This window comes from Zingiber officinale, chromosome 4B (assembly GCF_018446385.1).
Source record: "Zingiber officinale cultivar Zhangliang chromosome 4B, Zo_v1.1, whole genome shotgun sequence".
NCBI lineage: Eukaryota > Viridiplantae > Streptophyta > Magnoliopsida > Zingiberales > Zingiberaceae > Zingiber > Zingiber officinale.
This window is the reverse complement of record NC_055993.1, coordinates 123,195,495-123,266,860: the sequence shown is the minus strand read 5'-3', so window position 1 is coordinate 123,266,860 and position 71,366 is coordinate 123,195,495. Positions and strand designations below refer to the sequence as shown.

General features: G+C 37.3%; 5 protein-coding genes across 9 annotated transcripts; all 5 read left to right on the top strand.

Annotated features, from left to right (window-relative positions):
* The first annotated feature begins 23,379 nt into the window (after positions 1–23,379).
* Positions 23,380–24,603, top strand: LOC121978630. Its single transcript, XM_042530950.1, has 4 exons — positions 23,380–23,701; positions 23,810–23,992; positions 24,152–24,211; positions 24,518–24,603. The coding sequence occupies exons 1-4, from the start codon at positions 23,380–23,382 to the stop codon at positions 24,601–24,603; spliced, it is 651 nt and encodes a 216-aa protein (XP_042386884.1).
* A 12,517-nt stretch (positions 24,604–37,120) lies between these two features.
* Positions 37,121–45,885, top strand: LOC121976385 (B3 domain-containing protein Os07g0563300-like). The gene is made up of 13 exons (XM_042528523.1): positions 37,121–37,515; positions 38,020–38,101; positions 38,205–38,303; positions 38,924–39,248; positions 39,322–39,715; positions 39,834–39,930; positions 41,681–41,855; positions 42,294–42,370; positions 42,879–42,927; positions 43,001–43,236; positions 43,826–43,875; positions 44,441–44,505; positions 44,755–45,885. The coding sequence occupies exons 1-13, from the start codon at positions 37,361–37,363 to the stop codon at positions 45,324–45,326; spliced, it is 2,376 nt and encodes a 791-aa protein (XP_042384457.1). The 5' UTR covers positions 37,121–37,360; the 3' UTR covers positions 45,327–45,885.
* A 1,112-nt stretch (positions 45,886–46,997) lies between these two features.
* Positions 46,998–51,477, top strand: LOC121976382. Of its 2 annotated transcripts, XM_042528522.1 has the most exons (12): positions 46,998–47,152; positions 47,272–47,372; positions 47,546–47,651; positions 47,994–48,092; positions 48,213–48,278; positions 48,384–48,500; positions 48,706–48,780; positions 49,234–49,336; positions 49,412–49,459; positions 50,889–51,010; positions 51,095–51,214; positions 51,285–51,473. In XM_042528522.1, exons 1-11 carry the CDS (start codon positions 47,090–47,092, stop codon positions 51,194–51,196), a joined length of 1,002 nt encoding a protein of 333 aa, XP_042384456.1. In that variant the 5' UTR covers positions 46,998–47,089; the 3' UTR covers positions 51,197–51,214; positions 51,285–51,473. The 2 variants fall into 2 exon arrangements, with proteins under 2 accessions (XP_042384456.1, XP_042384455.1); XM_042528521.1 differs by having other exon boundaries at positions 49,234–49,459; positions 51,285–51,477.
* Positions 51,478–54,644: 3,167 nt separating this feature from the next.
* LOC121976381 (protein yippee-like At4g27745) lies at positions 54,645–56,420 on the top strand. Its single transcript, XM_042528520.1, has 3 exons — positions 54,645–54,711; positions 55,108–55,221; positions 55,992–56,420. Exons 2-3 carry the CDS (start codon positions 55,129–55,131, stop codon positions 56,217–56,219), a joined length of 321 nt encoding a protein of 106 aa, XP_042384454.1. The 5' UTR covers positions 54,645–54,711; positions 55,108–55,128; the 3' UTR covers positions 56,220–56,420.
* Positions 56,421–59,163: 2,743 nt separating this feature from the next.
* On the top strand, positions 59,164–62,480 carry LOC121976380 (BAG family molecular chaperone regulator 2-like). Of its 4 annotated transcripts, none has more exons than XR_006110614.1 (5): positions 59,164–59,324; positions 59,426–59,803; positions 59,911–60,398; positions 60,468–60,885; positions 62,285–62,480. XR_006110614.1 is itself a non-coding variant. In XM_042528519.1 (5 exons), the coding sequence occupies exons 2-5, from the start codon at positions 59,572–59,574 to the stop codon at positions 60,789–60,791; spliced, it is 960 nt and encodes a 319-aa protein (XP_042384453.1). In that variant the 5' UTR covers positions 59,165–59,324; positions 59,426–59,571; the 3' UTR covers positions 60,792–61,055. The 4 variants fall into 4 exon arrangements, 2 of the variants coding, with proteins under 2 accessions (XP_042384452.1, XP_042384453.1); XR_006110613.1 differs by having other exon boundaries at positions 62,280–62,480; XM_042528519.1 differs by lacking the exon at positions 62,285–62,480 and having other exon boundaries at positions 59,165–59,324; positions 59,911–60,167; positions 60,252–60,398; positions 60,468–61,055.
* The last annotated feature ends 8,886 nt before the right edge of the window (positions 62,481–71,366 follow it).

Sequence of the window (71,366 nt, the reverse complement as noted above, 5' to 3'; positions counted from 1 at the left end):
CAGTGTTCGAGGCGCCTCCATGGGGCTTGGAGGCGCCTCGGGTGCAAAGCTGGAGCTGGCTGCGAAGCAAGCTTGAAGGTGTTGGTGCAACATCCCTCAGGTCAAGGTTGACCTGGTTGACCAAGATGAGTCTTGGTTTGAGTTTAGATGTTTGACAATAAGAAATTGATTGAAGAAGAGTCAAGTAGGTCAAGGTTGACCGGATACTTGACTGGGATGTTAGGTAAAATGGAAGTCTTGGTGAGTGAAGCTAGGTGAAAGTCCTGGTGAGTGAAGCCAGGTGAAAGCCCTAGTGAGTGAAGCTAGGCAGATGGAAAACCCTAGTGAGTGAAGCTAGGTGAAAGTCCTGGTGAGTGAAGCCAGGCAAGGGAAAATCCAGATGGATCAAGGATGATCGGACATCTGGTGTTGGGAAGTCCAAGTAGGTCAAAGGATTGACTGGATACTTGGCACAAGGAAATACAGATAGGTCAAAGGGATTGACCGGACACTTGGTGGGAAGTCCTAGCAGGTTAAAGGAGTGACCAGATGCTAGGCATGATGTACCAACAGGTCAAGGTTGACCGGATGTTGGTTTGAGAGGCTTGGAACTTGGTTTTGGGCAAAAACCAAGTGTTGGATCGATCAGTGGATCGATCCAGGAGCTGGATCAATCAGTGGATCGATCCAGACCTTTTCTAGCGAACAAAGAGCCTCTGGATCGATCCAGATGTCCCAATCGATCAGTGAATCGATCGGGACGATGCTGCTTCGCGGGATAAGCGCTGGATCGATCCGTGGATCGATCCAGGCGTTACTCCAGAGCACAGAGGTGCTCTGGATCGATCCGTTGATCGATCCAAAGCCTCCCCGATTGATTGGGAACATTCGAATCGATCGGGATCCAACCGTTAGCGTCGATAAAGGCCGCAGGCGCACGATTCCTTCGGCATCGCTTCTCCGATTCACTCTAGATCTCTCGCCAGCTCCTCCACAGCACTCACAAAGCTCAGATCGCCAGTTCTTGAAGGATCTTGGAAGTTCTCCAAGTCAAGAGGCGGATCAAAGCCAAGAAGAGAAGCTAGGGTTAGGGTTTATACTCATTGTAAGCTTGTAAGCTTGTATTTCTTGTATCCTTTCCCTCTCTTCTTGTATTGAGTCTTGTAGGGCTTCTCCGCCCTTGGTAGTTACCATAAAGGAGAGTTTTATTTAGTGGAGGGTGTGTGTGTTGGTGTGGATCCTTGGATTAGTCACCTCTTGTGAGGTGGATACCAAGTAAACCAACCGTATTAGCGTTGTGTGATTGTTTCTTTGTATTTCCGCTGCACATCTTTGAAGAAACAAGAAACGCCAAGCAACGTCGAGCAACGAGCGAACGCGACGAGCTATTCACCCCCCCTCTAGCTATTTTCGGTCCTAACAAGTGGTATCAGAGCAAGGCCGCTCTTCACCGGAATCATCGTCGGAAGGGTCAAGCATAACAAGAAAAGCTAGAGGGTGAAGAAGTTGAAGCAAATTCATCAAAAGTCAAAGATTTCAAGAAGCTCAACTTCAAGATGCAATTCCAAGATGGACTTGGATTTGACACAAGGGTGGCTCCACCATACACTTCCACGAGCTTCGATTCTTGGAAATCAAGAATCGAAAACTTTCTTATGATGGAGATAGAGCAATGGTTTGCTCTAATGGAAGGATTTGAAGCTCCAACAAACTCCAAGGGCAAGCTTCTCAAGAAAAGCAAATGGAGCTCGGAGCAAGTCCAAAGGTGCGATGCAAATGACAAAGTGACCAAGCTTTTGGTCAATTTATTGCCAAGCACCATCCTTTGCAAAATTGGAGAATTTGAAGATGCAAAGGAATTATGGAGCAAATTGGCCAAGCTTCATGAAGAGATCCCCTCCACTGTACAAGAGCAAGAAGTATCCAGAGAGGGTGACTCTTTGGAGCAAGACCAAGAGGAGGACTCCGAGGTTGAGAGATGCTCAACCTCCGAAGAAGAGGAAATCCAAGAAGCTTCATCCTCAAGGGAATGCAACGAAGGGAACAAGGAAGGAGCATACTCCTTGTTTCATATTCGAGATGATGAAGCCTCCACCTCTAGGATTGAGGGGGAGCAATCTTTGGTGACGCCGGATCAAGAAGAAGGAGAAGCTTCTACATCCGGGTTAAGAGACAAAGAGGAGGAAGAAGATTCTACCTCCACAAGTCAAGAAAAATCAAATGGAGGAGAATCAAGGTCCGATCAAGAGGAAGCTTCTACCTCCGGATCCAAAGGAAAAGATGCCACCCCTACAAGCAAAGGTATAAATATTTCAATTAATAATAAAAATCATATTATATGCTTTGAGTGTAGGGAACATGGGCACTACAAGAGCAAGTGCCCCAAATTGGCCAAGAAAAAGGGCCAAATGGCACAAAAAGGCAAGGAGAAGCCAAAGGAGACCATTCCCGGAACAAAGAAGAGCAAGGAGCACATTGTGTGCTTCTCTTGCAATCAAAAGGGGCATTACCGGAGTCAATGCCCCAAGGGGAAGAAGATGGTCAAGGCTCAAGGAGGCATTAGTCAAGAGGGAGTCTCCAAGGTAAAGAAGAAGGTAACATTTATTGAGCCTACTCCTTTACATTACGGTAAAAAGCATGATAGTTCTAATTTTTATCATTTTAATGTGATTTACCATAAGAATAGGAAGCATGAGGGCTTTAAGGAAAAGCATGTGGCCCTACATGCCAAAACTATCCAACCTAAGGTTAGGAAGGTAGATGGACACTTGGGAAAGAACACTAAGGATAATAGATACAAGCCCAAAAACAAAAATGCTCATGGGTGTAATGAAAAATCAAAATCTAAGGATTTAATGATAGAAAATCAAGTCTTGAGGTCAAGACTTGATAAAATGGAAAAGACCCTAAAAAGGATGGAAAATATCCTAAAAGGGCAAAATGAGCAATACCTAGGGCTAGGAGCACAAAGGTCATCCAATGGCCATAGAGGTTTGGGATACAAACCAAAGGCTAAGAAGGATGCTCCCTCTTACCATAGAGTTCCATACAGTTATGGAACAAACCCTAGGTCTAGTGGTCAAGTCAAAAATACTAGGGAGGTCATCCCTAAGAGTGTTTTTGCAATAAAAGTGACTAAGGCTTTTAAAAAGCCCAACAAAGTCACTAGGAAGGTATCTAGGGAAGTAATCCATAGTGAATACCTAGAGTATCCAAGGAGCACAAATAGGTGTTGGGTTCCTAGGAGTATTTTCTCTACCCCATAAATGGGTTAGAGAGTGTCAACTCCGATTAGAAGGGTAGTTAACCCAACTTTGAAGAAATTGACACTCAAGGAGTATTTTCAAGGTTTTGTTAACCTTTGAAAATGAAATGGACTTATTATTTACTCCTTGAAAAGAGTAAAATGTGCCTAATGGTGGAAGAATTGATTTTAATCTTAAATGGCACATATTGGGAAATTCATAAGAACTACCAAGTTGGGATTTTGGTATGTTCTTAGGAAATTTAAGGCAATCCGGGCCTTAATTTAAAAGTGCTACTTTTGTGAAAAATGAAATATGCCAACATTTGAGGATATGCTTATTTTCGACTGGCATAAATTAATCAAGGGAATTAGAAATGCCAATTTAGGCTTTGGCATTTTCTTGAAGCACTTTAGGGCAATCTAGGTTTAAGTTGTAAGTTTAGCGAAGGTTTTAAAGATACTTAGATAGTTAATCTAGGTATATTTTATTTATGCTAAATCTTGCCATGATTGTTTGCCCATCATATGCCATGACATCATGTCTATTTTTGTATTCATGTTTTATTATGAAAAATCCAAAAATACAATGTCATGACATTCATACATCATGTAGTTATAGGATATTTTCTTTTGAAAATTATTTCTTTTTGATGTATGCCATAACATTATCATGCATTAAGTTTAATTCCTTGTAATTAAGGACAAAAGGCATTTAACAACACTTATTAACAAGTGACATCCTAGGTGGGTGTCTAATATCTCCAAAATGCCTAGATAGATATGCATGATCCCTAGATTAAGGGCAAAACCAAAATCTACATCTCACAAAGACCTATAAGATGACTTGTATGTGTTTTTAGTACACATTAGATATAAGTGAGATGTTAGGATGATGAATAAAGCTCAAGATGTTGATTTAGTGCATTCTTTTGAGTTTTTAGGTTCATCAAAACACATAGTTATGTGTTTTCCCATCATTGGGAAAGCTAATGTACAAGTCATGTGCATTATGCCCAAGGAACATGATGGGATATTGGTTTTGAAAATGTTTTAAAATGCTTTTGGAAAACCATGGTGAAGGCTATCTTTTGATAGTAATCACCATTGAATAGTTAGACACAAACTTGAAGAAAACGCTAAAGTTTTAGCAAGTTTTCAAGCTTGTGTCAATCTTTGAAAATATGATGTATTTTCATAGAAAACTATTTTTACATGATTAAGTATGCCCTAAATAATGTCTACACGAAATTTTATGATTTTTGGATTTTTGTAGAATTTTCTAGGGGTTTCTGAAGTTGACTGAAATGGAATTTCAACAACTATCAGAGCTTCGATCGATCCATGGATCGATTGGAGTGCCTGAATCGATCCGTGGATCGATTCAGAAGGCAAGTCTCCCGCGAGCAGAAGCTTGCTGGATCGATCAGCCGATCGATCCAGGTAGTCTGAATCGATCAGTGGATCGATTCAGAAAGGTTCAATCGATTGGAACCCAACTCAAATCGATCCAAGTTGCTGATTTTGGCTGGGAAGGCCTGATTTCAGCATCTTTGAACCTCTTTGAGTCTAGGTAACCATTCCAAACCCCTAAAATATATTTGTATACATACAAAGGGTGTTTTCATGTGAAAACAAGGATGGATTGGTTAAGGAAGGCTTCATTGAAGTTTAGGTTGAGGTTTGTTTCAAATTTTGAGTATTTGAACCTCAAAACTTCTAAATTTGGGTTTCCTAAAGGTTTAGGGATTCCAAGTCATTGTTGGTGCAATGACGGTTACCACCATGTCTTTAGGGGGAGGGACTCTTTAAAGACATGAAAAATTATTTTTCATGAACCTTGGAAGGTGGTTAACCTTCTTTAAAGAAAATGCTCATGTATGAGTTTTTGAACTGGTAATGGGGAGTGGATATCCTCATTATTTCAAGTGGGAACTCAAGTGGTTAGAGAATGCTCAAGGTTGGGTATTTGTCTACATTGAGGGAGAAGTTAAGGATAAATGAAGGGTATGGGACCTTCATTATCGTGTTGATCACAACGAGTGATGTTGTGAACAACAATGAGCAACTCTTCAGGGGGAGAGTCGTCAACAAATGGATTTGTTGATGTGTACCCAAAATTGGGGCATGGGTTGATGTGTGCCCAAAGATGGGTTGATGTGTGCCAATAGGGGGAGAATGAAAGGACCTGTGAATGGGTGTAAGTTAGGCTTTCATTACCTAGAGGGAGTGTGCCCTCTTAGGGGGAGAATGAAGAGCTTAATTTATGTGTTCATTACCTAGTGGCATGAAGATTGAGGCTATAAGATTAGCCTAACTTACATGTGGTATTGTAAGTGTTATTGTGGTATTGTCAAACATCAAAAAAGGGGAGATTGTTGGTGCAACATCCCTCAGGTCAAGGTTGACCTGGTTGACCAAGCTGAGTCTTGGTTTGAGTTTAGATGTTTGACAATAAGAAATTGATTGAAGAAGAGTCAAGTAGGTCAAGGTTGACCGAATACTTGACTGGGATGTTAGGTAAAATGGAAGTCCTGGTGAGTGAAGCTAGGTGAAAGTCCTGGTGAGTGAAGCTAGGCAGATGGAAAACCCTAGTGAGTGAAGCTAGGTGAAAGTCCTGGTGAGTGAAGCCAGGCAAGGGAAAATCCAGATGGATCAAGGATGATCGGACATCTGGTGTTGGGAAGTCCAAGTAGGTCAAAGGATTGACTGGATACTTGGCACGAGGAAATACAGATAGGTCAAAGGGATTGACCGGACACTTGGTGGGAAGTCCTAGCAGGTCAAAGGAGTGACCAGATGCAAGACATGATGTACCAACAGGTCAAGGTTGACCGGATGTTGGTTTGAGAGGCTTGGAACTTGGTTTTGGGCAAAAACCAAGTGTTGGATCGATCAGTGGATCGATCCAGGAGCTGGATCGATCAGTGGATCGATCCAGGCCTTTTCTAGCGAACAGAGAGCCTCTGGATCGATCCGTGGATCGATCCAGATGTCCCAATCGATCAGTGAATCGATCGGGACGATGCTGCTTCGCGCGATAAGCGCTAGATCGATCCGTGGATCGATCCAGGCGTTACTCCAGAGCACAGAGGCGCTCTGGATCAATCCGTTGATCGATCCAAAGCCTCCCCGATCGATTGGGAACATTCGAATCGATCGGGATCCGACCGTTAGCGTCGATAAAGGCCGCAGGCGCACGATTCCTTCGGCATCGCTTCTCCGATTCACTCCAGATCTCTCGCCAGCTCCTCCACAGCACTCACAAAGCTCAGATCGCCAGTTCTTGAAGGATCTTGGAAGTTCTCCAAGTCAAGAGGCGGATCAAAGCCAAGAAGAGAAGCTAGGGTTAGGGTTTATACTCATTGTAAGCTTGTAAGCTTGTATTTCTTGTATCCTTTCCCTCTCTTCTTGTATTGAGTCTTGTAGGGCTTCTCCGCCCTTGGTAGTTACCATAAAGGAGAGTTTTACTTAGTGGAGGGTGTGTGTGTTGGTGTGGATCCTTGGATTAGTCACCTCTTGTGAGGTGGATACCAAGTAAACCAACCGTGTTAGCGTTGTGTGATTGTTTCTTTGTATTTCCGCGGCACATCTTTGAAGAAACAAGAAACGCCAAGCAACGTCGAGCAACGAGCGAACGCGACGAGCTATTCACCCCCCCCTTTAGCTATTTTCGGTCCTAACAGAAGGTGCCTTGGAGGAATCTCAAGGCGCCTTGGACTGGTGGATGAAGGCGCCTTGGAGAGCACAGAAAGCGCCTTGAAGAGATAAGTCACGACCAGTTCAAGCTTGATATACACGGGCGACTTGGCTAGTTTAAGGCGCCTTGGATGGGCTTTAAGGCGCCTTGAGCACTGTTTAAAAGGGGGTTTCGAGTAGCACCTTCAATCAACGAATCCCAAGCGATCCCTTTGCAACTAGTTGCTAACAAGACGACCCGGAAGTGCTGCGACTTGACACCGACGACCCAGAGCTCCGAATCTTCATATTACTATACTGTTGTCGGTATAACTGTCTTTTTCAATTGTACTTAATTGTAATATTTGTACTCTATTCGAGCTTACAGTTGTTGCCCATGGAAAGCGATCAAGGATCGCGGGCCTTCGAGTAGGAGTCGTCACAGGCTCCGAACGAAGTAAATTCCGTCATGTCTGTGTGCTTGTTCTAATTTTTCGCTGCTTATTACTCTGTTAGTTTTTCGTACTATTTACGAATTCGAAAAGTGAAAGCCACGAGCGCTATTCACCCCCCTCTAGCGCTTTTCGATCTAACATCCGAGACCGAAGAAATTGCCAGGACAACCCTTATAGCCAAATTCCTTCCCGATGACACAGAAAGCTCATCCCAGATGAGCATCGATGAAGGGGGAGAGTCTTCGGAGGAAAGCAACTCAACAGAGGGAGCATCAGAAGGCGACAAGGTAAGTCAGGTACGGTCTCTACCACTTGACCAAATGTTTAAATTTGTTAAATTATTAACTAAAGATTGTTGCATGCTAGAAAAAGAAAATAAAAAGTTAAAATTAACTTTAGATAAATCATGTCTGTCGGAAGATCTTAAAAGATTAAAAGTAGAAAATGATAAATTAAAATTAGAAAATGATAATTTGAAAATGCAAGTAGATATTTTGAAAAATCATGCATGTTCAAATAATCAACATATTAGAAAACTTTATGGATTAAATTGGTACCTTAGATATCATAAGGGACAAATTAAAAATATTTCAAGGAAATATATCTCTAAGAAATATCTAATTAATCAAGTTGGTTGGAACTTATATCGGGTTCCTAAGTCCCGTCTTACTTGAACCTTAATTTAGACTTAGCGCTTTCAGTGAGAAAATTAAACATTTAATTTCCTTATGAGGCTTTGTCTAGAAGTGGTTGTTGCTCCAATAACCAAGAAGGCCTAGTGCTTCGCCACAGCCTAGAAGTCAAATATTGATTAAAGTGTTTAATTGACTAACTGATAAAGCATTAAATTGAAATTAGATAATGCTTTAAAGGGTTACTCAATTTTACTTGCAAATTCCTTTTAATTAGAAAAAATTTACAAAAATACTTTTGCTTTAAATAAATTATTCAAACAATTTTTGGAAATTACTCAAATTTTTTTTATAAAGTTCTCTAAACTTAGAAATTTTTTTACAAAGTTTTTTAACTTAGAAATTTTTTGTTAGAAAATTTCTCCTACTTAAATTTTTTTTAATTATTGCAAGTTTTTGGTGATAACAAAATAATTTCCAAATTTTTCCAAGTTTTTTTAGTACCCTTAGATTTTTCTTGGTACCCCATTTTTATGTGATCAAATGTGAGAAGGAAAAGATTAAGTCTAGGAAAAGGTAGATTCAATTTTTTTTTTGTACTTTATGATAAATTCAATTTTTTATTTCAGAATTTATTGTTATAATTTTATGTCTTTTTACCCTATCTTAACTTGGGTTGCTCACATAAAAAAAGGGGAGATTGTTGGAACCCCAAGGATATTTTCATGTGATCAACCAAGTTAGGTTAGGTTATGTGGTGTTTTAACCTTGTGTCTAAGTGTGCAGGAGTTTAGGAGCACAAGTAGTCAAGCAAAAGGTGCAGCTAGCGAGAAGGATGACACGGGAGAGAGCCAACGGGCTTGGTGCGTCCGAGGGACGAGGTGCTGTGGAAGAGTACGCGGGCGGACGAGTAGGAAGCACGCAACGTTTCCGAGGGACGAGAAGTCAGAGCAGAAGGTTGCTCAAGAATGCCAAAATTGAGTTCGGGTGAGCCTTATTTCGATTGGCTAAAATCACTCAAGCGAGCGGAGCCGAAGCGGAAGACCCGGACCGAGGCTAGCAGCACCGGAGTAGAGGGCCCGGACGCGCTCGTAGCAATTCTGGGCGCCCGGAACGATTCCGGTCGCCTGGAACCCGATTTGGACCGGATCACGTTTGACCAAGATCCATTGCGAAGGGGATAAAACTTTATCCCCTTCTAGGTGCCTGGAACCTTCCAGACGTCCCGATCAAGGCTATAAATATAGCCTTGGTCTAGAAGCTAGAAAACAACAAGTAATTGCATATTCTACACTTGTGTGCTTCTCTTGTCTAGTTTAGCTTCTCATTTTTTGTACGTCATTGCTGTAAGAGGCTTCTCCGCCTGAAGGAGATCTTTAATGTGTGATTCATTCCTTGGATTAACAACCTCCCCAGTTGTAACCAAGTCAAATCCATGAGTCTTTTTTTTTTAAGTTTCTTTCTTTATTTAATTATATGCAAGTGTTATTTTAAAAGTTCGAGAATGGTATTTCTTTTTGTGCAGTGCTAGTCAACCCTTCGATAGTCGGCCACCAACGGTCTCCAACATGATCACCTGATCCACTATGATTTTTCCTGTAATACTACATTAGCCAGCAGCAATAATAGTAATAAGGAATGCTATGACAAAGCTAAACTTAGAATCACCAAGATCCGCTGGTCCGGTCGACCGCACGCGGTCGACCAAAAATCATCCGATCAATCTTTCTTGGAGCTCACTCCTTCAAGACTTTTCGTTGCCTAAGGTTATCTCCCCCTAGGATTTTCACCATCTGGCTTCACTCACCATAACCTAAGGTTACCACCCCCTATGATTTTCTCCACATGACTTTACTCACTAAGACTCAGTATTCGGCTACCAGGGTCAGGTCCTCCATTCCTATTGAATCCACCTGACTTCTATAATCTACCAAGATTTCCCTTGCCTAGCCTACAATTAGGACTTTCTATACATAACCAAGACTTAGTATTCGTGTCACTCCCCGACCCGGGCAGGCCCCACCCGGACCGAATCGGGAACGCTACCAGAATTACCCATCGAGTTGACGACTAGCTCCACAGACCACCGGAGGTCCTTTCAGCGCGCTTTGTCCTTACTTACACACACCCTGGAAAACTTCCCAGGAGGTCACCATCCTCAGATTTCTCCAAGCCAAGCACGCTTAACTTTGGAGTTCTTAAGTTTGAGCTTCCAAAGAGGAAGGTAAACCTTGGTGATATAGATAGTACCATCTAACCTTTTAAGTTATACTTAACCAGAATCTCAGAACCGGGGTATTACAATCAACCCCACTTAAAGACACAACGTCCTCTGTAACCACGAATCACACCACAAATAAATCCCAGAATCTCCCTCGCTAGGTGGTGCCCTGGGTGCTTCTGCCACAGGCACACTCACGGTCGCAAGGTCACTCTGATACCATCTGTAACGCCCCCGCCCGGGCGAGCCTCACCCGGACCGAACCGAGAATGCCACCAGAATTGCCCATCGGGTTGACGACTAGCTCCACAGATCACGAGAGGTCCTTTTAGCGCGCTTTGCCCTCACTCGCACGCACCCTGGAAAACTTCCCAGGAGGTCACCCATCCTCAGTTTTTTCCAAGCCAAGCATGCTTAACTTTGGAGTTCTTAAGTTTGGGCTTCCAAAAAGGAAGGTGCACCTTGGTGATATGGATAGTACCATCTAACCTTTTAAGCAGTGGTGGATCTAGGGGGGAGCGGGGATGTGCTTGAGCACCCCCTTGCTCCCGAAAAATTCCACCAGTATGTTGCAGTCCGAGGGACAGCGAGAAGGAAGACAAGCTCCAGCTCCCTTCTTTGAGCACCCTCTTCCTTTTTTGTCTGGATCCGACATTACTTTTAAGTCATACTTAACCAGAATCTCAGAACCGGGGTATTACAATTCGACTACCCAAGGATTAGGTCCTCCAGACCTATCGAATCCACCTAGCTTCCACTATCTATCAAGTTTTCCCTTGCTTGCCTATAACTAAGACTTTCCATGATCAAGCTCTTAAACATATTTGTCGGACATTAAAACCTTGGGCGTCGATTGCACCAACAAGATATGCATCTAATATGAAAATTAATAGATCTATTTTGCATCCATGTTTCATAAGTGGTAATACAAAAAAAAAAAGAAGTAAAAAGTCAACACACCTATGAGTTAACTACTTATTAGTATGGTCATGAGGGTCCCGAGTCTCATGAGAGTCAAAATGATACAACATTTGACTAATCCGAGTCATGAATTCTCGCATTTCCCATCCAATTTTCTTATATCTTATTCGGGATTGCCGCTCCTCTTCAAATTCTCTCTCTAATGTCGAGAGTCAATTATTCAAATCTTGGTTTTCTTATTCTAAGACATCTACTCTAGTAGATGATCCGGATCTACTAGGCTGAACCCTGACCATAGGAGCTATCGTTCGATCATATACGACTCTCATCTGGGACCCAAGACTGGTGGATGTCTTTTTCCTTCCACCGACCACATCATAATATATCTGATTTAACTGGTCTGTCGATAGAGGCGGCGCCTCACCTCCATCTATAGCAGGTTGAGATGCCTGTGCAACCCTAGCAAATATTTCTTCCTATTTACATAAAAAATAAAAGTATCAGATATACAATTAGAAAAGTTAATCATTATTGACAGTTAGAGATATTCAAGTTTATATTCTTACGTCTAATGCCGACAATCGACAATAGACAAATGTGCCATCTTTGGACTTATGTATCTTGGTAATACCTCTCAACAAGTAAGAGGTCATTGTAGCTCACTTTCCTGAATATTAAAGAATGCAATTAAATCAAAATATAAGAATTCATTGATAATCACATAATTCTTATATAAATTTATTAATTGTAAACTCACCAAGTCTAAGGCATGCTCGACAATTGATCATGATCCAGCTGTATGCTTTGTGGATCCAATACTAAGGTTAGCCAACTCAGTGTTTCTATTTACTCGAGCTGTGGTGGAATTTGTCTGCAATCTGTCTACATTCCAGATGGCTCACTATGCATTCCAAATTTCCTCTGGTACATAGGATGACCTTATTCCCTTTTGTCTTACTTTATATAATATATCTTTATAGAGTTTGGCATAAACTGCATTCCATATTGTATAAAATGTTCCCTCGTGCCTTGACTTCCAAATATATCATTTTTGCAATAACAAGTTCATAATTTATTATAAAATCTTGATAATAAATTTTATTTACTAGAAATTCATCATAATAAAAATATTTCATTCCCTTGTCTATACACCTCTACGTAGTACAGAAGGGCACAATCTTTCTTTAATTTCAACATTATGTACAAGCGCCACTGGTTAACGTTTCGTAATACATAACTTTCCATGTAATTTTTTTCTTCTTATTCCCTGGTATGCGACTACCATGTGCATAACAAGGGTGACTACATATTTTGTATTCATTCAATTCATTGTCTTCATTCCAAAATATCATGCAGTTATTTATGTAACAATCAATCTTCTCTATAGGCAAATCTAAACCCCTCACCAATTTTGTTTGTACTATAGAACTATAAATCATTAGGTGATTATCAGGGAGCAACTTTGACATCAATTGACAAATATCATCGTAACATCATTCTGAGAAATAATATTCTGCCTTGATATTCAATAAGCTTAAAATAGCTAATATTTGGGAATGATAAGATGAAATGTCTTCCACACTTCTCTTTTACTAACCTTTAACATATTATAGAGTTGTTGGACTTCATGTGATGATATTTCATCTATATTGGAATTGTCAACTGCATTCATTACATTGTAAACCATTGATTGCATTGCATTCTTATTAGATGATGATTCCCCTATAGCAGTTGTGCCCGATGAAGAAGTTGTTGGACCGTTGGCGGCCGACTAGAAGGGGGGTTGGTTGGATAGCCTGCAAAATCAAAACGCAAACCCAACCTTTCTCAAACTCTTAAACTAACACTTGCATAATAAATAAGAAGATAAATAAAACAGAAAGAAAGAGGCACAAGATATTTACTTGGTTACAACCGGGGAGGTTGTTAATTCAAGGAAGTTGAAGCACTAAAAACTCCTTCAGGCGGAGAAGCCTCTTACAACGTTGAAGCGCAAAGACAGAAGCTCAATTCTAAACTAAAGCACACAAGTGTTGGAATTACAATTCTTAAGTTCGTTGAAAAGCTTCTGGACCAAGACTATATTTATAGCCTTGGTCGGGGCGCCCCAAAGGGTTCCGGGCGCCTTGGGGGGATAAATTTTATCCCCTAATGTTCAGATCGAGTCAAAACTCGATCTGATCAACAATCAAGGTCCGGGCGCCCCGGATTGTTCCGAGCGCAAGGAGCCATTCCGAGCGCCCCGGACTGTTCCGAGCGCCCGGAGCCATTCTAGGCACCCCGGACTATTCCGGGCGCCCTGAGCACTAAAGTCAACAGGAGTTGACTTTTTCTCGTCGGGACCTTTACTCCGGTTCAGTCTGCCTCGGTCCGGGTCTTCAACTCCAAATCCGCTCGCTAGGGTGATCTCGGCAATCCGGAAAAGGGCTCACCCGAACCCAAGTTCCGGTCTTCTTGAGCGGGCTTCTGCTCCGGCTTCTCGTCCCTCGGAATCGCCGCGTGCTTCCTTCTCGTCCGCCAGCGTACTCATCCGTAGTCTTAGTCCTTCAGTCGTACCCCGTGCTGACCTTTTCGCTAGTTGCGTCTCTTGCTCCCCGAGCAATCTTCCGCTCTGACTTTCGTCCCTCGGAACCACCACACACTTCCTTCTCGTCGGCCGGTGTACTCTTCCACAGCGTCTCGTCCCTCGGACGCACCGCGTGCCGTCTTTCTCGCTAGCTACGTCTTCCGCTCGAGTACCTGTGCTTCTAAGCTCTTGCACACTTAGACACAAGGTTAGAAACACACAGAACCTAACTTAACTTGTTGATCATACCAAAACAACCTTGGGGTTCTAACAATCTCGCCCTTTTTGATGTGATCAACCCAAGTTAAGCTAGGGTAAAAATAGATATAAAAATAAACTAACTAATTTTTGCAATTAAGTGCAAACAGATAGAAGAATTGTTTTTGGTCTACCTCCCCTTAGACTTATATTTTTCCTCTTCCCCTTTGATCACATAAAAAAATGGGGTTGCAAGAAAAAAATCTAAGGGTTAAGACTTAGAAAATTTTGAGAGATTTGAAAATTTTTACAATAACTTTTACATAAGCAGCCTCAAAAAAAGAATTCTAAGTATCGCTTTAAGTAAAAACAATTTTGACTTAGGCAATTTTGTAAAAATATTTTTGGAAATTCTAAGTAAAAATTTAAGCAGAAATTTTCAATTTCAGAAAAACTTTTTACTTAGGCAAAAATTTTATTTATTTATTTTTATTTAAACAAAAATTCGTTCTCAAGTTATTGTCATTTCTTTAATATCATTATGATATCTGAATTTTCATTTTAGTCTATCATAATTTCTCAAATCATAATTTTCCATATTTAAAACAAACAATATTAAGCATGCAGAAAATTCTTTCGACAACATAATTGGTAAAAAATCTTTCGGCAATGTTTCTAACTTGCAAGATTCGTTCGACAAAGTATTTTATAACTCACAAGAATCTTTTGGCAATGCTTCTAATTTGCTAAATTCTTTCAACAAAAGATTTTCTAATCCGAAAAATTCTTTCGACAACATAATTGGTAAAAAATCTTTCGACGATTCAATTTCGAATTTGCAAAAATCTTCAGACAACTTGTCAATTGATTTAACCAATTGTTCAGAAGGTAGAGATCATACCTGACTTACCTTGTCAGCTGTTGATTCTTCTCCTGTTGTGTTGCTTTCTTCCGAAGTCTCTCCCCCTTCATCGATCCTCATCTGGGATGAGCTTTTTGTGTCCTCGGGATGGAGTTCGGCTGTCTTGACAGTTTCCTCATTCTCAGACTGTTCTGATGGTGACTTGGTGTCCATCGAAGAGTTGGATTCGACTTCAGCTGGTTCTTCGTAAATCTTTAAGAACTTTTCCCAAAGTTCTTTTGCGCTTTTGTATTCTCCGACTCTGTCGATATCTTCATCTGGTATTACGCTTAGAAGATGAAATTCAGCCCGAGCGTTTGCCATCGATTCATTACGTTGCTCCTCGTTCCAAAGATATTTCTTGATTTTTTTTCTCCATTCGTTGTCTTTGGTGCTTCATAACCAAATTTCATAATTAATGAAATACCAAAATTTGTGTTTAGATATACCTTCATGCGTTGCGTCCATAAAGCAAACTCCCCCTCGAATGCTGGTGGGTAGATGCTAGCTCCGACCATCGTTTTGTTGCTTCAGTCGGCGGTTAGTCCTTCTGAGACGCCTTGGCTCTGATACCACTTGTTGGACCGTTGGCGGCCGGCTAGAAGGGAGGTTGGTTGGATAGCCTACAAAATCAAAACAAACCAACCTTTCTCGAACTCTTAAACTAACACTTGCATAATAAATAAGCAGATAAATAAAACAGAAATAAAGTGGCACAAGATATTTACTTGGTTACAACCGGGGAGGTTGTTAATCCAAGGAAGTTGAAGCACTAAAAACTCCTTCAGGCGGAGAAGCCTCTTATAACGTTGAAGCGCAGATACAGAAGCTCAACTCTAAACTAAAGCACACAAGCGTTGGAATTATAATTCTTGAGTTCGTTGAAAAGCTTCTGGACCAAGGCTATATTTATAGCATTGGTCGGGGCGCCCCGAAGGATTCTGGGCACCCTGGGGGGGATACATTTTATCCCCCAACGTTCAGATCGAGTCAAAACTCGATCTGGTCAACAATCAAGGTTCGGGCGCTCAGAGCCATTCCGGGCGCCCCGGACTGTTCCGGGCGCTCGGAGCCATTCCGGACGCCCCGGACTTTCCGGGCGCCCGGAGCACTAAAGTCAACAAGAGTTGACTTTTTCCGTCGGGGCCTTTGCTCCGGTTCAGTCTGCCTCGGTCCGGGTCTTCAACTCCGGATCCGTTCGCTTGGGTGATCTTGGTAATCCGGAAAAGGGCTCACCCGAACCCAAGTTTCGGTCTTCTCGAGCGGGCTTCCACTCCAGCTTCTCGTCCCTCGGAATCGCCGCGTACTTCCTTCTCGTCCGCCAGCATACTCATCCGCAGTTTTCGTCCCTCGATCGCACCCGTGCCGACCTTCTCGCTAGCTGCGTCTCTTGCTCCCCGAGCAATCTTCCGCTCCGGCTTTCGTCCCTCGGAACTACCTCATGCTTCCTTCTCGTTCGCAGGTGTACTCTTCCACAGCGCCTCGTCCTTCGGACGCACCGCATGCCGTCCTTCTCGCTAGCTGCGTCTTCCGCTCGAGCACCTGTGCTCCTAAGCTGTTGCACACTTAGACACAAGGTTAGATCACACACAGAACCTAACTTAACTTTATGATTACACCAAAACAACCTTGGGGTTCCAACAGAAGCAACCAAAGTTCCAAACCGATGAGAATAATAAGATTCTTCGTGACAGTACCAGTTGTAGTAATTTGGAATAAATTATTTTTTACATAGATGTACTTTACAGTGTTCTCATCACAGAAAGATTTATTTCTACATTTGAAATGATTACATGAACAACGTAACTTGAGACCATTCATATATTCTAGATGATTCTTTTCAAAGTTTACAAAATCTTCAACGCCGACAGAATATTCATCTTAGATAAATCCATTTTCTAATCCGTTGCACATCCAATGTTTGTTCATGTATATTATATTCTAATGAGCATAAAATTTGCACCATTACCAACACAAGTACAAAACTTATCAATTATGCAATTAATACAAGAGAGGTATTACAAATATGATTCTATGTATAATAGAGTTACCACAAAACTTAGCATATTATTAAGCATGCATCCATCAATATAAGAGAGGTACTACAAACATGATTCCATATATTAACTAACAACAAATGAACATACAAAGAAGATGTATACAAGAAGCTACTCAACTAGCCAAACTAGGTTAAAATCCTCCGTACAGTCTTTAGGATTTTCTCACATTACTAGCTAGTTGTGCCTTATGGACAAGGCTAATGTCACGGCTGGCTGAGTCCTTACTGTCGGATGAGAACTTGCGGCCAGGACTTAGGCCGCGATTGTAGAGGGCTCGCAGTCATGGCAAATCTGGCTGGCCAAGCTCGTGGCCAGGGATTAGCCTGCGGTCAGTAGAAGGCTCATGGCAAAGGCAGATCTGCTGGCCAAGTTCGCGACTGTGAGCTCAAGGCTGACCAAGCTTGCAACCGCGAGCTCATGGTCGGCCAAGCTCATGGTCGCGAGCTCTCACTATGTTAAAAATGAGAGGAGAGGAAAGGGAGAAGACCATAGACCATACTGAGATCGAGAAGGAGAGGACGCCAGAGATGTTGGAGATCGAAGAGGACGTCAGAAATTAGAGAAGCAAAGAACATCAGAGATATCGCTTGACAAATTGGAAAAACACAACAGATATGCAAGTTCGGGGTTTAACCCTAATTTTGATCTTGAATTTAACGATGGAAGTTTACTCCGTTGCTATACTAGAGAGAAAATTTAAATTCCGTTTCTAATAGAGACGAATATTTAATTCCTTCACTATATTTAAATACTGAAGTGTTAATTAGTGATGGATGTATAAATTCATCTCTAATTAATGACGAAATATATATTCCATCGCTAATTAATGAAGGATTTATATATTCGTCGCTAATAATTCTATATTAATTAGGTCTCTACAGCATATTTTCGTCTCTACTTCTATCACTCAACTCTTTTTTTTTAATGCAAACACGATACATGTGGTGGTAAGACACACAAATGATTCCTAATTTCCTATGCAATAATCAAAACCAATGTTGGGCATTTTACGTCTACGAAGTTCAAACTATTCTTGATGTTGAGTGCCTTGTCAAGATCCATTTGTGTTTTCTAGATTTATTTAATTTGATGGCCGATCTATTGGATTGGACTGTCCACCTTTAGAATTAATCAGATTGTACGAGTTGATACTTGGATAAATAAAAAAAATGTAAAGTAAAATTGAAGCAAAGGAAATTGTAGTTAATTAGCAAATGGGAGCAAGCATATGCAACATGTAATTCAGTTTTTAAGGGGTTCGTTACTTAAATAATAGTAAAGGAATGTATTATCATTGTTGAATATCCCATTCAAATTAACTTTTCTAAAAATGAAAATAACAATTAATACGTCCCGGATCACAATCCAACGGTAAGAGACGAGACATATAAATCCGGGAGCGAGTGTTCGATTTTAACAATGGACACTTTTGAATGCCCACGAGCTCAAATTTTTGGTGTAATAGGGACACCATATCAAGGAGGGCAGAGATCCTTTGGTCCAAAATCTATGTATTAATCTTGGATCCTTGTCTATTTATTAATAGGACGAACGAGATCTCATCTAATGAACTTGCAGAGTCTTCCTTGGTCCAGAAGATCATAGACCAAAGGATTTGACCTCCATCAAAATTTACTCGTACTTCTCAAATTTATTTGATGACTGTTCCACAATACCATCTATCCCAGGATTCCTCAACTCTAGAGCGAGATATCTTTAAAAAAAAAAAACAATTAATTAAAATATTTAAAATTCAAATAAATAAAATAACTAGAATGTTTTTTAAAATTTTTAAATATTTTTAAATGTTTCTTTTTTTTAAAAAAAAAAAAATTAGAGTGTGACTAATTGGGAATCGGATCCTTAGTCCATAATACAATTGTAGTCAGATCGTAGTTATGATTCGATCATAGTTAGTTATGATATTTTTCTATATTTTTCTTCCCATTTAGATTATACTTTAGATCGAGATGAACAATTGGAGGTCGCCTAGAGGTCGACCCTAGCTCAACGTCCAACAGTCTAGTTACCTCCCACAGTATCATAATTATATCGTGGACCATTTCTATCCATAAAAAATGATCTAGAGCATCATTGCTCGGCTAATTGGGTCTATGTTGTGTTAGCATGCCGGATTCGAACCGCATCTGCTTGTGGGCTCCACATGACCTATCGACGCTAGGGTTTCAGTCCAGTCTACAATGGTCACCTAGCTTCCGGAGCCCGTCTTAGCGTTGTGATCGAGAGTGACCAAGGCGTCAAGGTATGAAATCGAAGGTCTTCGACATTTTTGCTATGATTGATGATATGCACTATGCTCCTTAAAATAATTATTTTTTCTTAGTTTTTCTATCTATTGTGCTAGTTGCTGAGAAAGGATAGTTCATAGCATAATTTTCCCTCTCTTATCTTCATATTTCTATTTCGGTACATATTGTTTGGTCCTGAAGGTTCTTTATATTGAGCATCTATAATTAGGTTATACAATGGCATTTGCAATGGTAGAACGGCGATGTATCGTCTTTTTTGATTATCGATGTTATTTTTATTGTTCTAAACTGATAGCAGACAACGTGAATCTTGTGCGGTTTAAATTGAGCAGTAAATATTTAATCATTGATTTGTTTGCATTTTGAAGTGGTGACTGTAGATTGTTAAATGCACAAGTTGAAGTCTTGCTATCACTTTGAGTTCATTGGCGAATATATGGATGATAGAACTACTCCATTTAAGATCTGCGACGACTTCAGTAACAGGCTACACCAGCATCCACAAGGTTAAACTTAGGCTCACTGCTCACCAGCAATGTGGCACCGCTGCCTCTACCTCCTCTCCAGCCTCGCTCACTCTGCTGTTGGCCGGCCAGCTGTGGCCTCTCATCCCCTCTCCAACCCCATCGTTCCCTGCCTCCGAACCCGAATGCCTCCTGCCGGTCCTTCAGCGGTGACTTTGGCTCCAAATGGGATCTTTGGATCGTCGTACAGTGGACTGGTGATGGGATCATCTTTAATTTGTCAACGGTGAGCCTACTGAGGCTGAACGATCTAAGGGACAATAAGGGGGCAAGGAAGAAAAAAAGCGAAAGGTAGGGGGATTGGGTCTGGGAAAGGGAAAACGGCAGGGAGAGGCCATAAGATCATCTCCAACCATAAAATCTATTTTGGTGCAATTTTAACACTAATTTGGTGTCATTTGAGCACCAAAACTTTTTCCAACTTCAATCAATGGACACCATTTCTTACACTAAAAGGAATATTCTTTAAAATAGAATATTCTTTAAAATATTCTATTTTTCCATCTTATAATTTATTATTCAACATATATATTAATTTGTTAAATATTTTTATTACGATAATAATTACTATTAATTTTTATGATATTATATTTTTAGTTACAAGAAAATTAAAATTAGTATTTTTATAATTTTGTTAGAAATAATTTAATAAACATACTAATATTTAATATTTAAAGATAATACACAATCATAAACAATTAAGATAATTTTTTTTAAAAATATTTTCACCAGACTAATAACACCTAAAAATATTTTAAATATTACTTGCTTATTAAAATATAATATATTTTAAAAATCCGTACTTGCACCAAATGAACAGTGCAGCACCATCTTGGTGCTGCACTGTTCACCTGCACCAAAATGGTGCAGGTTTTGGGGTCTCCATTGGAGGAAACCTGGTGTCCCTTTTACACCAAAATGGTGTAAAAGGGCATCGTTTGGAGTTGGTCTAAGGGCATCTCCAACCTATCATCAAAACATCAAATTTGGTGTAAATTTAACACCAAATTGCTCCAACCCATACACTAAATCCCACCCCAAATATGGTGATGTGAATAGTGGAACACCAATATCACCATATTTGGTGATGGAGAGATTTTTTTTTAAAATTTTATTCTATTATTATAAAATCAAATGTAATTAATTAATAATTATTATTTTCTTTATCTTTATTTATAGTATAATTAAAATGTAATTATTATTTATTATAAATTTAAATTAAGTGTATTTAATAGCATATTTAAATTTTATTATGTATATTTGTAAATATTTAATTTATTAAAATTATTATTTTAATTTTATTTAATATATTTTAATTATAATTACATTTATAAATTATCACTAATTTCATAAACATAATACAATAAAATATTAAAATTTTTGATATGCATAAATATAAAATACATTACTCATTACATTGACATACAAAATAAAGATAGTAATGACATTAAATTAAAATATTACTAATACAAACTTAAAAACATGAATAACTAAGCTTAACAGACAAGTACATGGTACAAACGATACTAATAAAGCACACATAAACTTAAAATTACTTTAATAATATTATAATACTAATATTTAGGAAGATCACTCCCCGTTCCACTAAAATAATTATGAAATTGTCCGAAAATATTCGTAGGATTATGAAATTCTTGATCTTCACCTTGATATTGATTAAGTTGTAATCCTTCTCCCTGTATTTGAGATGTTTGAGATCCTTCTCCTTGATGTGCAACTGAATGAGATCCTTGCACTTGCATTCTCTTTGCATAATTCTAATTTGCTCATTGCGAATATATTCACACATCATCGAGTTAGAGATCGAGTTCAAATCTTTGAATAAAATTTTGGTTTCTTCTTTGTAAAGCATAGTATCTGCCATTTTTTGTAGTAGCAGCAGTACTTGCATTCATTGCCTCAACAAGTTGAGCATTAATATTAATTACCTTTGCAATTTGTTCATCATTCTTTTTCTTCATTTTTGCTTTTTTCACCCCTGGAGGTCATTTATTAGAAGTAGCACCGCTATCTGAATCAGTGATATTAAGATCAAAAGCAGACACACAAGGAGATGAAGGTGTATGAAATGCTTCCTCGAAGAATTGTTGTTCAGATAAACCAGCATTAGCATTTTGTTGTCGCGATTTCATGGATGCAGTATTCATAGTGTCAGTCCCAAATTTTTCAATGTCTTTGAGAATATTCTAGACATGGTCAAATTTGAAACCCTTTGTGTATTTTGGGTTTTCTGTAAATAACATTTTGGCACGAGTTAACTGCAAGAAAATAATTGAACATCAGTTATGAAGATAATGATATGTATTAATAAATTTAGACTTAGATTTTAAAATTTAGATAGTCTAAAATAAATTTGAGCATAGTAACTTACAATATCTTGTTTCGATGCTCCACTAGGATTCAGATGTTCGATTTGTCGAATGCAACCTTTCATTTTGGATACTGCACTTAGCATAAGAAGCATTCTTTTTTGCAAAGATCTTGGCGGTCGGCTATGATGCACAAAATTTGGATCTACATGAAACTCTTTCTCAACTCTTGCCCAGAATTGATCCTTCGATTGGTTGATCCCAATGATTGGATTTTGTGACATATGAAGGCAAACATGACATAAGTGTTTATCTTCTTCAAATGAGTATGAAGCTTGTCGGGGGGTTGCACTCATTTTAGTAGAAGAGAAACTCTCACAAAAATTGTTGACATACAATGTGTTATACCAATATCTGGTAAGCCATTATATAGTGAAAAAATGTGAATATAAAATTATGCAAATTTTGATTCAGTGTCATGTCACGTTGCCTGTTAAACTTGTCCCGATGTTGTCATTGTTGTGTCACGTCATCTGTGCATATTTGTCCAAATGTGTTCATTGTTAGATCACGTCATTTGGCCACACAAAAATGTGTGTTCAATGCCTGGTCACGTCGCCTGCTAAACTTGTCCCGATGTTGTCATTGCTGTGTCACGTCATCTGTGCATATTTATCCAAATGTGTTCATTGTTAAGTCACATCATCTGGACACACAAAAATGTGTGTTCAATGCCCGGTCACGTCGCCTGTTAAATTTGTCCTGATGTTATCATTGTTGTGTCACGTCATCTGTGCATATTTGTCCAAATGTGTTCATTGTTAGGTCACGTCATCTGGGCACACAAAAATGTGTGTTCAATGTCCGGTCACGTCGCCTGCCAAACTTGTCCTGATGTTGTCATTGTTGTGTCACGCCATCTGTACATATTTGTTCAAATGTGTTCATTGTTAGGTCACGTCATCTGGGCACACAAAAATGTGTGTTCAATGCCCGGTCACGTCGCCTGCTAAACTTGTCCCGATGTTGTCATTGTTGTGTCACATCATCTGTTCATATTTGTCCAAATGTGTTCATTGTTAGGTCACGTCATCTGGTCACACAAAAATGTGTGTTTAATGTCTGGTCACGTCGCCTGCTAAACTTATCCCGATGTTATCATTGTTGTGCCACGTCATCTGTGCATATTTGTCCAAATGTGTTCATTGTTAGGTCACGTCATCTGGGCACACAAAAATATGTGTTCGATGCTCGGTCACGTCGCCTGCTAAACTTGTCCCGATGTTGTCATTGTTGTGTCATGTCATCTGTGCATATTTGTCCAAATGTGTTTATAACATACATTATAAATACATACCCCATAAGCAACATGTACCTCATCCATTCAATTATCTCAGAAAATGGATAACAATATTGAAGGTTCATCAAATTTATCATCTTCAAGCTTTGATGATGATAACTATGCAAAAAGTTTTGGTGCAAGGCAACAACTGATCGCTCAAGTGATTTCTACCAATAATCAAATTGTCTTGAATTATCTCAATGAAGGAAGCAACAAAAGCATGCATCGAGGCTCAATTCCTGGTTATAAGATGATCAATCGTAATCGTGAAGCTGCTGATCGTAATCTATTCAATGATTATTTCGCCGAAAATGCATTGTATAATGATGCAATGTTTCGAAGAAGATTCAGAATGGGACGGAATTTATTTATGCATATCTGTGATGCTGTTACTAATCATGACAACTATTTTATATAGAGAAGAGATGGACTTGGAAGACTTGGCTTGTCAAGCTTGCAAAAAATAACAGTTGCATTTCGGATATTAGCGTACGGTGTACCAGCAGATGCTACTGATGAGTACATTAAAATAGGGGAATCAACTGCTATTGAAAGTGTGAAACGATTTTGTCGTGCTGTTGTTGAAGTTTTTGGAGGGCAATACCTACGATCTCCAAATGCTCACGATGTTGCTAGGCTACTTTATATTGGTGAGCTACGAGGTTTTTCAGGTATGTTAGGTAGCCTAGATTGCATGCATTGGAGATGGCAAAATTGTCCAACAGCTTGGGCAGGACAATATTCTGGTCGTAGTGGAAAGCCAACAATTATTCTAGAAGTTGTAGCCGATTATGATCTGTGGATTTGGCATGCGTATTTTGGGTTGCCAGGATCGAACAATGATATTAATGTACTTGAGTCTTCTCATCTTTTTGCTAATCTTGCTGCAAGTATTACAATTCATGCTCGTTAATTATGTCATTCAAGGAAAAGAGTACAATATGGGTTATTATTTAGCTGATTGTATATATCCAAAATGGTCAACACTACTTGTTCAAACGATTCATGCTCCACAAGGTCGAAAGAATAAATTATTTACAATGAAGCAAGAAGTGTGTAGAAAGGATGTTGAGCGAGCATTTGACGTGCTCCAATCACGCTTTGCAATTGTTGCAGGACCTTCACGTTTTTGGCAGAAAATATTTTACATGATATACTGACATCATGTATTATTATGCATAATATGATAATTGAAGATGAACGTGATTTAAATGCACCAATCGTGGAATACTTTGAGATGTCGACTCCAGATGTTGAGCCTGCAGTTGATGATGGTACTTGATTTGAAGAGTTTCTAGCTCGATACAGACAAATCAAAGACAAAGAAGCTCATATTGCCCTTCGAAATGCATTAATTGAGCATTTATAGGAATAATATAGTAATTCTGAAATTTAAAGTCTTGTAATATTGTATTTTCAATTAAGTATCATTGTTTGTTTTAAATATAAAATAGTAAAATATTTTATCCTAATTGGGTGTGATTTTATAATATTTTTAAAATATATTTATGCCTGAGTAATTATATAATAAAATTAAAAATAAAAATTATATATATATATATATATTAGTTGGATATTGAATTTTAAAAAAAAATTAAAATATCAAATATTAAGAAGTATTAATTTTAAATATAATAATTATCATATAAAAATTAATAAAAATAATAGAATATTCTAAAGAATATTCCTTTTTGGTGTGATATGGTTTTGATGGATTGGAGTTGAAATAGTATTTAGTGTTGAAATTACACCATTTTAGTGTGAAAATTATACCAAATTTGGTGATGTGGGTTGAAGATGGTCTAAGGGACAGAAGGCTCGTGGGACAATGAAATTTGAATTTGAGGGTAGCCAGACACCGCCCCGCTGACTCCTTCCCAAGCGGGGTTTCAAGAACCGCTTCAGTCTTACATTCCAGGTGATCATTTCTCTTAGTTAGATAGTTTCATATCTATTTTGCATTGCATAAGTTTGTTTTCTTCTTTCTTGTTTAACAAGATAGTGAAGGAACAATAAATGCCACAATGTAGGTAGTGCAGCTCGATAATAATTCTTTGTTTTATACTTGGGAAGCAATGAAGGGTCACAATGTGTATTTCTATGCTACATGGAGACTTAAATATACTAGATATTACAAAGTTGGCACCTTTGAGCACTACAAAAAAATATCATTTTTAGCGACTGAAATTCGATGTCGGTGATTTTTTAATCGTAATTAAATTTAGCGACTGGATCTAAATGTCGGTCGCTATATTTAGCGACTGAATATTTTCGGTCGCTATATTTAGCGACTGAATATTTTCGGTCGCTAATATTAGCCACCGGAATTACCCTCCGTCGCAAATTAAGTAACGATATTTTTTCCGTTTCACAAAATAGCGACCGTCATTTAAATTCAGTTGTTAATATAGTGACCGACTAATTTTCGGTCTGATAGTTGTGATTGGTGAGCGCAAAACATAGCGACCGACATTTAAATAGCGGTCATAAATTAACTACCGATATTTAATATTCGGTCGTTATTTAGCGACCGCTATTTAAATATCGGTCGCTATTTAGCTACTGAATTTTAAACATCAGTGGCTAAATAGCGACCGAGGTTTAAATGGTGGTCGTCAAATAACGACCGAATATTAAATATCAGTAGTTAATTTGTGACCGCTATTTAAATGTCGGTCGCTATTTAGTGACAGATTTTTAAAATTCTGTAGCTATTGTGCGACCGGTATTTAAATGTCGGTCGCTAAATAACGACCTGTATTTAAATTTTTAACTCTTAATTTTTACTGGTGAGATGACACCATCGATCGAAATTTATAATTCGGTCGCTAAACAGTGACTGAATTATATAATTCGGTCACTAAACAGCTATCGAAATCACTAAACAACAGCCTAAATATAATTACAAAATATCACATGTAAGCAATACAATAACTTTTGTAAAATTTCACATATCGCAACCATATCCAACATCGTATAAATATATCAAAATATATCAAATATCTAATATTAAACATTAAAGTGCACGATAACATAATATTCACATGTCTACCATCCAATCTCTCATATCCATATTACAACCATATCAAAATGTTGATCACCAAAATGTCAACCTGCACAATAGAACCATAACAACATTTAGTGTTCAATCCTGTATAAAATAAAACATGATATATTATTAAATAAAACAAGCATATGAAACTTCATCATAAATATCAACAACTTCACCGTAAATAAACAACTCAAGCGTTATCTATTAAACAAATAGTAAACATTGTCATAAGAGTGGCTAAATGAATAATCCTTTTATTACACAAGTAATGTCACATTCTAGCATTTTCTCATCACTAGCTACCTTGACCATAAATTTTCTTTCCAACTATAATCTACAAAAGACTAGCACAGATAATAGTTAGAAACCAACCACCAAATATAATTGCATATATAATTCAAATGACTCACATATAAAGGACATCGGATTAATAAGATAATAAATGTAAGAAGGCATTGCAACAATGAAGTTGGATACCTTAGAAAAGAGAGAAGCAACCCTACACATGTAGTCAAGAGCCATGCAACGAAACCACCATACTGAAGAAGCGAAAGGATATGTTAGCAAGATAACAAATGAGAAAATACACTTGATTAACAAGTATTTCAACTTCATAATTATGGAAAACAAAATTGTATACATTCTATAGAATGAATAACAGAATATAAATTTGCACATTAAGTGAAGAGGAGACGTAAAGGATCAATTGCAAATAAAAAATTAAAGTAACAAAAGAATGAATGAATAAACATGTTCTGGTAAGTAAAATTACAAAAAATATAAGAACCAAGATCAATGTAGGCAATGATAAATATATAAACAAAGTTAAATGTCTAACACACCTCAGAATTTCTACTTATCAGGATTGTTTGGGTCTTGAGTTTCTTGTGAATCAAAATGATGCGGCGTTGGAAAAGCAGAAGGACTCATTATTGAATAGCGATCAAAATATTCTCTCATTTGTCGCTCAACTGTCGCTTTGACCCGATCTTCTATCAATCGCTCAGACTCTTGTACTGCAGACCTGACCCGATCATCTATCGACGACTCTACTGCTGTGACCCAATCCTTCAATGCTTGATTTTCTAGGCGTAACTCTTGCATACCAGTGAGAGCCAAAGCAGAAGGACTCATTACTGAATAGCGATCAAAATATTCTCTCATTTGTCGCTCAACTGTCGCTTTGACCCGATCTTCTATCAATCGCTCAGACTCTTGTACTGCAGACCTGACCCGATCATCTATCGACGACTCTACTGCTGTGACCCAATCCTTTAATGCTTGATTTTCTAGGCGTAACTCTTGCATACCAGTGGAAGAACTAGGTCGGCCCCTAGCCCTAGGAGCCATCTCATGATCATATGCAACTCGTGCATGAGAGCCAAGGCCATAGAGGGCATTTTTTTTACTTCCACCAACAACATCATAATATATTTCATTTATAGTTTCATCTGATAAAATCTGTATGTCCCCTCCCTCTACAACAGGCTGAGACGCTTGTGCAACTCGGTCAATCATATTATCCTATTAAAAAAGTAAAATTATTAATATCTAATAAACAAATAACAAAGCTAATCAGTAAAGTTAATATTCTTACATCTATGGCTTTTGATTTTGAATCCACAAATGTGTCATCTTTTTTCTTGTGGGTTTTGCGAAATAAGTCCCAACAAGTACCAGGTTTTTCTAAAGTCTTTTCCTGCAAACCATGCTAATTTACCAGGTTTTACGATGATTATCAAACCATGATACTTTCCCACTGCAAGGTAATGAAATTGCATCAGACTCTGTCATGCAATGCGGACATGCTAATTTACCAGCAGTGCTCCATCCTGACAACATTGAGTATGCAGGAAAATCACTAATTGTCCATAATAAAGCAGCATGCAGGGTAAAATTAGTTTTACTTGCAATATCATAAGTCTCTGATTCTACATTCCATAATTCATTCAGCTCAGCAATCAGAGGTTGTAAGAAAATATCTATTTTATCCTTCGGATTCGTTGGACCTGGAATAAGTACTGTAAGAAACATGAATTCGTCTTTCATACACATCCATGGCGGCAAGTTATATGGTGTTAATATGACTGGCCAAGATGAATATTGTTGTCCAAATTGACCAAATGGCTGAAATCCATCTGCTGAAAGTCCCAATCTTACATTACGTGGTTCCATTGCAAAGGAGGGAAATACTGTATCAAGATGTTTCCATGCAGGTGAGTCAGATGGATGACACATTATATCTCCTTCATGTACATGCTTATGATGCCACCTCATGTGACTTGCTGTTGCGGCAGATGCATACAAGCGTTGCAATCTAGCGGTTAACAGGAAGTAGTACATACATTTCCATGGTAACTTCTTGTTCTTCTTCCCTGATATGCGATCACGCTGCTTATAACGAGGGTGATTACACATTCTGCATTCATTCAGCTCACTGTCTTCATTCCAAAATATCATGCAGTTATTTATACAACAATCAATCTTTTCAACAGGTAAACCCAATCCCCTAACCAATTTCTTGGTATTATAGAAACTATCAGTCATTATATTATCAGAAGGAAGCAACTCTGACATTAATTGGCAAATATCATCATAACATCGTTCTGAGAAATGATGTTCTGCCTTAATGTTCAACAACCTTGCAGTAGCTGATAGTTGGGAATGACCAGAAGGAATGTCTTCCCACACTTCTCTTTCACTAGCCTTTAACATGTCATATAGATGTTGTACTTCAGGTGTTGGTATTTCATCAACATTGCTATGATCAAACATATTCATAGTATCGTAAACCATTGATTGTATTGTGTTGTCATTAAGTGATGATTGTTGTTGAGCAATAAGAGCAGATGACGAAGCACCAGAATGTCCAATTGGCTCAAACACATAAGGTTCTCCATGACAATACCAGTTATAATAATTTGGAACAAATCCTTTTTTACATAAATGTACTTTCACAGTATCTGCATCACGGAAAGTCGTATTTCTACATTTGCAATGGTTACATGGACATTTTAACTTGTCTCCATCCAAACATTCTGGATGACGCTTAGCAAAGTTCACAAACTGTTCAACTCCGATAAAAAATTCATCATTAATAAACCCATTTGACAACCTATTATACATCCAATCCTTATTCATATACATTATCACCTAAAAAACAAAAATTTACAATATTAATTAAACATGTAAAACTAATCACGCATATAGTCATAAGATGAACTCAATTACATAATTAAAATATAATGAAATTATTCTATCAATAGCAATGAGTAAAAACCTAAATTCAAGATACCTGATTGCACAGGGTTGGAAATAAGAGTTCGGAAAAATCAATATACCTGAAATAATAGAAAACAAATAGAAATTAGTTGAAAACCAGTCACCACATTATAAATATCATATCCAATATAATCCATTCATCAATTCCTGAAATTATGTCTGCTCAAATAAGGGTTCTTTATAAGTTAAATGAATCCTAACTTGCATGGAATTCCCAAATCGAAAATCATGTAATATTAATTAATTAATTAATGCATTATTTTCTACAGAAGAACGTGTTAAAGGGTAGCATCATTGGCAGCAAGTGCGCAGTGTGCATGATGAGCACCATCGCCAAGTTCGACGGCATGACGTCGATGGCTTTGGACAAGAAAAAGCGGTCAATCACTGGTCGGTCAATTTCATGCTGACCAAACTAAAGCTAACCAAACTCAGGCCGGCCAAGCTTAACCGGCCACGCAAGCCGAAATTGTTGACGCCGCCTAAGGAAAAGTCTGACTAAGTTGAGGTAGGCCAAAGATTTCAAAGGAAGGAAATGCCGGCCAAGTTGAGCCTGTCAAGACCGCAGCCAACCTCGCGGTTTGAGCAGGCAACCGAAATCATCGAAGAGGAGCGAAAGAGAAGTGAAAGAAGAGAATATTACCTGTGCAGAAGAGGATCTCATGCTCAAAGGATCTCCGCCACCTTTGGAGAGAAGGAGAGGGGGTCGGCCACGATTTGGGATTTAGGGATAGCGTGCGAGGGGAGGGGGCCGACCACTGTTTGGGGTTTAGGGATCGCTTGGGAGGGTTTATGAGGTGGAATTTTAACGACCGATTTAATAAATTCGGTCACTACATGTTTATAAATACAATAAAAAAAATATTAAATGACAAATGAAGAATTAACGACTGTGGTTATTTTACGGTCGCTAAACAGCGACTGATTTAAAAACATGGTCGTTTTTTAGCGACTAAATTATAAATGTAGTCGTTAAATTTTAGGCCTGATTCACCCACAGTCCGTTATTTTTAAACAAAATTTTTCACTTCTTGATTTAGCGACGGAAATTAATTTCAGCCGCTAATTTTAGCTGCCGTAATTAATTTCGGCCGCTAATTTAGCGACTGAATTTAATTTCGGTCGCTATTTAACGACCGATATTAATTACGGTCGCTAATTAGCAGCCGAAATTAATTACGGTCGCTAAAGTATTGGCTGAAAAAATTTCGGACCTAAATTAGCGGCCGGAAAATATTACGGTTGCTAAAATAGCGACCGAAATTAATTGCGGTCGCAATTTAGCCTTTCTTTTGTAGTGGAGAACTCGTGGTTTTATGAACTTGGACACTAGCTAGTTGTGTGTGCATCCAGATAAAGAAGATCAAAATAAGAATATTCATTGTTACATCAAAACTTTTTCTTAACTAGTCAACCATGAGTATACACAGCTGCCATGTAAATTGTTCTAGGGTTTTTTTTATGATGGATATGTGATCTCACCTGAATACTGTCGTGTCTACCTTTCTTGAATTAGGAGCATAACTGCTTAGTTTAGGTGTTTCATGCTTTGTAGATAAGTGGTTGCTGAGTGTAATTAACATTTTACCTTATACGAACATTTAGATGTCTAAGCTTTATTCTTCAGGAGTTTTCTGATTGGTAGATGTAAATAGTCATGAATGATTAGATGTCAAATCTAGGCCTAGCTTTATGAATAACTTATCTTTTTATTTCGCTGTAAAATTTTGTAGAGTTGTACACTACCACAAACTAATAGTCAAGCTCCCACACTGAATGCATACAATATGGATGCTTCTCTCCGTGAAGCTCAATGATTAATTGGTGGGCAACATTTCATAAACATAATCTACTTAAGTAGTAGCTAATTTGATGTCCTGTGTAAGTGTCTTAAGTTCTTAAATGTGATTTTTTAAAACTGTTTCTTCTTCATCATAGTTCTTCATTTAAAGAATTTGTCTATTATTGTTTTTATTTATTCTTGTTATCAACTCTGTAATAGCATTTTTTGTTGTTTGATACCAAAACCTGGATTTCTGTAAATTGAATACTCCTTTTGAATCTGCAATTGTTTGTGGGCTTTATATCAGGTTATCTGATTCCAGCAGCAATCTACACGATCTTGCACTATGCCAGCTTGATGGATTTCTTATCCAATTTTATCATGATTAGCAGTTTTTCCTTTTGTTATTATAGTTACTAATAAAACATGAAGAACCTGTTGCAATCTTTTTGTACTCATTATCACATTTGATTGGGAGAAATATTGCCTGGTTTTAATTATCTTGTTTTCTTTTCTTACTATGAAAGCCTGTGGGACTCGGAAAGATTGCGAAACTTATAAATGCAGGGAAGATTGACTCTTCAGAACTTATCACAATGAAAACCCTCAAGATATTCAATTTTAACCATTTTGACGTCTGAATTACTCATAAGAATTAGCTATGATTTCTCCCTTAGAAAGCAATGCCTATGTTTCCCTTATCGATCATCAATGATTCATTTCGGGGATTATAATAAGTCCATTTTAAATTTGAATAATGATTCTGATTCTATGATTTTGTGTATGCTTTTGTTCAAGCCTTTAATCACTCTAAATTGTCAAAGAACATCTTGAATTTGTAGACACAACTTGAATATAAACCTTTGGTTATATCATAGACACATCTTGAATGTTTGAAAAATAAAATCCCTGAAAAATTGCACAATGACACAACGTAATTTGCCAATTTAAAATTTCCATAAAAGTGGCCTTTACATTATTCATGTGGTGTGAATTTTTCAACAGAGCATGGACGTGCTAACGTCCAATTCTTGGTGAGGAAGGAGATGGCCACCGGTTTAAACCCTAGCGATGGTGGTCAATTTGCAATTAGGTCCAATAATGTCAAAGAGTGTTAAATTAATTAATTTTGGAAAATTATTTACAACTATTATAAAATTATTCCAAAACTAAATTTCATTGGAGATTAGTTCCTACAACCTTTGTAAAATTAATTTGACCGAAATATCTCAAATTTATAGGACCTGAGCTAACCATTAATTTTGCAATATCTCTCACAATGTAATTAACTAGCCAAGATAATTAACTTAATTATCTGTCTTCCTTCGCTAATGCATTCAATGTTGGAAGAATTCTGCATTTGTGTGTAATCTTAGTCTTTAGACATAGTGATAGTGTGTCTAGCTGATCAAAATATCCTGTACGAAGACCTTAGACACAAGACTTGAGTGGCCTTTAAGAGATAATTTCACGCCATATGACTTTGGATCCGACCCGCCGTCATCTGCGACACGGATATAACAATCAAACAACCAACATTCAAGAGAGACAGCGTGCAGAAATCGAGTCGAGCGGTTATCCCGCTCGGTCAGACAACAGAGTATGACATTGACAGAGTTCAATTTTGGTCGAGCGGCTACTTTGCTCGGTGAGACAGTAGAGCACGACACCGACAGAGTTCAGTTTCTGCCAAGCGACTACCCCGCTCGGCCTGACAACAGGTATCGACAGTGGCAGAGTGGAACTTTGGTCGAGCAAGCACAGAGTATCGAGGTTATGGCCGACCGGGCTAGGCACCAGAGCGCGCGAATCACCAGTCAAGAGGCCAACCCGCTCGGCCTAGCAGTACAGTACATTGATATCCCTCAACATCTTTTTGGGAGTTGGTGCCACCGACACCGGACATGGACTGTCAGAAGATCGTACGACGGAAACTTCCACTATCACTTCAGAGATATGTTCGGCCCGTTAAGGTGCTGTGTCAGGGACACTTTACTAACAAGTCTTTTCAGGGAATGTTTTGAGAAGCGTGTCCGCCTGGAGAAGCGTGCATGCACGCTACCGGAGCTCTATATAAAAGGGGGTCCAAGAATCGACAAAGGTATGCGATAATGATTGTTTGCGCTACAGTCTTCTTATTGCTCCACTTCATTCCTCATCGCTGGTGATTGACTTGAGCGTCAGAGGATCAACGCCGGGACCCCTTCCCTGGCTTGGCACTGATGTAGTTTGTGTTGCAAGTCCGAACGAAGTCCACAGGAGGTCAATGTGAGTGACACATCCTCAACTTTCTGTCTCTTCGACTTTTGGACAGGATCAATATTTATTGTTGTAAAAAGGAAAAATTTTTAGTCCTCGTTAAAAATTATTTTTAGACCGCTCCTGATCATAAAGATAAATTGAGAAATGCTTATAATGGATGGTTCAATCAATCTAGTGTTCTTAAGTCAATTGTTTATTAAGAAAACGTAATTTATAGAAGTTGAAACTCAATCCAAGATGTTTATGAGACTGAGAAAACGTCTTACCGTTTTACTATTATCCTGGCTGAGTTTGCTATGGTGTTTCTATGATGTGTGGACTATGATGTATGTTGTGGCATACATGGTAATCGAGATTCCTCCTACTATGACCAAGAATACCGGATAAACCACATCTCACACGCTTTTGGGCATACTCTAGAATATAATGGTAAGGGGTAGGTTTTTTTCGTTTTTTTTTTTGAATTTAGGTGTTTGGATTTTGCCAATTAATTTTAAAGGTAAACAACCTTCTTTCTCATTCACAGATCTGATAAATTCAGAGCCTAATTTATGTATATTTAAAAGTTAACTTTTAAAATATGTATCCAATTTAAATTTTGATCTTTTTTGTTATTCTTCTAAGCGTTTTATAATTGCACCACACTCATAAGGGGTGGTGCAATTATTGATTGATCATTTTATTCGTCCGGATCAATAGTTTCGTTGTATTTTTCTGATTGTCAGTAGAGTATAGTGTCTCGATAGAGGGTCGTTCAAAATCTCCTGTGAGAATTGTTGATTGATATGCTCGGGCAAATCATTTTCCCTTAGTGTCTTTCCTTTTTGCACATTTCAAACGAATGCGTCGTCCGAGGAAGACCCCTAGTCCTTGTCCGCTCGGCCCCGTTCTTCTAATGGAGTCCGAAACATCGCTCAATGAAAAGGGATCGGCACATTGGGTACCTCCCCATATGTGCCGGTCGGCTTCTTGTTTTGTCCCCGAATAGATACATGTTCCGCTCGGTCTCCATATCCTGCTTGATGTCTCGCCACTGATGTCGCGGGCTCATGCGCTTAGCTCTCGACTAACACTTGCTGCTGTTACTGCTCCACTATCCTTGTTGCTTGGGCTTGTATAAGCATATCGAACGTCACCTTTGTCAGCGTCATCGTGGTGACTCGTCCAGCGTCTTCTATCTTTTCGTTTCAGATGCAGGCTATGTTCTCATAGACGACACCAAAATGATTCTGTCCAAAAACAGGAGGGTGGAAAGCTGGGGATGTGGCTGCTGCGCTGATTGGATGTAGAATGCGTTCTGCTATGCAAAACAAGTAACGTCAGTGCCGAGCCAGGAAGGGGTCTTCGGCGAGTCACCGGAACTGTAGAGGAAAGCGGAGCAACAGTAATACAAGTGCAAACGGTAATAACGCGTACCTCCGTCGATGATGGACCCCTTTATATAAAGCTCTAATGGGCGACGTGCACACTCCTTGAGGCATAGGTACATTCTCCAATATATCTTATGAAGGGATTTATAAGGAAAGTACCTCTGACACTATACCTTAATAAGGCATGCATATCCCTGACAAGACAGTAGAAGCTTCCGTCGTACGATTCGCCTATCGACCATGCCTTGTGTCAGCGACACTATCTCCTAGAAGGATATCAAGAGATACGAAATGGTCTCGCTGCTTGGCCTAGCGGGGTAGTCGCTCAGCTGGGACTCCTCCGCTCCGTTGATGGCTAGGTCCCGCTGTGTGGCTGAGCGAGGTAGTCGCTCGGCTGGGATTCCTCCGCTCTGTCGACCTTAGCTGCTCTTCCCTACGGTGAGCGAGTGTAATAGCATGCCCCTCCCGTTCGAACAAGCTCTCCAGTCTCCTTAGCATCCTGCTGCTCCACACTGAGCGTCTGACTGTGTTACCACATTATCCGAGTTAGACGGTTGGCTCGTCTGAACACAATTACTCAACCGACCTTTATAGCCTCTTGCCGATCAGACCCTAATTGTCCTGACTGGCCGCTGTAGTCATTCTCCTGCTCGGCTATCATAGGCGAGCCTTTTGACACCTTAATATTGACAATCTTAATTTTTGATCTCTATCTCTACAGTTGACTCGTGTCGAATGACCCCCTCTATAACCACATTAATAGTAATTGAGATTTTCGCCTTACGTATGAACATGTATACTGGATAGACATGTGATATATATATATATATATATAAAATTTAGATGTTAGTGTTTTGTCCAATTAATTTAAAGATAAACAACCTTCTTTCTAATTCACATATCTGATAAATTCAGAGCCTAATTTATGCATATTTAAAAATTAACTTTTAAAATATTTATCCCATTTGAAATTTAAATTTTGATCTTTTTATTATTCATATGAGTGTTTTATAATTGCACCACACTCATAAGGGCGATATATGGTCTTTCTTGTAACCATATTTTATGACACAATGTAGAGAAACACCTTTTTTTTTTATAAGTGTTTAAATTTCATCCGACTAATTCCAGAGTTAACCAATTTTCTCCTAATTCATATATCAAATAAATTTAAAGCACAACTTATACATATTTAAAAAATAATTTTTAGAATATTCATTCTATTTGAGATTTGAATCGGAATCCTCTTATTACACTACTTACATGGGCGAGATAAATTCTTTCTTGTAATCATATCTTAAGGCACAATTAATGGAGAAAAATACCTTTTCATATGACCATCCTTACACTAACACTTTCGCTCGTATCATCTTCTACCATGTTTTTCCTCTAGACATGCACTCTTAACAAACAGAAATCTTCCCTTACTATCTAATCATAGTTAGTGAAAATACTTCCTTTTTTCCACTACACAAGTGGATCGTAACTTGCAAGAAGTACCTTGCTTCATGCTCATTACGTTCTTTCGCTCCCCCTTTTACACTATAACTTTTTCCCCACTCAAATTTCATAAGGATACATAATCTTTTTTTTATCATGCGTTCATTAGAAGGTTAATGTACAATTAGAACATGTTGCGAAATTATACTACAAAAAGATTTTTTTTTCTCCCAATTGTTTCATTTATTTTATATTTTTTCCCGTATACACGCATACATAAACACAAGCATATAAGCACCATTATCAAACTATGGGCTACTTTGCAATGAGTTTGAATGTACATTTTTTTTATGCACACAAACTCAAACAAACAAATAAATATGTTATAATAATAATAAATTATTTCTCGTGTAATTGCGGATCGTCTTGCCAAATGTAAATACATCATTGTCTTTTACCCAAAGCATACTCGGTACTCCATGGCGCCTTGACGTCGGGTATTATTTTGGGTAACGTTGCGTGTGCCTGATACAATGAATCGCTCTAGCTAACTAGGTTTTTTTTAACGGCCTGCAGTCGCCGGTTTGGGTAATATCTTACGTAACACCGTTACATTCCTCTCCTCTGTCTATCTCTCACTTTCTCTCTTGCTCTCGTTCGCACTCCTATTCATTCGCCTTCTCCCTCGGTGCTTGCGGACTCTCCTTCCGTCGAAGTCGCCCAATCGCTTGCACGGTTCTCCTCCCCGCTCTCATGGCCATCGATTTCAGCTGTTGTTGCTCCGGATTGCGAGCTCAAGCGTAGGGTTTGGGTTTTCAATCTGTCCGCTTCCTCCATTTTTCTCGTCCACATGTCTTCGCCTTCTTCGGCGCCTGTAGCGGCGCCAGCAGCCAAGATCTGCTTCAACACTCAGTGCAAGGAGTCTATAGCGGACCATATAGCGCCTCGTCGGAGGGGCTGGCGCCTCCGCTCCGGAGAGATCGCCGAGCTCTGCGACCGCTGCTCGTACGTCCTCTCTAGCTCGCCCACCCTAGCACTTCATATTACTGCCCATTTATTCAAAATTTGTTTTTCCCCCTGTTTATATTGTTCAAAAGAATGGGTTGGATCATTCGAGATTCGAGTGTTCTGGTGCTCAGATTTGGTTTTCCAGTGAGCCTCCGCGCTGCCGGTTGTTCTATCTTGCAACTTTTCGTTCCTTTTTGAAAGTTATATCAGTTCATTTATTGTTTTACGATGACGTACATCGGTACATACTGAATTGGAGTTGTATTATTGGGATCATGTGAAATTGTCACAGGAAAAAGTCACTTGTTTGAGATTATTCTTAAATAGGGTTTTGTGTTTAATAATTGCGAATCAGATATAAGCGGATGGTATTTTCTGCTTCAGATACGTGATAAGGCTATAAATTTTGATCTTTTTTCTTGTTCAAATTTTCTCTCCAATCAATTGTGTCATTCTTTTATAGAAATCCCCATTTTTTTCTTTCTTTTTTTGTCACTGTAGATCCTCGTTTGAGCAAGGAACCTTCTGCGAGACGTTTCATTCCAATGATTCTGGTTGGAGGAACTGTGAGACGTGTGGCAAGGTTAGAGATCTCTGTTTTTAACTATTTATATGCTACTTGAGGGATGGACTAAAGTCTCTGCAGTTATTTGTGCCGTATACCTTATTATATTTCCTATTTGCAGAGAGTGCATTGTGGGTGTATCGCATCAGCTCAGTCTTATGGTTTTCTTGACGCTGGTGGAATTGAGTGCATTCCATGCCCTAGGAAATCTCTTGCAACGGTGAGCTGCAAAAAGCCTCATCTTATCACTTTCATTCAGTACTTATCTTTCCCTTCTATTGGCTCCAGTATGAGCAGCAACACAAAATGTGATTCATTCAAACTTTTTGTCTTTATCTAAAAATCTTATTGTATTCTTTGTCAGTTCAATATTTTCTGTCAATTATATGATTAGGAGCATGAAATCAAAATGAGAGATAATGAAATTAACTGGAAACATGCTAACTGGTAGAGTTGTCTGTTTTTTTTTTTCAAAACTGAATGTACTCAGGATGATTTTGTTAATTTAGGTAATTTGTATCTTGCTCCTATACTTGCTTCTCAAACATCTATACTTGGAGAATTGGTACAATGGACTATTTGACTGTGGAAGTAGGGGTCTCAGAATATCCTTGCGCAGTTCTATTGTCCTGTCTCCATTCTAGATGATCATTTAGTTGCTGTGTTCTACTGAATCTCTTGTAAACTGTGAACACAGTTATTTTTATTTATTTATGCTCCTGTTAAGCTCATTTCATGCCATAAGACTGCAAATATAGATATCCAAGAATTACTTTTTCAGATATGTTGGACTTTTGCTACTTGGCTTCTTGACTTCTTTCTGATGCAATATGTTTCTAGGCACCAAATCAAATATCATCTTCTCTGATGTTTATGCAACAACATGTGCCTGAAAGGAGAGATTCACCTGCTAAAACCTGGAGATCAATGGCTAATCCATTGTCTGGACAGTGGCGTCAAGCTTCGCATATGTGGAATATGACAATGCAGTCTGATTTGCAACAAAGACTATCATATGAATTTGATAGACCTAGTAGCATTGAGAAATTGGCACATGGAGGCCGCCATTCTATTGCAACACATGAAAAGAAATTTGAGCCAGAGAGAAAAACTAATACTGACCTAAACAACATTTCACGAGATAAATACATTCATGGGAATGCAGGTTTGGAGTAATATCTCTCTCATGAAAAATATTATACATGACTAATGCTGACATTTTGACAAACTTCTTGCAGGAGAAAATGATCCTATGTCTACAAGGAAATCAGTAAGTACAGACCCCTGCTCTACCAGTTCCATAGTAAACTTTGAAGCGAAACCAAATTCATCTATCAAGTTGCAACAATTACCTGTTACAAAAGAAAACTCGTCTATACTTATTAGCCTCTCAGCTTCCTTTCCATCATCAAATGGAGTAAAGGAACCAATGAAGCTTTCGTCAAATCAATCGCCATCACAAATAACTACTCCATTATCAAAGCAGTTTTACCCTCAGCGTATGAATGAAGCTGAACTGCAAGTTCAAATGCGCAATGGAAGAACTCGAGTTGATGCTTATCCACGGACACAATTGCTTCCTCGATATTGGCCTAGGATAACAAATCAAGAGCTACAACAAATATCTGGCGAGTATCCTTCTATTTTATGTGTTTTGGTTAGCACATATCACTCTTACCTTGATGTACTTATTATGATGTTATTCCCTTTCCCTTCAATGTTACTGAAGGCTTTACTTAACTGTTACAAGTCCACAATCCTCCATCACTCCCTTGTTTGAAAAGATGTTAAGTGCTAGTGATGCTGGGCGGATTGGACGACTTGTGCTTCCAAAGAAATGTGCAGAGGTAACTCCATCTTTTTAGTATTCAATACTAGAAACTTCAGCCACATTGTCCCTTAAGTTCACGAAATTATGACTCTCTTTGTTATAATTTTAAAATTTAATTTTGCTACAAAATGGCCGATTCTCCAGCAAAGTTTGATGTTTGATGATGCCTAGCTACAATAGACCAATATGTTTCAGGCCAAGGGAATTAGATCTCCTTAGAGTCTTCTTTTTTCCTACATTATTGTCTTAGGATTGGCCATTTGAATACCTGAATACTTATACAACATATTATTTGTTTTCAAGGTTCTAAAATTCGCTAGGCGCTAATCGGGCGCCAAACCAGCGCCTAGGCCACCTAGGCATGGACTAGGCATCGCTAGGCGGGTTCCACGGTATCAACATATATGACATAATAAATCACATTCTATAACTCCAACACAATAACATTAAATTTAAAATGAGTTCAAAATTACACAACTAATAAAATATCATAAATTTATTCTACTTCACCATAATTTTCAACGACTTGTTCTTCATCGGACACAAACTTAATATCATCATTGTGATCCTCTTCTTCTTTGGATACAAAATCATCCACATAAAGTTATCTCATGTTGTGACCAAAGGATATTCACATATCTCTACAATAGCATGATATTGTCCACTTTGGGCCAAGACCCTCATGGCTTTGCTCTTGGGCTCTACCCAAAAGGATATCATACATCATTTTAAACCCATGATCTTTTCTAAATTTTTCCAATGTGGGACTTTTATTGAATCTCCAACATCTCACTCTAGAGCTTTTTCGAGGTTGTATGATGAAATGACTTTTCCAAAGGATTAGGCCAACCTTCAATTCAATCCCTTTGAAGTCGCTCATTTAAGGAAACATCAGGCAACAATTTTTTTTTCAAATTGATTTCTCCAAAATGTGGGTTTCTTCATTCGCTATGATGAAGATGAAGTTTGGTGCTAGCTGTCAGGGCAAGCCAACAAATCGATTTTCTTTCTGAACCAAAGTTTAGGGCTTATAAAACTTAAGCCTAACCCAAAAACAAGGTTATATTTCAGTTTTTTTAATTGGGCTTTAAATTTAAAGCCTAAACTAAAAGAAATCATGAAAACCCTACACTATTTCCATGGCGCCTAGACAATTCGATCGATTAGCCGGCTCCTAGGGCCGCCTAATCCCGCTTAGGCACCAAGGCTACCTATGCTGACCGATTAGCATGTTTTCGGTGCGGTTGGTTGGCGCCTAATGTCTAGGCAGCGACCTAGGCTGATTTTTTTAGAACACTGTTTGTTTTACACACTGTATTTCACAGCTTTTGAAAATTTTAGTGGCTTTATGAACTTTGAACGACATTAAACTCATTGTTGGTTTCACTTTGCATGAAATACATTACATAGCTAGTGGACTGGGATCTAATTTTGTTAGCTATATACATAACAAAAATAACAATTTATTTTACTTCCAACTATTGGAGAAGGTGACATGGATACTATTGTGTCATTGAACTCTATGAAAGGTTATATTGCTAATAATATCTAATCCTTTTCATTTTGTTAAATAGAGTTCTCTTTTGTATCCCTCCACCCTTCAAACCATCGTAATCTATATCATCTCATTTTATCAAATTAGCTTTAAACATGTGGCAATAATTCATTAGACAAACATGTTTTTGTTTGATCCACCTGAAGCTTTTATTTAGAGAATTACTTCAGTTTCTTTGACGGTCTTCTTGTTGGCTATATTTTCAACGCAGGCATATTTCCCTACAATTTCTCAGCCTGAAGGACTGCCTTTAAAAGTTCAGGATGCAAGTGGTAAAGATTGGATATTCCAATTTCGATTTTGGCCTAACAACAACAGTAGGATGTATGTTTTGGAGGGTGTTACACCTTGTATTCAGGCAATGCAACTGCAAGCAGGTGACACAGGTATTATTCTAATTAATTTAGATGATGATCTCTTGTCCAAAGACATTGCTATTGTTTGCTCCTATGCTTTCTCCAGATAATCCTTATTAGTCCTTGAGATCAATGAATGCATTATTTACTATTTCTTTATGTTGGTTATATTTGTTCTTAACTCCTCTATATTCCATTAATTCCAGATTTAGTTTTATCCTCTAGTCATCATGACATGAAATAGCAAAGTTCCCATATATGTTTTATAGGGAAGATGTTTCTCATAGTGGTTTCGTTTTTAATTTTATATTTTTGTTTCACACTAGGTGTAGTAATGTTGTGAAGGTAATATATATGTCAAGTTTTACATAGGTGTATGGTGTTTTCCATTTTTTGTTTAATAATTAATATTTATTAATTAATTTATTTATTTATTTTTATGTTGAAACTAAATATGTGCTTCTGCAGTTACATTTAGTAGGATAGATCCAGAAGGAAAGTTGGTCATGGGATTTAGAAAAGCTTCTAGCAGCTCTAATGAACAGGTTGGTGGATCAAGTGTTGTTGTCTCGAAAATGTAAATGCTTCGTTAGAATTATGTTGTTATGGATATGGACTAATTCTGTTTTGTCATGTAGCATATTATTAGACCAATGTACAGCCCTACTCGTGATATTTCTGGACAAGATTCATGTAGCTAACTTTAAGAGATCATAGACATTGTCAATGATCTATGGTGGCAAAGCACCGAATTTTGTCCATTGCAGTCTTTTCAGTTTTTTTGTTTTGTTTTGTTTTGTTTTGATTTTTGCTAATTTTACTGGTCTCACATTTGCTTTATCAAATATAAAGCATCCTACTGTTCTTTGCTAATCCTTTTGATAAAGGTGCTGTACCGACTACTATGTTAAACATCTCTTACACAAATTCTTAAGCAAGTGCTACATTTCATGTTGTCACTAATTTTGCCTTGCATCATGAATTCTAAGTAAATTTGTAACAATTTTTTTTTACTTGTATCATGAATTCTAAATAGGATTTTGTAACCTGCAGGATCCAGAAACACATAAATCTAGCACTGATATCTCACCACCACCAGAAGGTAATAAGAAAATAATATGTCGTCTTGAATGTTTCTTTTGAAACCTCTGAAGTTATCATAATGGTCAATGCAGCAGACCAAATCACCTCGCTTATACAAAAGGATGGATCTACTTCCAAGTTATTGCAGGTTCCTAGCAAAAGAAAAGCCAAAGCTCTTGGCTTAAAGAGTAACTGCCTGCATATTGAAAATGAGGAACCCATGGAATTGAAATTGACATGGGAAGAGGCTCAAATGTTGCTCTGTCCGCCGCCAAACTCTTCTCCTAGTATTGTTGTTATTGAAGGCCTTGAATTTGAGGAATATGAGGTGAATAAATAGCTTCCACTTTATGCTATACTTGATTACTATCACAATAATCTCTAAATCTTGCTGTCAGGTTCATTTTTTTGGGGATTTAATGATAGAGATTCAATTTAAGGATTCTTGTTCCTATCTCATGGTTTGACATCATCTTCTTATGCATTTGCTTCCTGATATTGATTCACTTTTAACATTTTTTTTCCATAGCACGTCAGTGTCCATAAAATATTGCTAATTGAGTGAATCTCTCTTTGCTTGAACCAGCCATTTTCTTATCTGTAAATTTTCAGTTCTGCACCACTGCTTTTGATGAGTTTTAGTTCCTGCAGAGAAGAGTTTCGGTTAGACCATGTTGACCTTTCCTATTAAGATTATTTTATCCAATGAAATTAAATTAACAGATCATTAATGACTCGAACTTGTTACTCATGTTAGATCTCAAGTAGCGCATGCAAGAATGTTATGAAGATATAGAAATTGACTCATGTCTACCAGAAATGGACTTTGTTGCCTTGTTTACTATTGTGCATAAATAGGGCAAACAAAGAATTTATATTAATCTGTAATGATTAATTCTTCCTCCTTAACACTACAGGAGGCACCTGTACTAGGGAAGAGGACATACCTTACCTCAGATCAAGCGGGGTATTCTTTCTTACCTATCTTCCTGATATTTCGTCGTATTTTTACTTGTAATTTTTTTGAAACTCATTTGATAAGGTTTTTATCTCCAGTCTGATTGTAAAAGAAAAGATCAAGTTAAAATTGTTAGGGTTATACATGTGATTAAAGATCACAAGGATGGATTGTTCAACCTGTTTAATAGCTGCTGTCTTGGTCTCTGAAAAACCATCAAAAGGTCGTAGATGCTCTGGGATTGTGCCTACGAGCACAGCTGTCCATCTTAACTCTTAAGAACACTTGATTTGTCCCTGGCAGGATTTTTTACTTGCATGATTTTTTTTCCCATCTCGCATAATTTATTCTACCATTTGCTTTATTATTGTCAGAAAGTTGCATTCTTATGTTCACTCTTAAACATAAAATGATAGTTTCTAAACTTACCATCAGAAAAAGTTCATAATTCATTTCAACTGAACTCCCGTTAGTTAACAATGCATATATACAATCACCGAAAGTGTGATATGCTAGTCAACAATTTACTAAATCCTAATCAACTATCTGTAATTGGTTCTTTAAATATGCCCAGATCATCTTCTTCTGCTCAAGAGTTGAGTTTGGAGCAGATAGCAAACATGGTCTCTTGTAAATCAGGTGTGTACTTTTTTCCCCTCTCATATTAAATAATAAGTGTTTTGCAATACGGTAGTTGCAACTTCCAAAAATTATAGCTTTTATTCCACTAAGTCGGGTCAGCTATATGAAGCATTCATGCATAATATGTCTATATTTTACAGACTGACAATCTTACGCAATCGTCTTCCTTTATTTGGACTTGGGACAAGGATGATGGATTGTGGCTTTTTCGCTACTATTGATTCCACTTGTTTATGTGAACAACAGGCATTTTGAAGAAGCGCAAGGCAAAAGCAAAAGGAGAAAATGTCGAAGTGTCAGACGGGCTTGATACACTTGCGAACCTTGCTATTCTTGGTTACAGTGAAAACCGCCAATCTTCCCAACCAACAACAAGGCATCCTCGGCACAAGCCTGGCTGCACATGCATTGTTTGTATTCAGCCTCCAAGTGGGAAGGGCCCCAAGCACAAGCCGCACTGCACATGCAACGTCTGCCTCACTGTGAAACGCAGGTTCAGAACACTAGAGTTAAGGCGCGAAAAACGTCAGTCAGAGAAGGAATCCGAGATGCCAGGAAAGCAGCAGTCACCCATCTTGCCACCAGAAGTGTTACCGCAACCAGGGAGCATGGATGCTGCATCAACCGGTCCAAGCGATGAGGTTGCCACTCAGAAAGTAGATAAATTGATCGCCGATACAGTAGTTGACGAAGCATCTGAACACAGAACAACATCGGCATCGCCTCATAAAACACCTCAAATTGATTTGAACATTCAACCAGAGAGGGAGGAAGAGCCATTGGTACAACCTCAAGCTGTGTCACTGGTACCCTACTGAAACTGAAACTTTCAGAGAATCTAGCAAGTTCAACCGAGATCAGCAATCTTGGTAAGAAGGGAAGGCCATTGTAACTGCACCAAACCGAGGCATGAGATTGTTCGCACGCCCATTTGGTAGACATCTTTTTTAAAACATTTGGTTTTTATCATCTATTGTATAACCATTTGTACAGTAGTTGTTTAGGCAAAGAACACTGATGTGCCCATAAGAGGACATGAGATTGTTCACTGAGCCTCTGTTCATCTCGAGAAGGCGGGCAAAGAAGGGGAAAAAAAGCTAAGTACCCAAGTAGGACTAAGATGGAGGGAGAAAGATTTCAAATAATGAAAAAGGAGGGTGTCAATCCAATTGCCAAAAGTCTTAAAAGTTGTTGCTCAAATCTTGTGCTCGAATCTCATCTTCACTCGACTATGAGTGTTTGATGTTCAAAATTGTTTTCTGTTGATCAGTCGACTCATTCCTTTTTAGCACCTCTTCTCATTGTTTATTGTTGTTCAAAATCCTGTCTCCCTTCCTGGATATTGCATGTATGCAAAACGTTCTAATTATAATTTTACATTTATTTGTTTTTTTTTAAATTATGTTCCTTTCATGTTTTTATTTTATTTGATATTACCTTTTTCATTCAAATGTAGATATATAGAAATCATTTTAAAATATTATCTATATATACTTATTGAATTGATATGTTTTTGATTCAGAATTGTTCACGGTAATTCGCCAAGCGATCGACCTCGGTAGTTGAAAATCCATTGTAAAATTTACTTGTCCCCAATTGGGTTTCAAATTATGATACTCTGTATGATTGTATTCACCAAACACCTTGCCGACTTGCCGTTGCACCACTCGGAGGGCCTTATGACTTGATTTTTGAATGATACATCGTTCTCTAGACACTTAAAGAAAAAGTTCTTCCATTTTTGGAAAAAGATTTTTAACTTTCATTAGTAGGGATGTAAATGAATTAAACATTCGTGAACAAGTTTGATATTCGACTTAGTAAAATCTTGTTTATGCTCATTCAATATACATAAGATTAATTAAACAAACAAGTTTAAACAATTCGTTAAGCTAAACAAATAAACTTGAACACATGTATTCAGCTCGTTAACGTTCGTGAATAATATTCGTGAACAATGTTCATGAATAATATTCATGAACCATATTCATTAATAAAACGCTTTTCAATATGCTAAATAAACAATAAAATAAAATAAAATAAATAAATTTAAATTATCAAACTCAATAACCAATTAAACAAAATTGAATTGAGAGTTTGATAACATCTAAACGATCCAAGTTCAAGCTAAGCTCGAACCAAGCTCAAGCCAAGTTTGAATTGAGAGCTTGATAACATCTAAACAAACCAAGCTCAAGCCAAGTTTTAAGCAAGCTCAAGCTCAAAAAAAAAAAAAAATCAAGCCAAGCTTGAATACTCATTTCAAAAGCTTGATTCATTTTAAGCTCGGCTCAATTTGATTATCTTATCAAATAAACTTGAACACTTTAAAGCTCGGTTGGTTTACCGTCCTATTCATTAGCAAGATGACTATAAAAAAGTTTCCATGGAGGCCAATAATAACCAAAAGCCCATTTACGGCCCACTTAAAGCCGATTAAGGCCTCAATGGAGCCCCAATAAAATCCTATCCGAATTCATGAGGTTCCCATGAACTCCCAAATCTCCCGCGAAGGGGGAGTCCAAGGGAAAAGGGATCAAATCGCCGACTTCTCTTTCTCTCGCTTCGATCTGCTTCGACAATGGCGACGATGGCGGCGGCCGCTCTGATCCGCGCCCCACCGAGCTCCCTTCATCATCCTGAGGTGCGGCATCTAGTAGCTCGCTACTTTCCTGCTCTTGAGTTGCCACTGGTGAACCGCTTTCGTTTTATAGTTTTGTTGATATTGCTTATGCGATATTGCAATCTGGATATGTGGTGCAGGGATTATGGATTCGACTGTGTGGACGTTTTTGGTATTCAAAAGGGGAGCATGGGATGGCTCGTTCCCTAATCTTTTTGAGAAGGCGCAGGATCAGATTTGGGTTAGTTCAGTTTGTTTATCTGAATCAATGTTCTTGTGGCTTCTTTTAGCTGGAATTGAACTGCCGTTTATGTTCAAGTGATCTTAAAGTTTATCTTCACTTGAAAACAAGTCATTTAGAAGGAAGTAGCTGCTTACTCCTGCAATTTAGAGCTAATTCAATTTAATGAGCAGGGGAGTATCGGTATCAGCTATCAATCAAGATGCTGAAAAATCCTTCAAGAAGACAGTGGAAGTGGACCGTCTAATCGATTTGTTGAAAGTTGCAGATGCTAAGGAAGTAAGTTTACTTCATCTCGTTTGAATATCAAATTAGACGTCTAAAAAATTGAATACTCTTGGTTTTAGTGGATATGCAAGCTAGATACTATTCAGTAGCCAACAACAACAAAGCATACTTATAATTAGGCAGTGCATGGAACAATTTCTATTTGACATGTTCTTACATCGGTTTTACAAATCAAAGATAAAGTATTTCATTTGAGGGAGGTATTGTTGTCAGATCCTTTTGCAACTAAAACTTCACTGGGTGATTATATGCTCTGTACTATTATACACATTGAGATGTAGTAATTTTTTTTGGTTTTGTTTATTAATTGTTTTTTTTTCTAAATGCAAACAGCTTGACCAACTTGTCGTGGAAAATGTCCTTGCATTCAATGAAGCCTTTTGGATCCGCCTTGCTGCTAGGACAGATACATGCAGATCTGATGATGACAAAGCATGAATCTTTACTTGGTTAACTCTTTAAAGAATTCAACATAAAGGAAATTTACTTTTTTTATTACTTTTTAAAAAAATGAATAAAATATGCTTAAAATTCTATTGTTTACTTTCACAGAAGGATTATGAAGAATTGGCTGCATCTGTGATGACCATAGTAGATCGCCTTGTCCATAAAACCAATGCAAGTATTTTCTAAACCTTTATTGGCTAACAAGTTCGTTTCAGTTTGGAAGCCAAAATTGTTGTTTGAAGTGATCATTAAAGTTTTTTTCTTTTTTCTTTTCAGGAAAGGATAGGATCTGCAACTGATGTTCTTAAGGCTATTCTGAATCCTGTAGTGAATGGCGATGAAGAGATATCATGGCCTCCTAGAGATCCTGAAGCTCTTATTTTGATGGAGAAAGTAAACTGCAAATTTTGATTTATTTTAACTAAATAATTGGCTCTTAGAGTCTTAGTTTTTGTAAACTTGAATCGCTTGTTTTTTTATAGAAAATATATGCTTTGTAAGAAATGGACATGAACCTACAGATACTTTAACTACTAAGAATGTTGGTCTCTTTTTGAAGTAGCCACCAGTGATAGTCTCTTGTTTTAATCTTGACTAGGAACTAGAGAAGAAAGAACAAGAAGGTTTACTGGACGAAGGATTTCTTTCTGAAGTTAATGCTCAATTACGTCAAGTAAGTCACATTTTCTTTGTTCCATCTTTCAAATTCATTAGTCATCTTCAAAGTGCAATACTCGGTCAAATTCTAGTCTACATCCACAGTGGATTTGCTTATATTTGCACTGAAAACTAAGATCAAGGATTCCCTGTATGCAAGCCGGTTGCATGGAGCTTTCAAATTACACAGCATGATATGTGATGTGCAGTGTGATGCTCAAAAGCCATGAGTATTCCTGGTCTTGCTCATGCCATTGCATTCTTCTGCACAATGAGCAAAATATCATAAGCTGATAACAATGCTTGTGAAATTCTTGTTCATCTTGTAACCACCTTGCTGCCAGTCCAGGACCAGGACCTATTAGATCTGAGTTACAAATTCAAGCACATTTCTAATTTTTGTCTGATTCATTGTACCTCGTTTGCAGAATTTACACTTTTCAAGCGGACATAGTTGATTTACTTTCAGGCAAAAGAAGATGGGGATAAGCCAGGGCTCGAGGCTATGCTGCAAAAGGTCTTGCAAGTTTACGCTTCTAAAATACTTGCAAAACGTAGCTATGCAAATAAAGGTGAAAAGACCCGCAATTGTTATTTATTTATTATGAAAAGTTATGTATGGTTCTCAAATTGTTCGATTTCTGCAGGGGGGAAAGTTTTGATAGCAGAGAAGTTTCTTGAAGCTGTGATTCAAGGTACTTCTCCTCTTTGCCATATCAACCTAGATAATAATAAAAAAATTCATATATTTGTTCTTGTAGTTGATTATAACGTTTTGCTATAATATATTTGAGCTTGTTCTTTACATTAAAATGCCAATATGCTCCTGTAGTTAATTATAGCTTTTGCTATTAGCGTATCACATACATGAGCTTGTTCTTTACATTTCATGTGCTTATGCATTGACATAAAAATAGGACAGTCCGGTACACGTAGTTTCCACCAATGTGGAATCCCGGAGAAGAGTCTATTATATGCAACCTTATCTTGTATTGTAAGAGGTTATTTTGCGACTCAAACTAATGACCTTCAGGTCCCATGGTGCAATTTTAACGTTGCGCCAAGGCTTCCCTACATGCTTATGCATTGACATAGAATTAGAAATTTGTATTGAGATAATCAAGTTAATGCACTCCGACGAATATAGGAGCCTCAATTCCCTTCGAAGAAGCTAATGCTGTGTTTGGTGTATAGGAATTGTATTATGGAATTTGTGTTTGGTTGTATAAATGAACGCTCATACTTGTAATTCCCTAAGGAATAACTTTTTGATACCCTATCTTTCCATTGTTTATGTGTATATATTCTTGGCACTCTTTAGCCCTTCAAAGAACATACATAGCGAAGTGGATTAATTGGGTTGGATAATCTTGGCCATCGGATGGTTTAGTCCAATTGAATCAAGTGAAGCCGGAGGCATGTGGAATGGATGAACTAGTTGGGCCAATTGAATCGGATGAGTAAAATGAACTAGTCGGTGATATTAAGGTAGATTGATAGGATAGGGTCAAATATATATATATAGATGTGATGTGTGTGTGTGTGTGTCAGAATATACAATATAAACCCTATGAGTTACATCTGATAAAGCATCAAATCAGAGTAGATGTCTAAGGACCGATATACATGTACTTGCACCAATCTAACCACTCTCTCTCCATCAAACCTTACTCCCTCAGACAAGCAACTACTCCTGGCCAGCCACACATGATGAATCATGGAAGAAATTGCAAGGTGCTGAGCCTTTACTAAGCTACGACTTCCTTTATAATGTCTCTTGAAGACTTTGAGCATCTCCCATAAGTGGACATCTCTTGACGTATGTAAAGCCGTGTTTTGATCCTCTGCTTAACTTTGGAATTTTTATGGGATCTTGTGCATATTAAATTGTGTAAGCTAGATGAGTTAAACAACATATTTAATGTGGAAATATTTTAATATTTAGTCTGTGTGTATTTTAACCAAACTAACTAATCAAGTTCTATTCTTATTCTATTTCTCCTCTATTCCATTCTCTAAAAACAGCTATTGCATTTGTTGAACAAAATACACCATAAATAAATGAATGGATCAGTTTAAGATCTTTACCATTCGATCAAATTGTTTGACTATCTCAAAACACAGCTCCTGAGAACCAGTGGAATAAACTGTTGATCGATGGACTTAGTGTTGGCAAAGGCGAAGTTCCAGCAGAAGAATTTTACACGGTTATAAAGAAACGCATTGAACGAGTCTTAATACGCACTGTAAGAACTGTTATCACCATTTGTTTGCATCATTTGATGCTCTTGTACCTTGTTTGCTTTATTTCCTGTTCAATTTTCCTTTAGGAGGGAGGCTCATACGAACAACGCATCCTTGTTGAGTATCTCAGAGGCATACAATCAAGAACTGAGGAAATTGTTCGAGCACTTCAAGGACCTCCACCTTGAGTTGGATGAATAGATTGTGTAAGTTGGTCGAGTAGCCTAGCTCTGTTTCCACAAGCAATTCAGATTCAAATGCTGGTTTTGCTTACAGGATTATCATCTGCAACCTTCTTTGAGCAATCTAGAGTCTATTCTCCCATTGTGAAGAATCAAATAGACTGATACAACTACGAGACAGAAGATTGAGCTTGAAATGTTTGAGTAGCAAAAGAAATATTGATTGAGTAGCGTGTAGTTATTTCACTTCTCAGTTCAGGAGATTAAATTGAATTTTTTTTAACAAATTTAATCCATCGAATTTTGTCATCAAAATTGAATTGATATAAAATTAATTAATTTAGTTGGTTATCAAATTAATCTATTAGTTGATAACATTATTTGTCAATTGATAATATTACTAATCGATTTATATTGGATAGTTGAATCATTAGTCGGTCCAATTCAAATACATCGGTTGGTTGTTTACATTATCACAGTTGATTGACTGAAATTTCAGTTTAATTGATTTAATTAATTTATGGATTTTAAAAATAAACTAAATAAATAAAAAAAAAATATTTTATTAAAATTTTAAATTAACTAAATTAAAATTTTGAATTTGATATTTCAATCAGTTTAATTAATTTTATATAGAAGTGATCTGACGGGCTCACTACTCATGGCCGATTATTTTTATATATATAAATATTGTTTTATTAATATAATTATTCTACAATAAAACATTTTACTTTTTTAAGGCTTTGATATGTTGTCCATAATAAAGCGCCGCAATTTGTCCCACCTCACTGTAGCTGTTGTTTCTTTGATAATTCTTTATCTATCAAGACCATCAATTCTCCCGATGTTAAGCCTCGTTGAAATAAAATTAAAATGTATTTGATTAAATATTGACTGAATAAATTTTTTTATTACAAATTAGTGGCCAATTAAAATATCCATCTAATATAATGATTGAAACTAATTTTATATTAATTTACGATATAATCATGAGTAAATTAATGATGGAATTCATGCCGTTAATTAGGATAAAATAACAACAAATTAATAATTATGATAATTAAATTAATGGCTAATTATACTTTTTAGTTGCAATTTAATAAGGGAATTAATTTCATCTCTAAATTAGAAATTAATGGTACCATTCATCGTTGAATTAGCGATCAACTTTAAAATCCATCGTTGTTAATTAGAGACCGATTTTAAAATCGGTCATTAATTAATGATCGAAATTTTATTTGGTTATTATATTAGCGACCGATTGTAAAATCAATCATTAAATTTATGATATACTTTAAAATCAATTTAAAATCGATGGTTAATTAATAACCTAATAAATTTTCAACTCTAAATCCATCTTAGTTTACTAAATTCTAAACCCAATCTCTCCAATCTCATTTAGTATCTCTCCAATCTCATTTAGGTGTTATTAAACATTTAATTTAAGCTTATTTAATTATTTATAAGTTCATTTATCATTAATTTATTTTGTTTAATGAATTATTTAATTTTTTTATTTAATTGAAATTGTGTATAATAAATAATTACAAATAATAATAATAATAATCCTACTTAACTTTATTAATATTTAACAGAATAAATCAGAAAGTCTACATGATAATCAACGTAAAAACTTAACATCTTTTGATTATGCTCTTCATTCCTATAATTACACCATCCTTTTGTCCTTCCAAAACTCAGAAACATAATATTAAATAGTAAAAGTATCTATATTTCAAATTTTAATAACTATCCCTTTAGATAAAAACAGGGCAATCAAGTATTCTTTGTTGTTCACACCATAAGCTAGTACTACAACTGGTTGTTTTATTGATAATTTTTTTGTACATCGAGACCAGCAATTCTCCCAGTATCTTTTACCGTCTGACGTTGAGAGCTCCTATTTTAAGATACAAGTTATTATATTTTGAAAGACGATTATCAATAAATCATAAATACTTGGATGAGATAATATCATTTTAAAAAAAAAAGGTCTAATATTTATCTCGATCTTACTATTCTTATCCTTAGGGATAGGTTTACCCAAAGGGATTATGTCTATATTCGATAAGATAACTCGATAACCGACGAGATTAAGTCGGTAATGACAATATCAAAAATAATATATCTCTTCTCTGAAGGGATATTTCAATAACTGAAAATGGACGTCGAGAGTATAAATGGGGCAAAGTCTATATCGTCATATCAAACTCTACCGATTGGAGTCATCGACTCATCATCAAGAAAACTAACCAAACCGTAAGTACTTTTACGCAAGTGAAGTTATATATTTAATAAGATATTTTATATCCTTTTAAAATTGATTGTAAATTTTATTAAAATAACTACGCGCATGATACTAACTATGCCAACCAATATGATATTTATGTTGATAAGGTTGATCGAACTGTTTAGCAGATACATGAAATTAATTAATAAATAAGTTTAACTAATTTACTTAACTTATTAAATTTAATGTTCAAGACGAGGGGAGTTAATAATAAGACAGATTTCCAATAAAAGTTTAATAATTTTTTAAATATAATGAAGTATATAAAGTCGCTCATTTGCCCCAATTTTTATTTTATTTTTTAAAAAATAATTACTAATCTTTGTGAAATGTTATTTCTTCTCTACTCCGCTTAGGTATTCTTATGACAACCAAACTAAAGTCAAGTGAGTAAAGATCTTATTATACAGTGGTCAATTCAATATAAGCAAATAAGACTAGGATTGATAATCAAATTTTAATTTATAATCGAGTAAATTAAGTTTTTTTAAACCGATCAAACTTTCAAATAAATATTAAATAAATCGAATAGATAAAATATTAATTCATTTAATAAAAAATCAAAATAATCTATCGACAATTCATTGATATTTTAATCAATTGATTGAGAATAGGAGTTCAATAATCAATTTTAAAATATTTTGTTCTATTTTATAAGTCTAATTGTCAATTGATATTTATATAGTTTATATGTATAATTGATTTAATCAAATTTAGATTTTTAAAATCAAGATCAAATAGTTACTCGAATTAATTAATATTTTAAAAAAATACAAATTTTTAATTTCAGTTTAAATGAGATGATATTCTATAGTAATAAATATCTCAAGACTTTTTGTTGGATTCATTCATACTATTTATCGTGGAGAGCAAATTATATGTGATCTGTTTTTTATTAACGGATATCTTACAGAAGACCCTCGTTATTTTTCATATTTTTTACAGGATGAAAAATAATTAAATAAGAGTTAATAATAATAATAATAATATAATCAATTCAAAATGAAAAATTTATATGTAAAAATAACAGGACATGGCCCATGAAGCCCATGCCGGGTCGCTTCGGCCAATTTTAGACCCGATCCGACATAAGCGTACGGGCACGACTCATGCATTTTATTCACCGAACAAATCAACGGATATACAGAGAGGGCACGCACTTCCATCACTTGCTTTCTGACGGCAGGAAACCCCAAATCTCCTTTTCAATCCCCTCAAATCAAGGTATAAGGTACAAATTCATACTTTGCTTAAGGAATCTATGCTCGAAATTGTGATTTTTTGCAGTCAAATTCGTTTCATTTCGTCGTTTATGCCATCAGAGGGCGGATTTTTGTTTGATTAATTGTTTCATCTCTTTGGCTGCGACTTCTCACTTTCGTGTTCTTTCTTGCTCGGCTCTCCAGCCGCTTTGTTCTTTGTCCGATTTCTTCCGAATCCTTGCTTCCTACGATCCATTCGAACAAGCGGCGGTCGGCGATCGATATATTTGTCTTTTGTTCGATGTAGGGTTTGGGGTTTTCAGGCTTTTGCGACCTTTGGCCTGTTGCTTCCTGTGCTATGCAAGTGTTCTAGGGTTTAAGGTTTTTCCTGAAAGGTGCTAACTTTGTGGGTTTGTTCGATTGAGGGCGGTTGGGACTGTGGCGCAATGGCGAACTTGGGAGGGCCTCGAGTTTACAGCTGCAGCAACTGTGGAAACGATGTTTCCCTCCGTGATGATATCATATCGAAAGCTTTCCAGGTGAATTGAATCTCTTACAGTTGCATTTTTGATGTCTTATTTCTTTCTGAAAAATGAAATGCAAAATTAGGAAGCGTAATAAATTTATTACTGTGTTCTTTTTTTATATGCCTGTGATTCGTGAAACCTTTTTAATCTCAATATAATTTTATGCTCAAACAAAAGTTCTCTAAAACTGAGTCAATTCTGCTTGGAAGGATTGATACTCTTTTGCCTTTTCCTTTAACAATACAAGTCGAAATAGAGAAATTTAAGCATCAATCCTTCATAACTCATTAATTAGCACATTGATTGTGAAAAAGTTATCATCCTTTTTAGTTGCATCCATTCAAGGAGACAACTCAAAGGGTAATCCTTTCACATTTCCATCTTCTTTATATGTTTATCCTTTCAATTTGCCATCGATCAATTTTGAATAGATGGGACTAATATGGAATTTGGCTTACGCGAAGCAAAGTAGCAAATCATTTTCTAAGGTAGAAGATATACTATCATTTTTCACTAGAAATGAAAAAAGTTCATAAATTCATCATCTAGTGGCAAACCTCCATCCACTCACCATCCTCAACTATGCCTGTGGAGGCATCATAGATTCATCATCTAGACTATATTAGTGGATGTTATTAACTAGATAGTCTTTGTTAACTTGCTTGAAGTATATCATTCTATACAATAGAAGATAGGGGGCTCGATAAATTCTACCGTCCATCCTCCACTAGGAATCTTCTTATGACTCTTCTATTTTTAGCTAATTGTCGATGTCTCATCAGGGGAGGACCGGGCGTGCCTTTCTGTTTTCTCACGCCATGAACATAATGGTGGGTCCAAAGGAAGATAGGCAGCTAACGACAGGACTACACACGGTTGCTGATATCTACTGCCGTGATTGTCGCGAGGTGTTGGGATGGAAGTACGAAAGAGCATACGAAGAAGCACAAAAGTACAAAGAAGGGAAGTTCATATTCGAGAAGTCAAAGATTGCCAAGGAGAACTGGTAAAGAACTCCTAAATGAGCAATCTGTTAATGCTTAGCATGTTTGTGTGATCTAAATCATTGATAGAACCCTGGTTTTTTTTTTGTGTGAAGATTTTAGTCAAATTCGTCAATTGTGTATTCTTCTTTGTAAATATCACACACTGTCTTGTGGATGTTGGGCCACGAAGCCATGAAAATAAAATCCTTTTCGGTTGGATCGATCCTTTTAGTGTGTTGGTTTCTTCCATTCTTCTTGTTTAAGCGATAAATCTGAAAGAAATTTGACTCAATTTAGATGAAAAATATCTGAATGTCCAATTGAGCTGAGTGTTGAAGCAATCGACACTCGTGGCATAAAAGAGGTTTCAGTTTTCATGCTATATATATAGACACGTTATTAATTAAATAAATAAGTTTAAATAATTTTACTTAAATACATAAATTTTAATAATTTATTAAATTAAATAAATAAGTTTAAGCACACTGAATCTTTATGAATAAAGATGATAAATTATCCGTGAATAAAACTTAAGATTCTTCATTTAAATTTGTAAATAGACAAACAAATTTTTAGAACAAACAAATAAATTTATAATATCTAGTTCACACTAATCAATCAAATACATTTTAAAATATAAAAAAATTAGTTCAATAATATTTAAATGAACTAAGTTTATACTAAGCTTCAACTATCATTTCAATAACTTAGGGGATGTTTAATTTAGGGAAATAAGAGTCGGGAATAAAAATAACAATCATTGATTGTCATTGTTAATGTTTGGATTATATGAATAGAAATACAAATAAGGGAATAAATTTTTATAATTGGATAATGACTCATTCTTATGTCCCCCTTCAATGAGCCATTACTCTATTTCAACAATCAAAATATTTTCTTATTCCAAAAATACCCTTGACTTAAAACTAAAATTTCCCCCTTAATATCAAATATCAAAATATATTTATTTTTTTCATATCACTTTCTCTCTGCTTGTTCTCTCTCATCATATTTTCTCTCTCCTTGTTTTATCATACTCTTTCTCTCTCCACAATCTCTTTCATCACACTCTCTTCCCTTTTTTTTTTCTCATCGCACATTTTCTCTCATCATATTTTCTCTCCCCTCAATCTATCCCATCACACACTTTTTTTCTCATCGCACTTTCTTTCATCATACTTTCTCTCTCCTTAATTTCTCCTATCACACTCTCTCATTTTTTTTCTTAACACACTTTCTTTATCATCATGCTTTATCTCTTATCATACTTTCTCTCTCATCAATCTCTCTCATCACATTCCTCTTTTTTTTTCTCATCACACTTTCTCTCTCATCACATTTTCTCTCTCATCATACTTTCTCATCACACACTCTCTCCTCATTTTTTTTCTCATTACACTTTCTCTCTCTCCATCCTCTCTCATCATATTTTCTCTCTTATCTTCTCTCATCATGCTCTCTCATTACACTTTTTTCCTCATTTTCTCTCATCATACTTTCCCTCTCTTCATTTTTTCCCATCACACTTTCTCTCTCATCATTCTCAGTCATCATATTTTTCTCTTACATCTAATTTTTTTCTCTTATTTTCCTTTAGCGGTAAAAAAAGGAAATTTTGATATATTCTGATAGAAAATATTCAACTAATCAAATATTACTTTTAGGAGTGATATCCATGCTCATATTCATTCCTATTCCACAATACTATAATTCTCATTTCGATTTTTATTCCTAAGAAAGAACCAAACACCCCTTAATTTTATTTTAAACTTAGTTTGGCTCGATGACCAACCTTGGCTCGACTTGTTCATTTGCGATCTTATAATCTGCTGATGACAAAAAATTTGATTCATTCATAATTATGTTTAGGCAATGATTACTAAAAAATAAAATACTATGAGGATAGAAGAAAATATGATTTTCTTAGTTAAAAACCGTCTTACTCGATTAAACCTATTGGTTAATCATATTACTTTTAGAACCCGAGAGACAGATGAATTATCTTGAATAATTTATTAAATTAAATAAAAAATATTCAAATTAATTCGTTAATATTTATGGAAAAATTTATAAACCATAAATAAAATTTATGAATCATAATTATTAATAAATATCTTTGATAATTTATTAATTATATAATCAATAAATTTCACTTACAAAAAAAAAAAAAAAATCAAATGAATAAATAAATTTAATAATCAATCAATTAAATTCAAAAATAATTTTAAAAAATTAAACAAACTTAATAAGAGCTTAATAATATTTAACGGACACTTTTGATTCGAACTCTAATTATAATAAATTTATAAGAATTTTGTTTTTCAAATGAGACATACAATTAAAAGATGTTAAACTTCTGGGTCGTTTATTATGAGCACTTCCTGATTTATCCTGATGACTATTAGAAAAATTTCGTATGACCAAATCTATCATCACAGTGCTAGCTGGATTTATCTTCTTCTTCTTTTTTTTTTTTTTAATAATATCTAATGAACTAGGCTCAAGTTAAATTTAAACAAAATTCAAATTTGTAAAAAAAAAATACTTCAAACTTTAATAACTATTTCAACCGCTCCTTTACTATCTTATTTCTATTTTTTCTAATTTGCTTAAAATCAGGTGTCATTATAGCGGTATTAGTCTGTTAATTACATCTTAATCATCTAGGCCATCGGACGGTGTGCCATCGCGCTCATCGACCACGTGCTGGCGGATCGGACGGCCACCACTGGCTGTCGGTGTGCGTGTGGACCCCATCTCGTCTTGCCGACAAATCTGACCGATTTCAAAGCACCCACAATCGTAACCCTCGTTGTTCCATAATCACAACTCACAAGGCAGGTGCTCTTCGGGGTAACGAAAGAAATAAAGACGCGCCAAAGGTTAGTTAGGATGAATAAAACGGGCGGGGCCCGCCGATCTATGCCGCTGTCGCAGACAGATTATAACGTGCGGCAGCGACATAAAAGCGTTTCAGTTTCGCTGTGGCCGGTGATTATAACAGCTGTTACGTTAGCTGTACACGGTGATGAGATTTTCTTTCTTCCTTAATTCTTCAGCTTCTTCTTCTTCTTCGAGGTTACTTTTGGAACAAGAGGAGCGAAGGAGAAGATTTTGGTTTCTTTTGCTGTAATTTTTGTTGACATTGCTTGTGTTGTTCGCTTTTGATTTCGTGTACTAATTGTTCTTTCGATTCCTACATTAACAATCCAATTTCTTATTTTCTGCAGGAAGACGGATCAATCAGAGTTTGGAGCAGCAAAAATTGCTCCTTCTGCTATTGTTCTTTGTATTTTAGCTTAATTTGTGTGAATTAGAGGCGATATCTTGTCGGTCGGCTTCTTCCGTTTGGGGATTTGGGAGGAGAGATCTGAGAATGCGGTCGAAGAGAGCTGAGACTGGGTCGGTGGCGGCGTTTATCCCCGTAAAGGAGTTTCCTCCGGAGAAGAAGGACGCGGATTGGGAGGTCAGGCCGTGTGGGATGCTGGTCCAGAAGCGCGACCCCGATGGCGACGCCGGCAGTGCGGCTCCGGTGCCAACCTTCCGCCTGAAGGTCAAGTACGGAGACTCGTATCACGAGATCTGCATCAGTTCTCAGGCGACCTTCGGTAAGAAATCCTAATTCGTTCTTCTTCCTGGATTTTCTGTTAGGTTGATCGGCAAGGTGTTCGATGAATTGATTGAGTGTGTTTGATGGATTTGATGAACTGCGCAGGCGAACTGAAGAAAGTTCTCTCCTCCAGGACTGGTCTTCACCCGCTCGACATGAAACTGATGTATAAGGACAAGGAGCGGGACTCGTCGGCGTTTCTGGACACCGCCGGTGTGAAGGACAAGTCGAAGCTGGTACTTCTGGAAGATCCCACGGCGCAGGCCAAGCGCTTGCTCGAGATGCGCAAGACGAACAAGATGGAGAAAGCCGCCAAGTCCATCTCCGCTATCAGCCTCGAGGTCGACCGCCTCGCCTCCAAGGTAATAATCTCCCACCACCGTCCGCCGCAGCCACCATCTACCAATTTTCTTACAATTCGATCTTTTTCTCCAATAATTGACCAGGTGTCGGCGTTGGATGCGATTGTGAGCAAAGGTGGGAGGGTGGTGGAGAACGACGTGACCAATCTCATCGAATTGCTGATGAATGAGCTGATCAAATTGGATTCTATTGTTGCTGAATATGATGTGAAGTTGCAGAGGAGATTGCAGGTAAGATCAATTCTTTCACTAAACAATCGTTGCTTCACAAACGTTGACTTCATTGTTTGCTTGAATCAGATCAAGAGAGTCCAAAAGTATATTGAAACACTGGATATGATCAAGATCAAGAATCGAAAGCAGCAACAACAGAACCATCAGCCACAACACCAACCACAAATGCATCCAAATGGGAACTTGCAGCAACAACATCCAATTCAAACTCAGACTCAGTATCAGCAGCAACCCCAGCAAAAGAAGGCGGTAGTAACAACCAACTGGGAGAAATTTGATTCTATATTCTTGCCATCCACCTCTGCTGCTGCCGCTGCCGCTGCCGCCACCACAGTCACCTCCGTTGCCGTGCCTACTCATCATCCAAGATTCGACTGGGAGCTATTCTGAGCATCTGATTCATTGCCACAGGAGGAAAAACACAATTCCTGGCTTGGAAGCGACATTGTGTGTGATTATGCTTTCGTAGCTGTTTTCATTTCTGGTGAGATCCTCTAAAACAACACTTCCTTCTGCTCTATTACTCTAATTCTTTGTGTTCATATCTTGTCTTGATAGAGGGTTTCATTCAGATCCATGAAAAATAATGAACGAATGATTGTTATTCTTCTGTCTACCATTTGAGTTAAAACTAAGAGCCTACATTTCATAGCATGCTGTAGGGTGAGTAATAACATATTCAACTGAAAGTAGTATGATTGGATCCTTAATTGGAATGAATTGTTGTTCAACAAAGTAGTTGTGTTGAAATGTTGGTTGGTTGAACTGAGATGCCTTTCTTCATGCATCAAAGATACACAAACACGGTGATGCTTTTGATAATAAAAACCAATCATTTCAAGAGCATGTGCTGGTTTGTGTATCCTTCCACAAAAGTAGATTCTTCTTCTACAAAAGCAAAATAGCACTTGAATTCGGCCACATATCGGGCTTAATAGATCCCAGCTACAGCTACAGTCCTAGTACTAAGTAATTATGTTGTTTTTAGATGACTTTTGTATGATTTTGCATAGTGGCACTAAAGAGTATTCTGAAGCTTAGGACGCTCCCTCATTGTAAGAGACCAAGAAGCTCGTGGAGGGGGATTTTCTTCTTGAAGAGTCTTTTTTTGTTGTTCAAGGAGCACTGAGGTGTGGTTTTTCACTTCCCTCCATCAATGCTGATGAGAGAGATGTTTAGGAAAGATTGAGACATCTCTTTAATAAGAAGTTTCTTTATTTCGAACCACGATAAATTCCGTCTTTTTTATGTGCCTTCGAATTGTTCTACCAAGGGAAACAAAGATTCCACCATGTGGACTTGTAGTGGAAGCTATCCTACTTCCTAAAGACATTAAATTCGGGTCTACAAGTTCACGAATTGAGACCCCAAATTCTAGAAATTGATATTCAGTGATAGAAGAAGTACCAAGTACTTATAGTCACAATTCAGTTATTATGCTTTAAGAAGCATTTCTTCATTTGTCTACACATCTACTTCCTCGTGGGTTTGATGCAATGGTCCAAGCCAAGTTAATTACACACAGTAAAAAAGGAAAGCTTACGAAGCTTCCATTAATGCTGAATCCTATGAAAAAAGCAGGTTATATTGGATCTATTATGGTGTGGTTGGGAAATTATCATCATTTTCATATATGCAGTTTGGTCACCGTGATTTGACACATTAAATGTCCATGATTTGTGTGCTGGTCCTGGCCTCCATGTGCTGGTCTCCATTGGAGACTTCTCAAGCCCACATCTATTTTGTTTAGCATGTCAATGGTTCTCATCTTGAGCACTAATAGGGTAATCTAGGGTATGGCACGGCATAAAAAGTATTTTATAGGAGTGAAGAAGTATATGATTTTTGGTAATGGGTGTTCTTTTGTTGTTGATTTAGCTTAGAGTATGATTGTAGCCGAAGGAGCACAAGAGGTGGACGATGGTGCTTGAATAAAGTGGTAATCGTCGTGGTGGAAACACTTTGGCCGAAGTGTCAAGTGGGTAAGTGATTCCCTTGGCCAAGATAGAGAATGTTTCAAATCTTAAATTTCAAAAAGTTAGTCGACCACTGTTTCAAATCTTAAATTTCATTAGTTCATGAGGCTTAAATTTCATATTCTTATCCATGTGTAGAAAGAAACAAATACATAGTTCAAAACGATTATATGTATGCTATTAAAGTCCATAGAAGAGGCCATATTTCCTCGCCTCACTCTGCCCGATCATCATTAGTCCGCATGGTGGCGCAAGATGAGTCGAATTTCAATAACAACTTCTTATTGTGAAGTTATTGGCTCAAGTTTAAGAGCATAGCAATTGTCGATGATAAAGGTTTCTAGAGCCCTCCTAGCCCTTCCAAACGACTCATTTGATTAATAAGGACTTGCAGGTCTCAGACTTGTTAATGGAAAGTTAAGGAGATTAAGGGGCTAAGGTCGACCCGTGTCATTCGGGCATTGACTAGATCAAGTCTCTTGATATAAAAACAAAATGGACATAAAAAAGTTATCCATGCTGGACCCAAACATCAAACCTTTGAGAACTTTGCTAAGCTTTAAAATTTTAAAATAATAATAGTAAAAGGAGGTTAATGGATGTGATCATTATGCTCCCCACGAGCTTCATAGAAGTGGACATACAATAGACAAAACCTACCCCTCCAAGAAGCACCAACCTTTCTATTCTTCCTTTTTGAATCGAACCAAATCAATTTGATCAGTTTGATCGATCGGAGCCTAATCTAGTCCGCTTAGACCAATGAAGACACTTTCGTTTACTCATGTTTTACCTCCGATCAGAGGTATAGAAGAGTGTTTTGAAGAGAATCTATAGAAAGAGGCGGCAAAGGGAGAAGGAGGAAGAAAGGTGTTGTTTTGACAATGGGATCAAACACAAACCACTTTATATCAAAAAACATTTCTGGAAACTCATTACAAATTCATACTATTTCTTGCTAAAACAAGTCGTCTCATCTGCAAATTGTAAACAAAACCAAAAGGAAACAAAAACTCGATGAAGAATTAGGATTCTTGAAGAGAGGCTGAGTCACGAAGAACGCATGGCACAGGCTTTGCAAGGAAGGTGGGTGTGTCTTCACCGGCCACGATAACCACAAATCTGGGCTCCAAATCAATCGGAACTTGAATACTAGCGTCCTCGAGCTCCAGAGCCAAGCTCGGATTGTCACTATCGACAAATGATTTCCGACGAGAGCATGCAAGCATCAGGAGAGCCACTGCTATGAGCACCATCATAGCCCCTATACCTCCAAAAAGATATGGAATTGGAGTGTGCCAAAAGCTAGACCCATTTCCATGACAACTCAATAAAACTCTTGTCCCCATTGATTGATCTTGCTCGGAGGCTCTTCTTCCTATTGCTCTTGCTCTTCTACTTCACCGCGAAGAATGAAGAGTCGAAGGGTTGTTAATTTATAGGAGGCAGGAGACGATAGGACAAAGAAACATCCTTGGATCTAGTGGGGAACACCACTACTAATTCGATGTGGACATTTTCACTATGATGAAACCATAAGTCATAAGTCACTTCTAGGTAATTATACTAAAGATTGAACTTTTTTTGCAATATATTGTTGCGAAAGAGTGGAAACTCTATATTATCTTTTCGTGCAAAGAGTTGGCTCCATGTGAAAGATCATACCTTTCGAAGAACATCTAATCGAACGAGATTAGCACCATCGACACTAGTGTCCCACGCCGTCGTCCATTAGTTTCCACTTTTAACAAGAGGATTCGATTCGATCCAATCAATTAAGGGAATGGTTAGATTTGTCATACAAGTGGTTACTAAAAAGCACACACAAATAATGGAGAAAGATTGACTTTCTTTTACTTGAAGATGAAGATGAAGATGAAGATGATTACTTTGCCTCTCCATTGCAGTCAAAGCTCCCTCAGCACCAAGGTGGATGGCACCCATTAAATTCCTTACATTTTATTTGTTTCACACAAATACAATAAGATGACGACATGAAAAACCACCTCTTTTTGCCGCATCCTGAAAACATCATCACCAACACCTACTACTCCACTCCCAAAACACTTTTGGAAAAGAAAAGGAAAAAAATCATTTAACACCACGAGATTCACTTATATTCCAAATTAGCTTCTGATCTTTAAAAACATTAAAATTAGACATAAATTATAAAAAGGCGTCCTTATATATCAAAATAGCACCTCACTATATATATATATATATATATATATATATATATATATATATATATATATATATATATAAAAGAAATAACATAAACTTTGTTGATCATCTTATTAATAAAATCAATAGACTTATTTATACAAATTATTCAAAACAATAATGAAAAAATTAAATAAGACATACAATCATAATAATTATAAACATAGTAATACAATAGACTTGGAAATATTATTTTTCCTATTTGATTCATGTCGATCTTGATTGTGTGCCAAATATAATAAATCCCAATTCATTGAAATCAATTAGAGATAATTTTCATTATTATCATTACCCCCGACAAACTCAACGGGAGTGCATGAACGTTGAATTTGAGTGCTAGCTTGGTGAAACGTTGTCTAGATAATGACTTAGTAAATATATCAGCAATTTGATCTTCCGTAGAGATATAAGAAATTGGAAGCTGTCGAGTCGCCACACGCTCGCGAACAAAATGAAAATCAATCTCTACATGCTTGGTACAAGCATGAAAAATAGGATTTACCGCAAGATGAGTTGCTCCAATATTATCACACCATATTTTAGGTGTAGCAGTTGGGAAAAAGTGTAATTCTGAAAGAAGAGATTGTAGCCAAATAATTTCTGATGTTGCGTTAGTGATAATTTTATATTTAGCTTCAGTACTCGAGCGAGGGACTGTAGGTTGCTTCTTTGAAAGTCAGGAAATAAGATTTCGCTCAAGAAATATATCATATCCACTAGTAGAATGTCTATCTTCGGGAGATCCAGCCCAATCTGCATCACTGTAGGCAATCAACTCTCGTGAAGACTGATGATATAAAAGAAGACTATGTAGAATAGTGCCTTTGAGATATCGAATAATTCTCTTAACATCTTCCCAATGATGTTCAATAGGAGCCTGCATAAATTGACAGACACGATTTACAGCGAAAGCAATATCGGGTCGTGTAATTGTGACATATTGTAGGACACCAACAATACTACGGTAGATTTAGGGGTCAGATATCGAAGAGGAGGATGAAGGTGCAATGAAACCACTCTCAATGATTGGTATGGAGATAGGATGTGCACTATCTATTTTAGCTCGTTGTAGGAGCCCAGTAATGTATTTGTTTTGAGAGAGAAGACAACCTTCATAATGTGAGAGAAACTCTATGCCAAGGAAAAAAACGAGCATTGCTAAGATCACGAATAGGAAACTCTTGACGGAGAAGATGTAGTAAAGTAGTAATGTCATTTTGATCACTATCAGTTATTAATATATCATCCACATAAATCAGAACAAATATTGGAAATTCCTCATTACATTTGTAGAATAGGGAAAAGTCTATTTTTGAGATAGAAAATCCCTGAGTATGAAGCCAGGTAGATAGACGATGAAACCATGCACGAGGTACTTATCGAAGATCATATATAGACTTTTGAAGTTGACACCCATGTGTTGAAAGTTGCGGGTTGATGAATTCAGAACGTTGCTCCATATAAACAATTTCTTCAAGGTGTCCATGAAGGAAAGCATTGAAAACATCTAATTGGCGTATTGACCAACTAGAGCTTGCAGCTATAGATAGTAGCAATCTGATAGTTGTAATTTTGATGACTGGACTAAAAGTATCATTAGAGTCAATACCTGGCTATTGATTAAAGACTTTAGCAACAAGACGAGCTTTGTAACGTTCAATAGAACCATCTGCATGATACTTAATTCGATGAACCCATTTAGAGCTCACAATATTCATAGATGGGGTACGAGGGACTAAGTGCCAAGCTGCATTATGAAGAAGAGCATCAAATTTTGTAACTATCATAGCACACCAATTTGGATCTTTGACTGTTTTTGTAAAACTAGAAGGTTCAACAAAATTTGAAGAAGTAATAAGAGCACGTGGAAAAGGATAACGAGTGGAAACTGGTTGATATCGTGCATAAATATCACTTAGAGGAAGCATCCGTCGAGGAATATCATCATCAGAGCTACTCGGAGATGAGTGGTCAGATGGATGAGAATCAGAACTAGAGAGTGGATCACCACTAGCCGTCGAGTCTACAGGAACTTGTGGAGATGGAGCATGACCCAAGATACCATCCCCCCTTGTACTTTTAATATGTCCTAATGAATCAATATGTAGGCTTCTAGTATATTGCTTGGTGATATTAGATAGTTGTCTTGATTATCTGAAAGAGAATCTGAGGTAGCAACTGCAAATGGAAATAGAGATTCATAAATAACATGTCGAGAAATATATATCCGATCGGTCGAAATATGGAGGCAACGGTACCCATGATGTAAATTACTATAACCAAGAAAAATACATTGTAAAGAGCGAGGGTTTAACTTGTACTTAGAGTAAGGTCGTACCCAAGGATAACATGCTCAACCAAAGATATGAAGGAAAGAGTAATCTGGAAGACAATTATCAAGTCTTTCCAAGGGACACTTATTTTGAAGTAGTGGAGTGAGTAAACGATTGATAAGATAGATTGTGGTTTGGACGGCATCATCCCAAAATTTAAGTGGAACTGAGGCATGATTAAGAAGAGCTAAGGCAGTTTCAACCACATGACGATGTTTTCACTCGGCGGATCCATTTTGTTCAGGAGTGTGAGGACAAGAGACTCGATGGATGATGCTAGAGGAAGTAAGATGACGATGAAGCGCTTGATACTCTCCAACCCAATCAGAATGAAGGGAGAGGATTTTACGATCAAAATAGTGCTTAACTTGTTTTTGAAAGCGACAAAAAATATCAAAGAGATCAGACTTTCTTTTCATAGGAAAAATCCAAGTAAACTTGCTGAAATTGTCAATAAAAATAATATAATAAAGAAAACCTTGAATAGATAGAATAGGAGCAGGACCCCATACATCATAGTGAATAATTTCTAAAGGAAAACTAGAAGTGCGAGAAGAAGATAAAAGGTAATTTATGAGATTTTGCTTTCATGTAAGCTTCACATAAATGAGAAAAGGAGGCTAAAGAAATTGGTAAACCATACTTGTTAATGATATTTTGAACAACACGTAGAGACGGATGACCAAGACGTGCGTGCCAAGAGAATTTATCAGTGTGTTCTCCAACAAACACATTAGTATAGGTGGGCTGAAGATGATAAAGACCGTCTTTAATATTTCTTCGAAGTAGAATATTTCCTGTTGTGGGATCCTTCACAAGACAATGATGATCAATTAGAGATTATTTCCATTATTGTCATTAGTATCCTCCGGTGCTTCTCTTGCGGTTTGGTGCGGTGCAGGTGAGTTGGCATTCTGCGTGGGCAAAAAAATTATAAAAATAAACAAAATCGCGACAATCCACGTTCCTCTCCTCGCGATCCTTCCTCTCCGTAGAACCCTAGCTGAAGTGCCGCAAGCTTAGCCCTCTCCTGCTACAAGCTCAGCCCTCTCCTACCACAAGCTCAACCCTCTCCTGCTGCGACCTCTCCCTCGCCAACTGTGAGCTCTCCCTTCGCACATCGCCGCTGCCTCCCTCTCCGAATCGCCTCTCTCGCCGAAGCTCAGACACGAGCTCTCTCTACAACGACGTGCTACGTTCCTGGCCTCGCGTTGCCCTCTCTTGATGAAGCTACGACTATCTCTCTCGCAGCGAGCCTTCTGCCGATCAGCGAGCTCTCCCTCGATGCAAGCCCTCTCCTTCCCGTCTCTCATCACTTGCCGACGAACTAGGGCATCACTTGCTTACGCAAGCTCTCCCTACGCCACGATCAACCCTCCGCACCAAACAGCATAGCTAGGTTTTCTCTCGCCTGGAAAATCCTTCTCCGGTAAAAGCTTCTATACTTTCTGTTGAGTGATGATTTTTTAGTTTTAATGTTGGCGAGGCACGATTTTTGTGCGATTTGTTTTTCTTACTCAAAGTGTTTGACATCTGAGATATGTTTTTGCGACTGAGAACACTTTTACAATTGAGATATGTCTTATATCAGGATATTGTAGCAATGTCCATAAATGAATCCAATTTTGGAGTAGAAATACTGAAGTTTATCATACTGAGAACTATGATACTTGAAGGAGAACTCATGTAATTCTCTATTTGATTTTTGGATGCAAATCATATTTGTTTTTGGCTATTTTTTGACCTTTTATGATACACATTATGGGGAGAGAATGATAAATCTTGAGTGTACATATGTATAAGTTGATACTATTGTTTGCAATATGTTTGATTCGAATAATTTTTACTTTTATATCAAATTAAATAGGTTGGTGTCGTAGCTTGATTTCAGTACTCAAATGGTGAGGCTTTTGATTTGATTTTAGCTTCCTATTCGAATTTCACAATCTATATTATATGAGTAGAATTTATGTTTGAAATGTTTGTTTATTGTAATGTAGGAAAAAACGTATGTGATTTTTGTTGGACGGAACCCCAGTGTTTATGATAATTGGGAAGAAACTCATACTCAAGTTAACAAATATAGCGGTGCATTGCACAGATCATATCTCAGTAAAGAAAAAACATTTAGAGCTTTTAATTCATATAAGGAGAAACAACATGCTTTCTTTGCCCCTACCACCCAAAAAAGTTCAAGCTCAACTTCGAGGTCAACTTCAACTGCAACTTCAAGTTCTAGTGAAAAAATGAAGTTGACTGAAGAACTAGCGAAGTTGATAAAAATTCAGCTAGATTTAGCTGATGAATATCGTCATAATGCAGCTAAGATTGCCGAGATGTGTGTAGAGATTAAAAAAAATGGACATTGTTCATATCAGTGATTAATTAATAGACTTTATTTAGTTGGATGAATGTATTTGACGGTAGACTTTTTTTATTGAGTTGGATGAATGTATTTGATAGTAGACTTCTTTATTTAGTTGAATGAATATTTTTGATAGAATTGAATGAATGTATGTATTTGACAAAGTTTCCCCATAAAAGTGATAAAACCTCTCATGCTACAATTAAAAATCATAGTACAAATTTTCCTACAATCCATTGAAATTGAAAAAACTCACACATGGCTATCACAACAGCACATGTCCATATATCCATTGATCTCATCCAGTAAAAGAATAAATGAAACTTTTCCTAACAAAACAAAGATCCAAGACATTAGAAAATAAGTTAACCTTTTCTAACAAACCAAAGATCCAAGACACTGATTGCAATGAGGTACTTGCATTTGCAAAAAATGAAACTTTTATAGCCCTGAAATATCTCTCCGTAGCTACCACAAAGAATGGGATTTCAGAACAAGTATGTCCCGAAGCTGTGAGGCATATCTAACTTCACTAGATACATCAATGAACAATTGAGACATTAAACAATTATTCACCTTGTGTGTGCAAGATTGTAGTCTTAAACTGGATAAACAACTACCTCTAGCATCATTTTTTAGTTATCTTTTAATAACAACCACAGTATTATTAATTCAATTTAACCAGTGCAGCGCAGTACTTGGAATTAATTAAAAAAGTGGTAAAGAGCCATGCATACAAGTTGATCAGAACAAGCTAACAATAGCATATCTAAGGAACCTTTTATGAACCTCCCAAATGCAGGCAAGAGTGCATAATTTTTTTTTTAAAAAAGGAAAAAATATTCTCCTCCTCGTTCTCATAAAAGTGATTCGAGCTCGGCTCATTTAAAGAGCTCACGAACATGTTTATTTATAGGTTTTCGTATCAAAATAAATACAACTTTTCGAACCAAATATCAGGCCCTAAGAGGGCCTGATTGTTGGTAATATATTTAAAGCAATATAAACAGCAGTATTATATTGACAAAAAAATAGCATGCAATAGACAGATAAATAAAGTAGTCGGGTTTAGAATATAGTTATCCGGTTGAAGCGTCGGCACGCTGACTGTCCTTAGAGAATTTATTGCCGCCTCACGGTGCAAAGGCTCCCGGCAAAATTCCCCCAAGATCCGACAACCGCTCGTCTTGTCCGTAGGTGCACTCCAAAACGGACGCGACACTCGGACCCAACCTCAGATCGCCGAAAGACCAAGCCTCAGGACACGGCAAAGGCACAGAAAGACTCGAACTCGAAAAGAAAAACAGAGGAGGTGCTGTGCAGAATGTATCTCACAGAGAAGGGAGAAGAAGGAAGATTGAGTGAAGAATAGAGGCACTGCTTGTCCCCTTTTATTCACTCCGAGGAGGTACGAAGCACTGCTTCGCTAGCGAGGAAACGCGTCCGCGTCTCCTCACGCGCGGTGTCGCGTCCGTGTCTCCTCTCGCGCGGTGTTGCGTCCGTTCCTTACTCGGAACAAAAACCAAACTCTGGTTTGGTTCGAACCAACCGAACCGGAAACCAAACTGGTTTGGTTCAGACTGAACCAAACTAGCAAAAACAGACCGGGCCGCCTGTGAGCGCAAGGCCCACGGGATGGGGATTTACACCCCTCCTGCGCGCGTTAATCGCGTACGTGATGCCCGTTTTATGGATTTCCGGCTCGAACCCCCCAAATCCACTCGATTTGGGCTTGGCCCGCGCATGCGTGTAGGTCCCCTTATCATTGCTAAGCAAGGATGGAAGAGCTTCCTATATAAGCCCTTCCAAGCTTCTCCACTTAGCAATGTGGGACTAAAAACACTACCAACAAATGCTTTGAATTTAATACAAAATTCAACAATCCCCCACAAATTCAAATCATTTCGGTTTAAAAGATAAAATATGTCCTGAGGCTAGGTTGCAATGAGCTTTTAGTGAAAATACCTTCCGGTTTGAATTTTCACCTGAGTACACCAATCTTATTCACATAGGTTTGAAGTGAACTAGGTCTTGAACTTAAACCTTCTTTTTTATATGTGAAGTCAAT

What these genes read in the sequence shown, in the direction of transcription:
- LOC121976380 (XM_042528518.1), top strand. Translation starts at nt 59,572, where the DNA reads ATGCGGTCGAAGAGAGCTGAGACTGGGTCGGTGGCGGCGTTTATCCCC. An exon ending in CAGTTCTCAGGCGACCTTCG is followed by an intron (nt 59,804 to 59,910) that starts GTAAGAAATCCT and finishes TGAACTGCGCAG; the next exon opens with GCGAACTGAAGAAAGTTCTC. An exon ending in AGTTGCAGAGGAGATTGCAG is followed by an intron (nt 60,399 to 60,467) that starts GTAAGATCAATT and finishes TGCTTGAATCAG; the next exon opens with ATCAAGAGAGTCCAAAAGTA.
- LOC121976382 (XM_042528521.1), top strand. Translation starts at nt 47,090, where the DNA reads ATGGCGACGATGGCGGCGGCCGCTCTGATCCGCGCCCCACCGAGCTCC. An exon ending in GCCTTGTCCATAAAACCAAT is followed by an intron (nt 48,279 to 48,383) that starts GCAAGTATTTTC and finishes TTTTCTTTTCAG; the next exon opens with GAAAGGATAGGATCTGCAAC. An exon ending in TTAATGCTCAATTACGTCAA is followed by an intron (nt 48,781 to 49,233) that starts GTAAGTCACATT and finishes ATTTACTTTCAG; the next exon opens with GCAAAAGAAGATGGGGATAA.
- LOC121976385 (XM_042528523.1), top strand. Translation starts at nt 37,361, where the DNA reads ATGTCTTCGCCTTCTTCGGCGCCTGTAGCGGCGCCAGCAGCCAAGATC. An exon ending in TTCCAAAGAAATGTGCAGAG is followed by an intron (nt 39,931 to 41,680) that starts GTAACTCCATCT and finishes TTTTCAACGCAG; the next exon opens with GCATATTTCCCTACAATTTC. An exon ending in CTTACCTCAGATCAAGCGGG is followed by an intron (nt 43,876 to 44,440) that starts GTATTCTTTCTT and finishes AAATATGCCCAG; the next exon opens with ATCATCTTCTTCTGCTCAAG.
- LOC121976381 (XM_042528520.1), top strand. Translation starts at nt 55,129, where the DNA reads ATGGCGAACTTGGGAGGGCCTCGAGTTTACAGCTGCAGCAACTGTGGA. An exon ending in TCATATCGAAAGCTTTCCAG is followed by an intron (nt 55,222 to 55,991) that starts GTGAATTGAATC and finishes ATGTCTCATCAG; the next exon opens with GGGAGGACCGGGCGTGCCTT.
- LOC121978630 (XM_042530950.1), top strand. Translation starts at nt 23,380, where the DNA reads ATGGATAACAATATTGAAGGTTCATCAAATTTATCATCTTCAAGCTTT. An exon ending in GAATTTATTTATGCATATCT is followed by an intron (nt 23,702 to 23,809) that starts GTGATGCTGTTA and finishes TTCGGATATTAG; the next exon opens with CGTACGGTGTACCAGCAGAT. An exon ending in TTTTGCTAATCTTGCTGCAA is followed by an intron (nt 24,212 to 24,517) that starts GTATTACAATTC and finishes TGATAATTGAAG; the next exon opens with ATGAACGTGATTTAAATGCA.